General features: G+C 37.1%; 1 protein-coding gene across 1 annotated transcript; it reads left to right on the top strand.

Moving 5' to 3' along the window:
• Positions 1-13,475: 13,475 nt before the first annotated feature.
• On the top strand, positions 13,476-49,508 carry RASSF9 (Ras association domain family member 9). Its single transcript, XM_055395876.2, has 2 exons — positions 13,476-13,985; positions 42,943-49,508. Exons 1-2 carry the CDS (start codon positions 13,939-13,941, stop codon positions 44,201-44,203), a joined length of 1,308 nt encoding a protein of 435 aa, XP_055251851.1. The 5' UTR covers positions 13,476-13,938; the 3' UTR covers positions 44,204-49,508.
• The last annotated feature ends 22,581 nt before the right edge of the window (positions 49,509-72,089 follow it).

The raw sequence follows: 72,089 nt of genomic DNA, 5'->3' as shown, positions 1-72,089 counted from the left end.
TGTAACATTTTTAATGCTCTGATTGAAGAATAGTCTAATTATTTCTTATCTTCAAATTATAAAAGTTAACTCCTTTTAAATATTTACTGATAATAGCTATAACCTAGTCAAACCTGAAGGTTGACAACCAACTTTAATTTTTCACTAGTAATCATTCTATCAATTTCATGTGTGAGTGGCTGAGGAAGTGAGAAGAGAAGAGGTGACCCCAGTTCTGTCCAAGAACAATCCATCCAACAGGATAATTTGAGCCTGAGTCATACACTGTACAGGAGGCAGTGATTGAGACCATCCCCAAGAAAAAGAAATGCTAGAAGGCAAAATGGTTGCCTGAGGTGGCCTTACAAACAGCTGTGAAAAGAAGAGAAGGAGAAAAGGAAAGATATACACATTTGAATACAGAATTCCAAAGAAAAGCAAGGAGAGATAAGAAAGCCTTCCTCAGTGATCAATGCAAAGAAACAGAGGAAAACAATAGAATGGGAAAGACTAGAGATTACTTCAAGAAAATTAGAGATACCAAGGGAACATTTCATGCAAAGATGGGCTCGATAAAGGACAGAAATGGTAGAGACCTAACAGAAGCAGAAGATATTAAGAAGAGGTGGAAAGAATACACAGAAGAACTGTACAAAATAGATCTTCACGACCAAGATATTCACGATGGTGTGATCACTCACCTAGAGCCAGACATCCTGGAATGTGAAGTCAAGTGGGCCTTAGAAAGCACCACTACAAACAAAGCTAGTGAAGATGATGGAATTCCAGTTGAGCTATTTCAAAGCCTGAAAGATGATGCTGTGAAAGTGCTGCATTCAATGTGTCAGCAAATTTGGAAAACTCAGCAGTGGCCACAGGACTGGAAAAGGTCAGTCTTCATTCCAATCCCAAAGAAAGGGAATGCCAAAGAATGCTCAAACTGCTGCACAATTGCCCTCATCTCACACGCTAGTAAAGTCATGCTCAAAATTCTCCAAGCCAGGCTTCAGCAATACATGAATCGTGAACTTCCAGATGTTTAAGTTGAATTTAGAAAAGGCAGAAGTACCAGAAATCAAATTGCCAACATCTGTTGGATCACTAAAAAATCAATAGAGTTCCAAAGACACATCTATTTCTGCTTTATCGACTACACTAAAGCCTTTGGATCACAACAAACTGAAAAATACAAGAGATGGGAATACCAGACCACCTGACCCTACTCCTGAGAAATCTGTATGTAGGTCAAGAAGCAACAGTTAGAACTGGACATGGAACAACAGACTGTTTCCAAATAGGGAAAGGAGTACGTCAAGGCTGTATATTGTCACCATGCTTATTTGACTTCTATGCAGAATACATCATGAGAAACGCTGGGCTGGATGAAGCACAAGCTGGAATCAAGAATGCCAGGAGAAATATCAATAACCTCAGATATGCAGATGACACCACTCTTATGGCAGAAAGCGAAGTACTAAAGAGGCTCTCGATGAAAGTGAAAGAGGAGAGTGAAAAAGTTGGCTTAAATCTCAACATTCAGAAAACTAAGATCATGGCATCTGGTCCCATCACTTCATGGCAAATAAGGGGAAACAATGCAAACAGTGACAGACTTTTATTTTCTTGGGCTCCAAACTGACTGCAGATGGTGACTGCAGCCATGAAGTTAGAAGATGCTTGCTCCTTGGAAGAAAAGGTATGACCAACCGAGACAGCATAGTAAAGGGCAGTGACATTACTTTGCCAACAAAGGTCTGTCTAGTCAAAGCTATGGTTTTTCCCGTGGTCATGTATGGATGTGAGAGTTGGACTATAAAGAAATCTGAGTGCCAAAGAGCTGATGCTTTTGCACTGTGGTGTTGGAGAAAACTCTTGAGAATCACTTGGACTGCAAGAAGATCCAATTCAGTTCAGTTCAGTTCAGTTCAGTCGCTCAGTCTGTCTGACTCTATGCGACCCCATGAATCATAGCACACCAGGCCTCCCTGTCCATCACCAACTACCAGAGTTCACTCAAACTCATGTCCATCGAGTTGGTGATGCCATCCAGCCATCTCATTCTCTGTTGTCCCCGTCTCATCCCGCCCCCAATCCCTCCCAGCATCAGAGTCTTTTCCAGTGAGTCAAATCTTCGCATGAGGTGGCCAAAGTATTGGAGTTTCAGCTTTAGCATCAGTCCTTCCAATGAACACCCAGGACTGGTCTCCTTTAAGATGGACTGGTTGGATCTCCTTGCAGTCCAAGGGACTCTCAAGAGTCTTCTCCAACACCACAGTTCAAAAGCATCAATTCTTCGGCAATCAGCTTTCTTAACAGTCCAACTCTCACATCCATACATGACCACTGGGAAAACCATAGCCTTGACTAAATGGACCTTGGTTGGCAAAGTAATGTCTCTGCTTTTTAATATGCTATCTAGGTTGGTCATAACTTTCCTTCCAAGGAGTAAAAAAAGTAAAAGTCGCTCAGTCGTGTCAGACTCTTTGCGACCCGTGGACTAGTCCATGGGATTCTCCAGGCCAGAATACTGGAGTGGGTAGCCTTTCTCTTCTCCAGGTATCTTCCCAACCCAGGGATTGAACCAAGGTCTCCCGCATTGCAGGCGGATTCTTTACCAGCTGAGCCACAAGGGAAGCCCAAGGAGTAAGCGTCTTTTAATTCCATGGCTGCAACATCATCCAAAGTGATTTTGGAGCCCCCAAAAATAAAGTCTTACACTGTTTCCACTGCTTCCCCATCTATTTCCAATGAAGTGATGGGACCAGATGCCATGATCTTCGGTTTCTGAATGTTGAGCTTCAAGCCAACCTTTTCTCTCTCCTCTTTCACTTTCATCAAGAGGCTTTTTAGTTCCTCTTCACTTTCTGCCATAAGGGTGCTGTCATCTGCATATCTGAGGTTATTGATATTTCTCTCAGCAATCTGATTTCAGCTTGTGCTTCTTCCAGCCCAGCATTCCTCATGGTGTAATCTGCATACAAGTCAAATAAGCAGGGTGACAATATACAGCCTTGACGTACTCCTTTTCCTATTTGGAACCAGTCTGTTGTTCCATGACCAGTTCTAACTGTTGCTTCCTAACTTGCATATAGGTTTCTCAAGAAGCAGGTCAGGTGGTCTGGTATTCCTATCTCTTTCAGAATTTTCCACAGTTTTTTGTGATCCACACAGTCAAAGGCTTTGGCATAGTCAAGGAAGCAGAAATAGATGTTTTTCTGGAACTCTCTTGCTTTTTCCATGATCCAGCGGATGTTGGCATTTTGATCTCTGGTTCCTCTGCCTTTTCTAAAACGAGCTTGAACATCTGGAAGTTCATGGTTCACATATTGTTGAAGTCTGGCTTGGAGAATTTTGAGCATATCCTTACTAGCTTGTGAGATGAGTGCAATTGTGTGGTAGTTTGAGCATTCTTTGGTATTGCTTTCTTTGGGACTGGAATGAAGACTGACTGTTTCCAGTCCTGTGGCCACTGCTGAGTTTTCCAGATTTGCTGGCATATTGAGTGCAGCACTTTCACAGCATCATCTTTCAGGATTTGAAATAGCTCAACTGGAATTCCATCACCTCCACTAGCTTTGTTCATAACGATGCTCTCTAAGGCCCACTTGGCTTCACATTCCAAGATGTCTGGTTCCAGGTGAGTGGTCACGCCATCGTGATTACCTTCGTCGTGAAGATCTTTTTTGTATAGTTCTTCTGTGTGTTCTTGCCACCTCTTCTCAATATCTTCTGTTTTGTTAGGTCCATACCATTTCTGTCCTTTATCGAGCCCATCTTTACATGAAATGTTCCCTTGGAATCTCTAATTTTCTTGATGAGATCTCTTGTTTTTCCTATTCTGTTGTTTTCCTCTATTTCTTTGCACTGATCGCTGAGGAAGGCTTTCTTATCTCTCCTTGCTATTCTTTGGAACTCTGCATTCAGATGCTTATATCTTTCCTTTTCTCCTTTGCTTTTCGCTTCACTTCTTTTCATAGCTAGTTGTAAGGCCTCCTCAGACAGCCATTTTGCTTTTGCATTTCTTTTCCCTGGGGATGGTCTTGGTCCCTGTCTCCTGTACAATGTCCTGAACCTCTGTCCAGAGTTCATCAGGCACTCTATCTATCACTTGTAGTCCCTTAAATCTATTTCTCACTTCCACTGTATAATCATAAGGGATTTGATTGAGGTCATATCTGAATGGTCTAGTGGTTTTCCCTACTTTCTTCAATTTAAGTCTGAATTTGGCAATAAGGAGTTCATGATCTGAGCCACAGTCAGCTCCTGGTCTTGTTTTTGCTAACTATATAGAGTGATTCATGGGGTCCCAGAGAGTCGGACACGACTGAGCGACTGAACTGAACTGAACTGATAGAGCTTCTCCATCTTTGGCTGCAAAGAATATAATCAATCTGATTTCGGTATTGACCATCTGGTGATGTCCATGTGTAGTCTTCTCTTGTGTTGTTGGAAGAGGGTGTTTGCTATGACCAGTGCATTCTCTTGACAAAACTCTATTAACCTCTGCCCTGCTTCATTCCGTGCTCCAAGGCCAAATCTGCCTGTTACTCTGGGTGTTTCTTGACTTCCTACTTTTGCATTCCAGTCCCCTATAATGAAAAGGACGTCTTTTGTGGGTGTTAGTTCTAAAAGGTCTTGTAAGTCTTCATAGAACTCGTTCAACTTAGGCTTCTTTAGCATTACGGTTGGGGCATAGACTTGGATTACTATAATACTGAATGGTTTGCCTTGGAAACGAACAGAAATCATTCTGTCGTTTTTAAGATTGCATCCAAGTACTGTAGTTCGGACTCTTTTGTTGACCATGATGGCTACTCCATTTCTTCTAAGGGATTCCTGCCCACAGTAGTAGATATAATGGTCATCTGAGTTAAATTCACCCATTGCAGTCCATTTTAGTTCACTGACTCCTAGAATGTCTACGTTCACTCTTGCCATCTCCTGTTTGACCACTTCAAATTTGCCTGGATTCATGGACCTAACATTCCAGGTTCCTATGCGATATTGCTCTTTACAGCACCGGACCTTGTTTCTATCACCAGTCACATCCACAACTGGGTATTTGTTTTGCTTTGGCTCCATCCCTTCATTCTTTCTGGAGTTATTTCTCCACTGATCTCCAGTAGCATACCGGGCACCTACTGACCTGGGGAGTTCCTCATTCAGTATCTATCATTTTGCCTTTTTATGGGCTTCTCAAGGCAAGTATACTGAAGTGGTTTGCCATTCCCTTCTCCAGTAGACCACATTCTGTCAGACCTCTCCACCATGACCCACCCGTCTTGGGTGGCCCCACACGGCATGGCTTAGTTTCATTGAGTTAGACAAGGCTGTGGTCTGTGTGAGCAGATCAACTATTTTTCTGTGATTATGATTTCAGTGTGTCTGCCCTCTGATGACCTCTCACAATATCTACCATCTTATTTGGGTTTCTCTTACCTTGGTTGTGGGGCATCTCTTCACGGCTCCTCCAGCAAAGCGCAGCCGCTGCACCTTACTTTGGATGAGGGGTATCTCCTCTCGGCCGCCGCCCCTGACCTCGGGCTTGGGGTAGCTCCTCTCCTCCGCTGCCCCTGGCCTCGGACGTGGGGTAGCCCCTCTTGGCCACGCTTCTGCGCGTAGTCGGTCACGCAGCCGGTGTCGCTTCTGCAGTTCACGGGTTTGCAAAAAATCGGACATGACTGAGCAACTGAACTGAACTGAACAGACACACCCAGAGTGGCAGGGACTGCAGAGTTATGGAGCTGACTTTTATTGGTCAGGTATAATGTACTTTGAATGTTATATCTGTTACTATATTAATTTTCATAATAGTCACATTAGGTATGGATTCTATTTGAAATTAGTTAGGAAATTATATTACCTGACAATAGTTCTCTCTCTTAGAACATTTGACCCTTTTCTAAGAGAAGGGAATGTTGGCTGGGAGCTACCATTAACAGTATGAACCAAATCTTGAGCACCCACTGTATAGTTTTCTATTTACTTCAGTCATAAGATGGGCCATACCAACAGTCTGTTTACTCAGGCTCTTTGTACCATGTTCTAGAATATTTTTTCCTCATCCATTTAGTTCGTACACAGAAAGCATGTCTTTTGTCTCTGAAATTTTCCAGGTGTCTCTACATTGAAAAACTATTTACCAAATGTCAAATTGTGTATGATGTTCTTGACTCCATGTCATTCTCTTATTTCCCCACGTTAACAGAGTTAGAAGCCTGCAAACTGTATTTATGTGTTGCTTTGCCAAGCTCAGTCATGTCAGACACGACTGAGTGATTGAACTGAACTTGCCAAGCTAGTGGTTTCAGTGCCAACTTTCTCTTAAGTTCTAACAGTGAGAAATGCGGGCAGAGTTTGGAAAGTTGGAGAAGCTGAGAGATTTGCAAATATTGACCCAGTGCTATTGGAGTGTACACTTCAGGATTTTCATCGGGAATAGTTAAAATAGAAGTGGAAGAAGTTGCAGAAGTTTCTCCAGAAGCTGAGAATCTGGTGCTAGCTCATGGGTTTCAGTAAAATCATGGTAGCAACTTCCTGGTATTCTGCTTATATTTCTCCATTCTTTCCAACACCTTTGTAACCAATTTGCTGCATCGAACCTCACTTATCTTGAACTACCTAAAGTAGTGTTTAATTTCCTTACAGGAAACATATGATATCACCTTCTCTTATTCATTCCATATTATATTTGCTGAGGGAGAGTTTTGAAGGTTACAATTGTTAGTTTCTGGCATATTAAAACTTGAATAATAAATTTCTAATAATAAATACATCACATGTCTCTAATAAGACATATAATTTTTGGAGCAAAAACTCTGTTAGTGTTTCATGGGTTCATAAAAATTCTTGTCACTAAATTAAAATAGTTTTCCTTCTTTATTAACTATGAAATAGAGGTCATTTAGGCCTATGAGATTTGAACTGGTCATTTAAATGCTTGAAAATAGATTAAGGACATACAGTTATATAATTTTACAAGAATACTGAATTGGGAGAACTGTGTTTCAAGCCTACTAGTGCATTAAATTTGGAAATCTACTCTCCTCTTCACTCAAGCAGTAAAATGAGCCCTTGCATAGATGAATTCTAAGTTCTGTGTTTTTAGCTATGCTATTTAGGCTGTATATTTTTATTTTGTTCTATTTTAATGTTAATAAAAAAAAAGCTGTATTTGAGTTGTTAATATAGCCAACAAGGTCTGTTCTTGGTTCTACTTCATGCTAACACATATTTTTGAGCAAGTGCATTTATATCTCAGTCTCGTCTTCTTCATTTACATAATGAGAGATTTGAAATAGAGGGTAGAGCTATGCTTCTTACCTATACTAAAGTCATCTTTGACTCCACACTTTGTTCTTTGTTTTGAGTAATAGCTAAACCATCACATGGTTCTACACCTCAGTTTTTCTTATTTATAAAACTAAAATAAAATTTTCTCTTCTGCTGAACATCTTGGGATCAAATGAGATATCAAGTGTGAGATATAAATGCTTTGTGTAAAGCACTAAAACATAATGTTATAATTCTATTATTTCATATAGCAGGTGAATGTATATTTGAGGATGCTTATGTATTCATATACACCCATTTTATTTTATTAAAGTATCTGTGTTTCACAACATGATCATTGAAGTTGATCAATTTCTAGGAACAGCCTTCCATATGTGGATTTGTCACTTTATCTCATTTAGGGTTAATAATAGCCATGGCTATTAAGGGAAGAAATTTGGCCTTTTATTTAGGACACAGGTATCTGACCAACACCCAACAAGCCAGCTTTTTAAATACTGTTTAATCAATTAAAAGCTTGAAGCCACCTATTGAAGCTGTATGACTAACTAGACATGTGCTTATGTAAAACTTTCAAAAGCTTCAAAGTGCCATTCTAAAATTTGTCTTTTTGGAGAATCAAAAGATTATTGCCACTGTAGAATCCTGGAACTGAAATGAACCTGTGCTTCTGGGCTTTTCCTCAACCATTCAAGATTGTTATTTCTTCCTTGCTCAAACTTTTAGAGAAGTTATTTCATAACCCATAACACATTCATTATTTAAAAGATTCTGTGAGAAAAAGTACATCCATTCCACTTTTTAGACATGCTTTCTACTTCCATGAGCACCCTTAAGAGAGGAAAGAACTTTAGAAGATAGACACTTATTGGAATAATAATAACAGTAATAATAGCTCTGGAATTCAGTTTAACTGCATCTTCCACTAACATTTTTTTTTAGATTTTATACCTTTTGCTTTAAACAGCTTTGTTCCACATGGTGCCCTTTTGCCTCATCTTGATTGTCCAAAGATTCTCATTCAAGTTTGGATTCCACTCTTCTGGCTAGTTTTAATTATCTCTGAGTTCCTCATCATCCAAATAAAACAGGTTCTCTGTCTTACTGTGTTGTGCTGCGCTGTGCTAAGTCACTTCAGTTGTGTCCAACTTTGCGACCCCCTGGACTGTAGTCTGCCAGTGTCCTCTGTCCATGGGACTCTCCGGGCAAGAATACCACAGTGGGTTTCTGTGCCCTCCTCCAAGGTATCTTCCCAACCCAGGGATCAAACCTGAGTCTCTTACATCTCCTGATTTGGCAAGTGTGTTCTTTATCACCAGCACCGCCTGAGAGGCCCTCTCTGTCTTACTATTGTTCCCTTAATTGAAAGTGGGGTTTTCAGTCAATCAGTAAACTAATTATAATAAGCTGTTATAATTAGTAAAATATAATAACATATAGTATGCTATATTTTCACAGATTACCATATGGAGTGGAGTGATTAGCCGCTCATTCATGTGACCACATGGACGGTAGCCCACTAGGCTCTTCTGTCCAAGGGATTCTCCAGGCAAGAATATTGGAGTGGGTTTCAATGCCCTCCTCCAGGGGATCTTCCTGACTCAGGGACTGAACCCACATCTCTTATGTCTCCTGCATTAGCAGGCAGGTTCTTTACCACTTGTGCCACCTGGGAAGGCTGTACTCATATCTACTACCCTTTTAATGAAGTAACACTGCTAAAGCTAAGTCAGCCAAATTCAAATAATAAAAAGGTCAGCAGAAGTGGGGCAGGGTTGAGGGAGGGGGAATTGGAGGAAAGTGGTACAAACTTCTAGTTACAAGATAAATAAGTGTCAGGGATACAGTGAACAGCATGATAACTGTAGTTAACACTGGTGTATAATGTACATTGGGCTTCCCTGGTGGCTCAGTTGGTAAAGAATCTGCCTGCAGATTGTCGTAGGTTTGATCCCTAGATCGAGAAGATCCCCGGGAGAAGGGAATGGCAATCCACTTCAGTATTCTTGCCTGGAGAAATCCATGGACAGAGGAGCCTAGCAGTCTACAGTTCATGGGGTCCCAAAGAATTGGACACAACTGAGCGATTAACACTTTCATTTACAAAAGGTATACTAACTGGAAGAGAGTAAATCCTGAGAGTCCTCACAATAATTTTTTTTTTCTTTTTTTTGTTTTGTCTTTTTATTGTATCTATGAAATGGATGCTGGCTAAACCTATTGTAGTAATCACTTCAAAATACATGTCAGTCAAACAATTATGCCATTCCCCTTAAACTTATACAGTGATATATGTCCATTGTATCTCAATAAAACTGGGAAAATTCAATTTAAAAAAGACTCCCTAGGGAATTCCTTGGTGGTCCAATGGTTAGGACTGCATGCTTCCACTTCAGGAAACACAGGTTAGATCCCTGGTCAGGGAACTAAGATCCTGCATGGTACAGCCAAAAAAAAAAAACTTCTTAATATGAAGAGAGACTCTGAATAAACTGGACCCAAAATTCATACATATATCTTGTTATACTTCCTTCTAAAACAGGCCTTTCTATCAGAATACATGTTTTAACACTGTTTAGCTTCTGATAACAGCTTAACCACAGATTCGATAGCATTCATATGATTCAGGAGAACATTAATTCTTCTATTATAAAGTATGATGTAGCATCTTCCTTGTTGATTTTCATCTTAATTTAAATATATAAGGAAATATACTATTTTTATTTATTTTGGCTGAGCTGCATACTTAACTATGATTGAAGGAAGATTCCATTTTCTACCATCAAAACACATTTTACACATTTTATCTTTTAATAAAGATAAGGATTGTATAGGTGGTTAACCATATTTTTGCTATGAAGATTTCCCATTGATTCAGAAAAGGACAGATGCATGCTCAGAGTTTTTCTAAAGTATACTATTCAAACACCTGAACTGTATAAATCTCATACAAATATTAATATATAATGTGCAAGTGTCAATGATTAACATATTAATGAGGAATTCAAGAGAATTGTAAAGCTGGTCCAAAAGCGGATAGGAAAGACTGCCATATATATTAATAGTTAGTGAATTAAAGAAAGAAGGCTGAAATAAAACTAAGTTAGATGTAAAACTGGTTGATGTCTCACAGGGCAATAAAACTATTATCTTTTGAGTTATCTTTCTACTTGCATCTTTCTTTTCTTCTGTTTCTTTTTTCTTATACAACTTAAGCCTATCAGAGTTTGGGCCTCATCAGTAGTAAATAGTAAGTTCAAAAAATCTCATTCTTCCAGGGAGCTGGATAGTCTTTGAGAGGAACTGTTAGAAAGAGTTCCATTATATCACTGAAAGGCCATGCAGTCATTAGTTTGCCTTATTTTCAATATGAGATAATTTTTATACTACTTTCTACCTAATAAAGAAAAAAACCCAGTTCCTTGTCTAATACTGTGTCAACACTTCATGTGTAATTTTTTACTTTGTTCTCAACAGGCATTAATAAGCATAAGCCTTTTTATGAAATTGAATATTTCCTTAAGAAAAATTCTTATGAGAAAAAAACTTGGATAAAAGAGTTCAAATATTTTAAAGGTTATTGATGTACATAGCCAAATTCATTTCTATCAGGGATATGACAATCTGTACTATTCATGTAGAGTAGAATACTCTGACCATCATACTGACAGAGCTGAGCATTATCTTCCTAAAAATCAGGCAATTTGGTAGATGAAAAATAAAATCTCATTTCAATTTATCTACATAAGATCTGTTTAATAGCTGTTTTTTTAAAACACAGTTTTGTTATTTTCTTTCAAATTATTATTTGCTTGCATTTCTATTTAGATAAAAGTGACCATGTTTTTGATTCCTTTCAGTTTTTAATATCTGAGGGATATTAATCCTTTGTGTCTATTTCTCATACATCAAAGAGTTTGTCATAAATAGTATTAATAGAATATTTTATGAGGAATAATTACATCCTAAATGAGGTTTATTTGTACTAACTTGAAACTCAACATAAGATTATGCTAATAAAGATATAATGTTGTTTCCTCTTGTTCCATTAAACTGCTCTATTAAAAATTGTTTTATATGAAAACTACATATACAAATAATGTTAATAAGGGTCGAGGACTGAAACTGCAAGAAACGCAGGGATATTTGTAAATGCAAAGTTCTTTCCAACTTGGCTGCAGCCATTATGTTACTAAGTGAGCAGTATAGCTTTAGGGGATTCTATTTTGAACAACTTAGAATAACTGGGCAAGTTTCCACTATAGTATCATCTGGGGGGGGATGTGCTTGTAAAATAAAGTCAAGGACTGAAACTGAATTATATCCAAGATTGTTTTATTTGCGTTGCGTGTAAATTGTGTATGTGTATATATATATACACACATATTTACACACATACATGTGTATGGTGGTAGTGGTGGTGGTGGTTTAGTTGCTCAGTCGTGTCTGACTCTTCGCGATCTCATGGACTGTAGCCTGCCAAGCTCCTCTGTCCGTGGGATTTCCCAGGCATGAATACTGGAGTGAGCTGCCATTTCCCAGGGATTAAACCTGAGTCTCCTGCTTGGCTGGCAGATTCTTTATCACTGAGCCACCTGGGAAGCCCCATAAAGGTATAAATTAATATGTATATATATAAACATATAAAACAAAATGTGTCATTAATACTACTTTTAGTATTTTAAAGATTTTCTCTGGCATCATTGCCACAGATGCATTTAAAAGATGACTGTATTTTTTAAAAAAATTCCAGGAGTAGATAAAAGGTAAGGGAAGCCTATCAGTGCTTCAGTCCATAGGGTCACAAAGAGTTGGCACACGACTGAGTGACTGAACTGAACTGAATTAAATTAAAGCACTGGCTACTGTAATAAATGAGCTGCTGCTGCTGCTAAGTCGCTTCAGTCGTGTCCGACTCTGTGCGACCCCATAGATGGCAGCCCACTAGGCTCCACCATCCCTGCGATTCTCCAGGCAAGAACACTGGAGTGGTTTGCCATTTCCTTCTCCAATGCATGAAAATGAAATGAGCTAACTTAGAACAATTAGGGATATATACGTGGCTTTTAATATTTATGTACAATTACAAATAATAAATTTTAAATAACAGTGCTATATAAAATACATATATATATATATACAGCGCAGAGGACTAGGTAAGAATTATGATAGTAAATTTTCGAAAAATGAGTTTTTTGAGCTCTGTAGAATTCTGTATAAATCAGTGTATATAAAAATTATAGAAAACTTTGAGATCAGCCTTTTTTCGGTGTGCTTTTGTTGAGGGCCAGCTCCCAAAGAAAGTATGAGCCTTTCATGTCCTTTGCTGAGGGCTAGAGATCCACTAGCCTGAAGTGTTACTCAGATTGAAGCCACAGTCCTTTGATTTTTTTTTCCCCCCTCTCTTCCTCCAAGCAAAGATCAGAAGAGCAGCGGGGCTAGGGGCGGGCAGGAGGTGGCGCGAGGAGGTGGCAGACCAGAGGGGAGTCGGAGGAGAAGGGTGGAAATGCAATCTGAGAAAAAAAGTGTCGGGAAAATTCGGCAGGGCCTCGCCCCGGGACAGCGCGTTATTTCTCACGGGGTCTCCGCGCAGGCGAGCTCCACCCGCCGCGCACCCGCGGGTTGCCCGGGTCCCGGGTTCGAGCCTACGTGGAACCGGGAGATGCCCCCAGCCCCTCGACCAGCACTGCACACTTCCGTTCCCAGAAGGCCTCCCAACGCGTCCTATCTCAATTTACTCGTCCGGGGTGAGAGCAAGCAGTTGGCTCTTCCTTCAAACTCTGAAAGGGCGAGTCAATGACAAAGATGGGGCGGGGGCGGGACCCCAAACCCTGGCCGGTTCCTGTGCCAGTGCTGCGATCTCTCAGCCCTGGAGCCCCCTGGTCCTTCAGGTCCTCCAACTTTTGAACGAGGAACTGGAAGATTGGAGGAGCTGGGGGAACCTCTTAACTTCCTGAACTCGGGGGGCTCAGATTCCGAAGTGGGCTTCGACTCCACCAGGACCCAGCCTCCAGCTTCGCTGCTCGAAGTCTGAAACCCCAGGCAGGGATCTTCGTGGCGAATCGGTAGGCAAAGAATTGTTGACCCTCACTCCTGCTGGCCTCGGTCAGATTACTTTTCACAGACTAGAGCTGGCGGGAGGTGGGGGGTATTTACTTTTAAATCTTTTGTCTGTGTTCACTACACCTTGTGTGGTTGGGTGTGGAGAGCGGGGGAGGGGGCTTTCCAAATCGAGTGAAATTCCCATTCGTGGGTATTAGCATGCCTGTGGGGTTGGCAGTTCTTAAAAGTTTAGCAAGTCTGCAAATAACTGCAGAACACAATACAGTCCCCCTCCCTTCCTCTCTCTTGCTCTCGCTCTCTCTTTTTTTTTTCTCCTTTTCCTGCCTCCAAACGCCTTTTTGGAGGCTGAAGCTGGGCAGGTCTCCAAAGGTGCAGCAGTCACAACAATCCCGCAGTTCAAAGTTAAGAAGCAGTTGCACAACTTTCAGCCGCTCTCTTTAGGCGGCTACTAATGAGCTAAGAAACCAGGAGCATCTGAGGAGGTGAGGAGGAAGCTCCCAGTTCTCCTCCCTGCACTCTACAAACCCACTCCGCCCACCTACCCCCACTCTCACCCCCGAGAACTTAAGATATCATCCTTGCTGTTCGCTGGCCTGGCGGACCATGGCTCCCTTTGGAAGAAACTTGCTAAAGACTCGGCATAAAAACAGGTAAAAGTTCAGCATGTGTGTGTTCGGAAGCTTCTGTGTGAAAGTATGTGTTCTTTGGTAGTTCGATTCTGGTTGAAAATGCTCTTGGGGGAATAAAGTCCTGGAGAGTTAGGTCTTGTGCTTGTACTCCACTGGTAAGGATACTGTTTCAGTCACAGTGACTGCAGTGACCGCAGTTGAAGGATCTCTGAAAATAAAAACTGATGTTTTTAACTCCTTTTTTTCTTCCTTTGGCCACTGCTGGTTCCACCACTAGCATCCCCTTCTTTGTGCTTGTTGCCTTGCTTATTTGATGGTTATGGAATGGCAAGTTTTCTTTTGGGTCAGACAGGATTTTAGTGTATTAGATGAATATAGAACTAGAATTTATTAGCTACTAATTAGAAAAAACCAGAACTGCTGATACAATCTGGAAACAATGCTTTGGCTCCCCTTTGAGTGGGGCATTCTTGAAACCTGGAAAGTTCCCACAGTGAAAATACTCTGTAGAGAAACTTTTTGTGAACTCAGTCTTTCGAAAATCTTTGAGAACGTTAGGTGATTTTAGGCACTAAAAAAGGATTCAAACAGATGTCCTCCTTAATCCTTATTATTACTATTTGATTTGATTTGCTGTTTTTCAAGCCAGCAGTGCCCACGGTGTAAATAAATGTATTTCACATACATGCAAATTTTTCTTGATATATATTTATGTGTGTGTCAGTCCTATTAAATATGTTATTAACTCAAATGCTACATTTTTATGCCTAAAAAAATGTGAGGGTAACTGTAGAGATGGTCTTTACTTTTTTAATATATTTTGGCACAAGGGCTTTTCCACAACTTTTCTCTCAAACACGCTTGTTTGTACTTGTCATAATATACTTAGTGTAAATTTGAAACCATATAATTACATGGCAGGAAATGATATGATTATTTTAGAGGGTCTGCATGACATTATAGCGGTACAACTTTAAAGTCAATCTCTAGACTTTAATTTCGGCCTGAATGTCTACATGAAAAACACTGTCATTATCTCTTTCCAAGTGTCTTTATGATTTAGTTGACTAAATTAACTTAAGAAATGAAAGCAACAATAATCAGTACTATCAAACTTTCTAAATATGTTTTATTTTCTAATAATTTGAATATATATCACAAATATTTCTGATAATGAGACTATGTGTATGTTAAATGTATCTTAAAAAAAGTGAAAGTATTAGTCACTCAGTGTCCGCCTCTTTGTAATCCCATGGACTGTAGCCCGCCAGGCGCCTCTGTCCATGGAATTCTCCAGACAAGAATACTGAAGTGAGTAGCCATTACCTCCTCCAGGTGATCTTCCCAACCCAGGCATCGAACCCAGGTCTCCTACACAGCATGCAGGCAGATTTTTTACCATCTGAGCTACCAGGGTAGTCTTTAAAAATATGGTAGTAATAGTTTTCAAAAATAGGCTTGTATTTTAGTACTGCTAATGCAGTAAAAATTATTTCAAACAACTCCCTTTGCCAAAAGAAAATCCTTACTGCTTTTTGAAGGGTATTTCAGTAGCATTATTTCTGAAGTGTGTTTGTTTAATGCTGTCAAGATATATAAAAGATTACGTTGGGAAAGTTCATGGTATTATGAAACAAGTTATGGTTTTGGCATAGTGATCTTTCTGAATAGCACCCGTGTAGATCAGAGTTGTTTTGTATTTGTGTGTGTGTGCGTTTTAACTAATTCAAGAATTCTGTCATTGGTACGCCAAATAACTACAACAAAACTGGGTACAGCCCTGTGAGTTTCCCTCCCGTGTCTACTTCCTTTGCCTCACATTGACTCTTCAACATCTACCCTTACAACTGGCTTTTGTTCAGGGAGGTGAATATGCGAACATGTTAATATGACCTTTCTCTATGCAAAATTATGAAAAAGTGGAAGGAGACAATGAAAGATGGGGAAGCTTAATAGTATTTTAAGTTCCTCTGAGAAAATGGAATGATATTCCCCGAAGGTGATGCTTTATTATAAACATGTGTTTTGGTGAAAGTGGTAATAGGCTTTAATGACTGTAATAACTATGTTATTAAAGATTTGTATTTTTCCAATCCTTAAGAAACACTTAAACCACAGAGGTGACTTGGGACGTAAAACTGTGGGTATTTCAAACTAGGCAGGTAAATAAGCCAGGTAAACAAGCAGGTAAATTAATTATTAATTTATTAATTATTTATTAATTTACTTACAGAATTAATGTATATTTGTTTTCTTCAAGGTTTAGTTTTGCTATAGATGAGATTTTTTTGTTTTGTTTTTCCATATTCTCAAAGGTGAAACTACAGGTGAAATTTAGTTACAGGATTAAGTTTATCAATTTCAGTTCCTGAGTTTCATAATGATTTAAATAATTATACTCCAAAACATAGAAACCAAATAACTTTCCTTAAATGACAGGTGATTAATCCTTTGATCGATTCATCCTTTGACTTATGATAAAACAGTTATCTGATAACAGCCAATTCATTCTTCAAGTACCTAGTATAAGACTCCTTGTAAAAAGTAAAGGAAGAATTTAAGCAATGTATTTGTACACACTGTGATATAAAATGTATGCAGTTAAAAGATTATTGTATCTTTGTCAGCAGGGAAAAAATGAGGATTTTTGGAGGGAATATCGGGATTTCGAGATCATAAAATTTGGAAAAAGTTTGTTTATTGAAGTTTTCTGCATCCTGTTCTCTCTCTTCAGTTTTGTTTACTATTATTAATAGAATGATATTTAATCACCCAAGATTGAACCTCTTAAGGTAGTTCTGTCAGTAGTCTCATAATACATGGATATTTGAGAGTCTTAAAGACAAATGAAAAACAAATGAAGCTTCAAAGTATGAAGCATAAAAACTTTTAGAAAACATGCCCTGTAAATGCGGAAGAGGGTAGAGCCATATCTGTCTAGTCCCCAGTCAGTTCAGTTGCTCAGTCGTGTCCGACTCTTTGCAGCCCCATGGACTGCAGCACGCCAGGCTTGCCTGTCCATCACCAACCATCACCGCTGTTCTAATTCTCAGGACAGTGCCCAACATGTGATGGACCTATATAGTACAGTTGTTTATGTAGTTTTATAAACTAAAATTGTTGCTTGTACTCAAATAAAAAAACACGGCAACATTCTATTCTGTCGTCATCATCTGATATCAGCTGGTATTATATAAATGTGAATACTCTATAAAGGATTGGTTGACATTTGATGCAATCCAAAAACCAGGGAGATGGACAAAAAAATTATATGGATTTGAACACTAACCTAATCCTACCCTACCAGAACATATTTTCTAAATGTTAAGAATCAGTCAATTCAAAAAACTGGAAAATAGTCTTCAGGAATACTGAGGATAATGCTTGGTCACAAAACAATTTTATTTGGACACATAAACATTTTATGCTTTTCATTTTTAACTTTTATGTAAATATTTAAAAGAAATGGAGCCAATCTAAAATATTTATGCTTACAATCAGAATAATTTTTTACAGCTTTCTTATCGTTATAATATTTAACAGGAAGAATACAATTTTCAGAAGACCCTTTGGTCTCAGGAAGTGGATTGTTTACTTTGTTTCCATAATAATTAGAATGTTCTGTGATTGAATCCCAAAGATTGAGGATTACCTTCTCATGCAACTTTTTGTTCACATGAAGAATAAAACTGGAGAGTCTAGATATCTTCTTTTCAATAACAATTAAAGTTTATGAAAATGTTTTTAAAAGTCTCGAGGTGGCTCTTGTTTCTCATAGAAAATCCAGAGAAGCAAATAATGAAGTGTGAATTAATTGGTATTCATAAGGACATTCAATAATTGAATTTAGATTATTAACATGTTTAAATATTCACATAAGTTCCATCTGTGAGTGTGCTTATCTTTGTATTGTACTAAGTCACTTCAGTCGTGTACAACTTTTTGTGACTCTATGGACTCCTGTCAAAGAAGGCAATGGCACCCCACTCCAGTACTCTTGCCTGGAAAATCCCATGGACGGAGGAGCCTGGTGGGCTGCAGTCCATGGGGTCGCAAAGAGTCGGACACGACTGAACGCCTTCACTTTCACTTTTCACCTTCATGCATTGGAGAGGGAAATGGCAACCCACTCCAGTGTTCTTGCCTGGAGACTCCCAGGGACCAGGGAGCCTGGTGGGCTTCCGTCTATGGGGTCACACAGAGTCGGACACGACTGAAGTGACTTAGCAACAGCAGCAGCAGCAGCATGGACTCCTGTCAGGCTCCTCTGTCCATGGAATTCTTTAAGCAAGAATACTGGAGTGGGTTGCCATGACCTCCTCCAGGGGATCTTTCCAACCCAGGGATCAAACCTGCATCTCTTATGTCTCCTGCATTGGTAGGCGGGTTCTTTACCACTAGCACCACCTGGGAAACCCCTACAATTCCTTGGTGTTTAATAAAATTTGGGGGCAGAGAATTGGTTGGACTTTTTACCAAACCTTGCTAGAAGCAAAAAATTGCCATTGTAAAGCAGTACTTCATATGTTCATTGGAAATATAAAATTAGAATACTTTTTTTCAGGTGATTCACTGAAAATTAACAATGATTATGAAAGAGTCTGATTGTGTGAATAAGACCTTATAATTATCGTTAGGTGTCATTCAGCTGGGCTTCTCAGGTGGGGCCAGTGGTAAAGAACCCTCATGCCAATGCAGGAGACGTGTTTGATCGCTGGGTAGGGAAGATTCCCCTGGAGGAGGTCTGGCCAACTCACTCCAGTATTCTTGCCTGGAGAATCCCACGGACAGAGGAGGCTTGTGGGCTACAGTCCATGGGGTCGCAAAAAGTCTGACATGACTGAAGTGACTTAGCATGCATGGATGCACTATTCAGCCAACTTGTCTTTCCTTTGGCATTTTCCTATACCTATATCAGAGGTGATAACAAACTTTGTCCTAATATCAACTTGAAATCAAAAGTCTCCAAACATTTTATAAAAAAATTATTAGTAGTAAATAGCACAGCGATATTGTTTTATAATTGACATATAATTTGCATTAAAGTTTACTTTTAAGTGAATGAAAACATATCTAACCAAGGTTTCTAAAACCAGGTGCCTCATATTGCTCTTTGAAGCTCCTCATGCCACAAATACTTCATCAGAAGGAAGAACTAAGTTTTGTGCTCATGATAGAAATTGCTGGCAAGCCGGATGTTTTCTCTTTGTAATTAGAAGTATGGTAATTTATGAATTCTGTAAAACAGGAAACTATCATGTACTATTTTGTCTAACCTCCAGTAAATATTTGAAATTTCCCTGAGACTGACTTGAGAAATTCCAGATACTTGAGTACGTACATCTTTTCAGTTCCCAGGTGTTCATGAAAGAGATTTCCCCTGATGATACCTGGTAACTTAAGTAGTTATTACTTGGCAGCAGACAGTGCATTAGGAACAACGATTGGAATGCTCTAACCCTGGCAAAAATACCCTGAGAGCAGTGGCTGCGGTGAAATTGAGCCCTAGGTTAAATCTTGAATTGTTACTCAAAAAACTATAAGCCAACTTAAAACCCAATACATAAGATGCTTTATTATACACCTATCAATTCATGAAACATGTAAAGATGAAAATCATGGATTTTTAAAAAAATATTTAAAAGTTTGTAGGTGGTTAACAGTTTTATTTATATGGCCTTTTTATTAACTAGACTGTATAACTTAGAAAATTTTGATGTTATTTGATTAATATATATTTGGGTAGATCTGATAATGGCTCTAAGTAATTCACAAAACTTTGGCTCTCTTCTTTTGATTTTATTTCTAAAAATGGAAGAAAGTTGAAGTAGTAGTATGAGTTTACCTCTTCCAGGTAAATGTGGATGCCAGTCCTTGATAAGAAATCTCTTAGTAACATATTGGCTTTCTTAAACAAGACAACATGCCATCTGCATTGTGTACACATGACCGGAAAACATTCAGCATACTTCTGTGTAATAATGTTCTTTAGTGTATACTTGCTTAGGAGTTTTAAAAGATACCCATTTGGCAAAACATGCATAACACATACAACACTGATTTTTTCATATCTCTTTTTTTAAAAAATGGATTGTGATTCAATTATTGTGGAGACTATTGAAACGCTACACCTTCCAGAGAAAGTTTGCATATCTGTGGATTGTAATTTGAAGTAATTACTAATGCAAATGGTCACCCAACAGCAAAGTATTTAATAATTACTTGTGTGAATGAAATAGAGTCTTGGGGAGATGTTTAGCATTGGCGGTGATCAGTAAATTATTTCAAGAACAAAAATGAGTGATGGGTATTAAATATGCTGACTGACAAGACAAATTACTCTCAATGGTTTATATCTGCAGGCTAGAATGTCCTCTGTTTTTATAAGTAAAGTGACTTAAGATATCTATAAAAAATTCTCAGAGTATACACTCAGTGAGATCAGGGACCTCTCCTATCTTGTTTCTTTCCAGATAAAATTGAGTAGGTGCTCAATAAAACTTGTTGATTGAATAAATGAATTCATATACTCTCCAAATACAGCTGGTCCCCATAAAGCATTTGCATCAGAATCGTACATTTGTAGTGAAGAGATTCATGGGTAGTCAAAGAATGAATCCATAAATTCATGGCTGACCTCTCATCATCCCTACTTCTAGGCTCAAGGACTTGCTTTCAAATGGTTAAGGGTGCTGTAAAAGACTTTAACTGGATTCCTGGTAAAAAAAACAAACCAAGGCACAGGGTGATTCATCCCTCTCTAGGGATGCTGTCACTTCCGTTCATGCTCCTTGAATGTAGCCATGTATGTATGTGAGTTAGGTCTGGCGGGTGATGGCAACTGGCTACTCTAGACCCCAGTGCTGAATGTAGAACGTTTCCTCCTTCTGTGGAGACAAGAGGGAAATACAGTTGGGGAACTGTGTTTTCTCACGTGAAAGGAGGATTTATGCTCTTTGTTTAAGACAATTACAGTTATGAGACAATGGGAAAATGCTAGAAATCGGCAGAAAATCATCTTAATTGAGAACTCCAGTTCTTTAGTAACCTAGAGTTTAGGTCTTATCTTGGATTTGTCATCACTGGTTGGTTCTTTATTGAATTTGTTACAATATTGTTTCTGTTTTATGTTTCGGTTTTTTGGCCCCAAGGCACGTGGGATCTTCTCTCCTGAGTAGGGATAGAACCCAAACCCTCTGCATTGGAAGGCAAAGTCTTAATTACTGGACTGCCTGGGCTGCCTGTATTATCTAGTACAACAATAACAGTAACAAGAGCAATCAAATGCAATTTTTCTTTTTTAACAGAAAACAAAAAAATTCTGTAAAGCAGTTATCCTTCAAAGGCAAATTGTTAAGTTTGACAGTTGAAGGGGTTGCTCCTTAAGTAGAGGAAATAATTATGGGGCCTCGGAATGTGACTGTGCAAATGAGGAAGCCCTTATGCCTCAACTTCATTAGATTCAGAGTAAATCCGTTTATAACACATCTTAAAACACTTAATGTGTGCACTAAGTAATTTACATAATACTTAAAATCGCCCTGTGAAGAAGGTATGACTTTTTCCCCTGTTTTGTACATTAAGTCAGTTAAGACCCAGAGTAGTACAAAAATTAATAAGTGGCAGAGACAGAATTCGAATCCACCCTCTTATCCATTACTCTGCATGGTTTACTTAGTATTTACTTTCTCATCTCTAAAACAGAGTTAATCCTAGACCATCAAGAATTTGGATTAAATCTGAATATAAATAAAAACTTAGCACAGTGTAGGAGATCCAACCAGTCCATTCTAGAGGAGATCAATCCTGGGTGTTCATTGGAAGGACTGATGCTAAAGCTGAAACTCCAATACTTTGGCCACCTCATGTGAAGAGTTGACTCACTGGAAAAAATCTCTGATGCTGGGAGGGATTGGGGGCGGGAGGAGACGGGGACGACAGAGGATGAGATGGCTGGATGGCATCACCGACTCGATGGACATGAGTTTGAGTGAACTCCGGGAGTTGGTGATGGACAGGGAGGCCTGAGGTGCTATGATTCATGGGGTCGCGAAGAGTCGGACACGACTGAGCGACTGAACTGAACTGAACTGAGGACAGTAAAAATTCAGTAAATATCCACTCCCTGTTCAAGTCTCTTGGATTAAATATGTTATGAAGTATATCTTAAGTTTTCAGTACCTAAACATGATATTTTGGGCTTCAGAATTTCAACCTTGACTCACTAGAACTCTGGTCTCTTTTCCTGATCACCACTGATCTCTTTTCCTCCCTAGATACAAAGAGGTAACATCATAAAATACTGAATGTAATTAGAAATAAGTATACAAATGTTGGGCAGTACTATCTTTGGATCTAGGTGAAATATTTGAATTCTGACAGTTTTTACCTTTAATTGTTACACCTCATCTTAGCAAAATTATGAGACGATTAATGATTTTGCAATGTATAGCATAGGGCTTCCCAGGTGGTGCTAGTGGTAAAGGACTTCCTGCCAATGCAGGAGACATAGAGACATGAGTTCCCTCCCTGGTTAGGGAAGACCCCATGAAGGAAGTCATGACAACTCACTCACTCCAGTATTCTTGCCTAGAGAATCCCATGGACAGGGAAGCCTACTGGGCTAGAGTTCATAGGGTTGCAAAGAGTCAGACATGAGTGAAGTGACTTAGCATGCAGCAATGCTCAGCATAGTTTAAGAGACAGTTCTTTATGTGCATCTGTGAACTTTAACTAAAACGAAATGGGACATAATTTGAATATTTCAGTATTATCTTTGTTTAATAATATGAAAGACTGAATTGGATACTTAAGGTGTCTTTCAAGGTGTGTTTCAAGATTCTGAGATTTTAAAATTCCCTCTGCAGAATATAATTCAATTCTCTTGTCCTGCTTTTTATGCCTTTTCAAGAAAACTTTTAAAAATGGAATTGAAAGAAAGATTTTTTTCTTGTAATTTTATTTTTCTTAAACATCTCATGCATTGCCACATAACCTCCACCATGAAAGGTAAGATTATGGTAAAAGTCAAATGGTTTATTTTCAATTATAAAGAGACATGATTAGTTTATAAATTATAATATTTAAGAATTATTGAGTATTTGCTAAGAACAGTTTTAAGTTTAGCAGCACAAAAGAAAAATGTTAGGGTTAGCTATCATTTTATTTCTTCAGGACTGGTAAACTCTGTATTTTGTATTGTACCAAACACGCAAAGACACAACCTCATTCCTAAGAGATTAAACTCCTAATTGAGGAAACAGCACTGTAGTAGCTCATGCATGAAATTGTTTTTTGAAAATCAGTCTTCCATGGGAAACTATCATTGACAGGGTAAAGTCATAATCTTTATACTACAGTTTCAAAAATGAAAGTATAATCTTTTAGAGTTGAGGAACGCTGTTCCTCTGTAGAGTAGCTGCTCACTAAATGTTTTTGATTGACTCTAAGTAGGGTGTTCATTGGAAGGACTGACGCTAAAGCTGAAACTCCAATATTTTGGCTACCTCATGCGGAGAGTTGACTCATTGGAAAAGACCCTGATGCTAGGAGGGATTGGGGGCAGGAGGAGAAGGGGACAACAGAGGATGAGATGGCTGGATGGCATCACCGAACCGATGCATATGAGTTTGGGTGAACTCCGGGAGCTGGTGATGGACAGGGAGGCCTGGCACACTGCGATTCCTGGGGTCGCAAAGAGTCGGACACGACTGAGTGACTGAACTGAACTGAAGTAGAAATACATAATAGAGAAGTAAATGGAGAAAAATAAAAATAAAAGGAGCATCGTCATAATTAGATAGTGTTTATTAAACTCCCACAGTTAGGTGACAGGCTTGGACAAGAGAAGGGAACACAACAGGTATATAAAGAGATGTAGGAGGGGACTGAATCATACAAAGCTAGGAATGACTCAGATTGATCAAAAGAGAATTCAGGAAGCAGGCAGAAATAGGGTCGGTTTGGCAAGAATCCAGAATCTTGCTTGGGTTGGTGAAAACAATATTTTACAATTGAGAAAAATATTAAGGATGTGTTTATATAACAGTAATAGACTTAGAGTCAACTGTAATTAACTGATGTTTATTCTAATAATCATGTTAAACTGGTCAGTCTATCAGTTTATAGAATTGAGTTGTCCTACTATTTTGTGGATCTTTTAAATTTTAGCTCTGCTAATGCAGATAGTGGTCCAATTTCAACAAATTTTCATTCTCACTAATTATGGTGTATCAGTTCAGTTCAGTTCAGTCACTCAGTCGTGTCCGACTCTTTGCAACCCTATTAATCACAGCACACCAGGCCTCCCTGTCCATCACCAACTCCCAGAGTTCACGCAAACTCATGTCCATCGAGTTGGTGATGCCATCCAGCCATCTCATTCTCTGTCGTCCCCTTCTCCTGCCCCCAATCCCTCGCAGCATCAGACTCTTTTCCAGTGAGTCAACTCGTCGCATGAGGTGGCCAAAGTTTTGGAGTTTCGGCTTTAGCATCAGTCCTTCCAATGAACACCTGGGATTGATCTCCTTTAGAATAGATTTGGTAGGAATTTTGTGTCTGGGTTTTACTGATGTACTACACAGTATATACTTGGTCTCAACCAATGACTGAGATATAGCCACTTAAGATGTCTTTGGTTACTCTTATGCTCCTCATATACTCTGATTTTTTTCAGTCCTTCTAGAATTCTCTGCAGTTATGGTTAACTGGAGGTATGTAAGAACTATTAGCAGTGAATCAGCTTGGGGGAGACCACAGACCTTCTTGGGTTTCCCAGCTGGCGCTAGTGCTAAAGGACCCATCTGCCAACACAGGTAATATGATAGACATGGGTTTGATCCCTGGGAAGATCCACTGGAGGAGAGCATGGCAACCCACTCCAGTATTCTTGCCTGGAGAATCCCATGGACAGACGAGCCTGGCGGGCTACAGCCTATAGGGCAGCAAAGAGTCAGACATGACTGAAGTGACTTAGCATGCACACTCTCACAGACCTTGAGAGAAGAACTTTTAGCTCTGCACATAATTACCTTTGTCTGGAAGCTGTGAGAGATGCTATTGAAAAACCATGGATGTCTCCATGGAGTAGACATATAATAACTACAATCTCATAAGAAGAAAAGAACAGTTAACAAAAGCACTTATGAAACTATAGTGGACCTTTGAGTTCTACCATTTTTAATGCACAGGAAGTCAAGCACTTTAGAGCAGGCAACCACAAAGTATTAATTTCTTGACTGCTTGTTCTTCTACTTTGGTAGTGAAAGTCAAAGAACTTTTTCTTAGAATTATTAATAATAGGCATGGAACTTAGACTAAGTTTGTTTTTTTAACGATCATTTTTAGTGGTTCTACTTTTAGTTAGGAGAACTTTTAGTTAGGAGAACTGCTTAATCGCAGTTTAGAGAATTAAGTAAAATGGCAGCTTTTGCTATGCAATGCCTTATGTAGTCTCATCATATAATATTATTGCTTTCATATCTACCTTGGCATCTGAAAATAAAACATTCTCAACTCTCCCACTCTATCAGATTTGGCATCTACTTGTATATATTTCCGTTGTTTGGACTCAAGATAATGGTTATTTGATGATTTTTAAAAATTCAAAAATATCAAATGAACCCCTTACTTTGGGGGCCTTATTAAGATTAAATGTGAATCAGATATGGACCTTACTTTAAGGAAATTATTGCTTGGTAGACACACAGACATACTCTAAATGATCGAAATACAGGCAGGTATTTTACAACAGCATAATAAAATCTATGTTTTCAACAAAAATATTTATTTACCTTAAGATGTGTGCCACATAGTTTTCTATGTGTTGCAGAGAAAAAAGTGAGAAAGTCAAATCTCTCTATTCTTATTGAGGTTATAGTGCCGTGGTGGACAGGCAGACAGTAAGCAAATAATAAATGAACAAGAAATTTCAGGTAGAGATTACAGTTATAGGCATCACTATAGAGATAGAACTTATAAGAATTCAAAACTGAGTGGAAGGGCATGATAGAAAGTATCAGGACGGGAAAAAAAACAATCAATGATAACTAGAATTTGGGCTCTGAGTAAATAGGAATATAGTTGTATTATCATAAAGAAAAGAAAAAATGGCAAGAGTAATTTTAGGGAGGGAAGAACATGAGGGTGAAGAGTAAAAATATTCAAGGTGTCGTTTGAATGTTACCAAATATTCCACCTCCAAACACCTGGTGTTTGGACACACTGCACATTGAAAGCAGCCTTTCATCCAACCTACTCCCATCCTTCCTGACATCCATATGGGCCTGATTAATATGGAACATACTGCACCTGGAATGGGACTTTAAAGGCAAAACACGCTAGTTTCCCAGCCAAGACCTTCACGCTGACTAATCCTCTGTTAAACCCACTCATTCTTCATACAGCATTTCACTGCCATCATCTTAGTGAGCCTTCACTCATTGCCTTTGGTTGAAATTACTTCCAAACATGGTCATGACTTCCATGAGATTATGCATTCTACTGTATAAAGACCAGATTATTTTTAATTTCTTTTATTTTTAATTAAAGGATAATTGCTGTACAACAACATGAATCAGCTATAAATATACATATATTCCCTCCCTCTTGAACCTCCCTCACACTATTTTTACTTTCTTATCCCCTGAAGAATAATACATAGACCCATTGTATAGATATTGGAGTTCAAATAATATTTTAGTAATTAAATAAACAAAATCTAGATTTTTGATGCAAGTAAATCATCTAGGTCAGGAGTTGGTAAACTTTTTGTGTAAAAGGTCATATAATAAATGTTTAGGTTATTCCCACCATAATGTCTTGACCACTCAACTCTGTCCGTGTGGTATGAAATAGACAATTCAGAATTAAGTGGGTATGACTGTACATAAACAAATTTTTATTTACATGGAGGGGATAGTTATAACCAGCAGGTCCTAGTTGACTGAAAAATTCCTTTTATTTACTTCTCCCTCAAAACCTTTCTACCACTCATGCTTGAAAAAAATAAATAAAAGAACACTTCGACAGGTAGACATGGTGACTGTGTTAAAGGGCGATGAGATAGAGAAAACAATCTAGGAAGACTCCCAGTTTGCAAACTTGAGCAAAATGGCAGGGTGATAGTGATTCCCATTTGATAGGATGGGAAATCATGAGATGGAAGTGTTTGAGATGTGGGAGGAGGAAATGGTGAATTCATTTTGATGGGCCAAGTTTGAAATGACTATAATATAAAGATCAAGTAAACATGTAAATACAAAGTTGGGAATATTGGTCTAAAGCTCAAAGGAAAAAATAATAGATTTTGGAACTATCATCACACATTGGTTGATAAGGTTGTGGCAGATATTAGAGTCACCCATAAGATGTGTATCAGTTCAGTTCAGTCGCTCAGTCATATCCAACTATTTGTGACCCCATGAACCACAGCATGCCAGGCCTCCCTGTCCATCACCAACTCCAAGAGTCCACCCAAACCCAAGTCCGTTGAGTTTTTGATGCCATCCAAACATCTCATCCTCTGTTGTCCCCTTCTCTGCCTGCCTTCAATCTTTCCCAGCATCATGATCTTTTCCAATGAGTCAGCTCTTCGCATCAGGTGGCCAAAGTATTGGAGTTTCAGCTTCAACATCAGTCCTTCCAATGAACTCCCAGGACTGATCTCCTTTAGGATGGACTGGGTGGATCTCCTTGCAGTCTAAGGGACTCTCAAGAGTCTTCTCCAACACCACAGTTCAAAAGCACCAATTCTTTGCCACTCAGCTTTCTTTATATTCCAACTCTCACATCCATACATGACCACTGGAAAAACCGTATTTGATGAGACGGACCTTTGTTGACAAAGTGATGTCTCTGCTTTTTAATATGCTGTCTAGGTTGGTCATAACTTTCCTTCCCAGGAGTAAGCGTCTTTTAATTTCATGGCTGCAACCACCATCTACAGTGATTTTGGAGGCCCCAAAAATAAATTCAGCCACTGTTTCCACTGTTTCCCCATCTATTTGCCATTAAGTGATGGGACCAGATGACATGATCTTTGTTTTCTGAATGTTGAGCTTTAAGCCAACTTTTTCACTCTCCTCTTTCACTTTCATCAAGAGACTCTTTAGTTCCTCTTCATTTTCTGCCATAAGGGTGGTGTCATCTGCATATCTGAGGTTATTGATATTTCTCCCAGCAATCTTGATTCCAGCTTTTTCTTCCTCCAGCCCAGTGTTTCTTATGATGTACTCTGCATATAAGTTAAATAAGCAGGGTGACAATATACAGCCTTGATGTACTCCTTTTCCTATTTGGAACCAGTCTGTTGTTCCATGTCCAGTTCTAACTGTTGCTTCCTGACCTGCATATAGGTTTCTCAAGAGGCCGGTCAGGTGGTCTGGTATTCCCATCTCTTGAAGAATTTTCCACAGTTTATTGTGATGCACACAGTCAAAGGCTTTAGCGTAGTCAAAAAGCATAAATAGATGTTTTTTTGGAACTCTTGCTTTCTTGATGATCCAGAGGATGTTTCAGTTTGTTCTGTGGTTCCTCTGCCTTTTCTAAAACCAGCTTGAATATCTGGAAGTTCACAGTTCACGTATTGCTGAAGCCTGGCTTGGAGAATTTTGAGCATTATTTTACTAACATGTGAGATGAGTGTAATTGTGCAGTAGTTTGAGCATTCTTTGGCATTGCCTTTCTTTGGGATTGGAATGAAAACTGGCCTTTTCCAGTCCTGTGTATATAGTAAGAGAAGAAATGAGTCATTAAAAACCTGGGAGATGCCTATTGTATCAGTAGCTGATAATAAAAGCATCATAAAAATTAGTGGCTGAAAACATTTTTTTTTTTTTTTGGCCACATGGGGTCTTAGTTGCAGCATGTGGGGTCTAGTTGCAACATGTGGGGTCTAGTTTCCCAACCAAGGATTGAACCTGGGTGTCTTGCATTGGGAGAATGGAGTTTTAGCCATTGGACTACCAAGAAAGTTCTAGCAATACATTATTTGCTTTGATTTTCTGGGTAAACTGGGATCGTTATTCTGGTTTTTACTTGAGCTCTCTCAAGAGCAAGGCTTAGGGTCCAGTGGGTCAACTGGTCAACTGAGATGGCTGGATCTCCCTGTCTCTCCATGTGGTCTTTCATCTCAAGTTTTTTTTTTTCATTAAACAGCAGTCTCAGAACAGCATTCCAGGAGGAAGAAGGCAAAGTTGGAAGATTTCTTGAAGCCTGGGTTCAAGAACTTGCACATGTAGTTTTCATTGCATTCTATTGGCCATACTTAGTCCCAAGGTCTATCAAGGAAAAAGAAATAGATTCCATCTTTCAATGGAAAAAGCTGCAAAGATGTCATGCCACCCCTGCATGACATCTACATTTATTGAGTATGCAGAAGCAAGGGCCACGTCAGAACTGAAAAGAAGTTAGAAAGGGAAAAGAAGAAAGAGTAAAATGATGAAGTCAAGGAACAGACCACTGCAAAAATGAGAGGAAAAGCTCACAACATAAATCTTATAAAGAGGTCAAGTCAGATCAGTTCCAAAAATAGCAATTGGATTTAGATTACATCTTTGATAAAGCTAGGAAGAAATGTGCCTGTTGTAGGTGTGTGGTGATGGAAGCCACTTTAAAGTGGTTGTTATTGGAAAGAGGTGAATTGGAGAAAGTGACTGTGGGTTATTATTTGAGTTTGTGAAGGAAAGATAGTTGAGGTGTGTATGTGGTCAAATTGTGTGACCTGATTGTAGCAAGGACCAGAAGTAAAGATAGACGATATAAAGTGTTTAAGAAGGGATAAGCTGGGCCTTCCCTGGTGGTCCAGTGGTTAAGAATCCACCCTGCAATGCAGGGAACAGGGGTTTGATCCCTGGTTGGTGAACTAAGACCCCACATACCCCAGAGCAGCTGAGCCCCTGCACTGCAGCTACTTAGCCTGAGCTCCACAATTAGAGAGTTCTGTGTGTCACAACAAAAGATTCCACATGATGCAATGAAGATGCCACGTGCTGCAGCTGAGACCCCATTCAGCCAAATAAATGAAATTATTTTAAAACATTATAAAAGAAGGGATAAATTATGAAGCGACGTCCTAGAGGAGGTGGAGGCAGTGACATTCAGAGGCTATTAAAGAGTTAAAAACTTTGAGAAGGTAAATGGATGTAAGATACTTTTCATATAGATGACCAATGTTTTTCTTTTATCGATAACATTTTCAAGTAGCTCTTTAAAAAAATGGCATGAGGCCCTGGTATATTCTTATTTCTATAAGTAATTTACTTGTTGTTGCTCTTTAGATAATTGATTTGTGACTAATGTGAAGAGATGATTATTTTAGATAAAACTTCCAGTTGGAAGTCCCAGTTTATTACTGTTTATTACAAACCATGTTCAGAATGTAGAAATCAGGAATAAAGGAGCTCCTCTTATGTTTTCAGCTATCCTACTAGATAATTCAAATTCTTACATATTTCTAGTGCCATTCAAATCTGCCAGCATATTTCAGAACACATTTAGAGAGGGACGAGTAGGTGGCTGCAGGCAAATACAAGCTGACAATCACCTTCATTAGAAAACAGCTTCCACTAAGAAGGCAAAATCAATTATAGGGTTAGCTGCCAAAAGGAAAACGAATGTTAGTAGTTGACATAACTACAGCCATTGTTAAACTAAATATTCAGGCTGGGTAACTTTCCTTTAATGAATATGCTCTGTTGTTATGAAATATTTCTTTACAAAGTACAAATCAATAAGGAAACTTTAGGTATTTGCGAAGCACTGGTAACACTTGGAAGTAAGCCTTAGAATTTCCAATAAGATTAGATATTTTCTCAGCATTTCATCTGGTAAATACTACATGTTAATATTTACATTTTGAGTATAGTCAACTTCCGGAATCTGAACTATAAGCGTAGTTTACTTAACCCCCAGTAATCTCCAATACACATTCTTTACACATCCCCTTCCCTTTTCTCTGTTTATGGGATTTATGTATAGTATTAAAGGACCCTGCAGCAATGGAATGTTTAGGATTTTTCTTATGCTGTATGACTGGCTTATATTATTACACCCTAGAAAATTAAAACTGGTATTAGTAATGCATAGAACTAGTGATTTTTTCTATGTATGTGTATGCATAAAATTTTAATTTTCAAGATAGATTTAATATTTTGCTGCCCCTGTTTTTCATAGAATGATTAATTTTCTGAAGGACTTGTTTTAAAACTGTTATAATAAAATGTGAATAAAATAAATAGTTTGTGTTTAATGAAAACTATTTGATAGCACTAGTTTCATGCTTCATCTATCAAAACAGTAATCCAAATCTGCATATCAGCCTAAGCAATGACTTGTATTATTTGTGACTGACACGATCTATGATTATCTCTTCCTGATACTGCAGTAATGTGATCTCAAAAATGTTACTTTGGAGGGCATGTGGTATTCTCTGGGTAAAATAACCAGAGTTATTTTAGCTTGTGGATGCAGAGAGATTCCTCACCATTTGTCTGCTTCATTAATTTAAATTGTGTTCAAATTTTGTTTTGTGTGTGTCTAAGTGTGTAAACTATAAAGAAAGCTTAACGCAGAAAAATTGATGCTTTTGAATTGTGGTGTTGGAGAAGACTCTTGAGAGTCTCTTTGAATGCAAGAGATCAAACCAGTCCATCCTAAAGGAGATCAGTCCTTGGTGTTCATTGGAAGGCCTGATGTTGAAGCTGAAACCAATACTTTGGCCACCTGATGTGAAGAGCTGATTTATTGGAAAAGACCCTGATGCTGGGAAAGATGGAGGGCAGGAGGAGAAGGGGACAACAGAGAATGAGATGGTTAGATGGCATTCATCACCAACTCAATGGACATGGGTTTGGGTGTACTCTGGGAGTTGGTGATAGACAGGGAAGCCTAGTGTGCTGTGGTTCATGGGGTTGCAAAGAATCAGACACGACTGAGAGACCGAACTGAACTGAAGTATGTAAACATTACAGAAAGAGTCAAAATTGCCACTTAATAGTTTTTTTTTTTAATTTTATATATAGTGTAGGGGAATATAAAGTTTTCCTTAACCCTGTTAAGTTCCATGCCTGGTTCTGAAAATTAAACTGACTGAAACAGACTGACAAGAGAAAAGCATTCAAATTGATTTATTTTAAGTTATACATGACACAGGAGCCTTCTTAAGGAAATGAAGATTTAAAGAAACGGTTAAATCTCAATTGTTTTATACTAGGTTTAATGAAGAATGCATAGTCATGGAGGAGTGTGGTAGACAGGTCAAAGGATACAAAGTTGTAAGTATAGTAAACTGCTGCTGCTGCTGCTAAGTCGCTTCAGTCGTGTCTGACTCTGTGCGACCCCATAGATGGCAGCCCACCAGGTTCCGCCATCCCTGGGATTCTCCAGGCAAGAACACTTGAGTGGGTTGCCATTTCCTTCTCCAATGAATGAAAGGAAAAGTAAAAGTGAAGTCACTCAGTCATGTCTGACTCAGCGACCCCATGGACTGCAGCCTACCGCGCTCCTCTGTCCATGGGATTTTCCAGGCAAGAGTACTGGAGTGGGGTGCCATTGCCTTCTCCAATAGTATACTGGGAGAAATTTAATGGAGTCTGTTTGTATTCTTCTCTTCACTTTGTATTCAGAGATAAGAGCGCTTCTTTCCTTCAGATATAGGAAGGGCATCTCTCACCTGAGGGTCCTAGGATCACTTTCAGGGAAGAGGCTTGGATGGAATATCGAAGTGAACTCCCTATTTCTCCCATTTTCTAGAACTCCTTTGGCTTAAAATACTCAAGGTGCCATATTTTGGAGTATCATGTACTGAATCCCATCAGTAGTATATTTGCTTTACCTCACATGCCTTCATGGTGCTTTAAGGTGATCAATGTTTAAGTACAGAATATAGCCCAAACAAAATAGATTTTAAAAGTCTATAAGATAGCTTTAAAAATATGTATTTATTTTTGATCATGCCAGGTCTTCATTGCTGTGCACAGGCTTTCTCTAGTTGTGACGAGCGGGGACTACTCTCTGGTTGGGGTGTGTGGGCTTCTCATCGTAGTGGCTTCTCTTGTTGTGGAGTGTGGGCTCTAGCGTACCGGCTCAGCAGCTGTGGCTCACAGTTTTAGTTGCCCTGTGGCATGTGGACTCTTCCCAGACCAGGGATTGAACCTGTGTACCCTGCATTGGCAGGTGGATTCTTAACCACTGGACCACCAGGGAGGTTCTCAGTATAGATTTAAAATGATTAGGGACCGTGTCATGCTTTAGAACTCACTAAAAATGTAGTATATGTATAGAAAAAATATAAATATTAATTATTTCTAGGTGCTGGGATGAATACAGTACTATTAAAAAGTCTGAATTGAATGGGCAATTCAGCATTTTACCCAGATGTCTACTGCTGCTGCTAAGTCACTTCAGTCATATCCGACTCTGTGTGACCCCATAAACAGAAGCCCACCAGGCTCCCCTGTCCCTGGGATTCTGGAACTATAAAATAATTTTATAAACAGGCAAAAGAATTAGGAGTCTGTGTACTGACAAGCCTCCAGACTTCCAAGAAAGTCAGTCAATAAATATCACATTAATAGACGATCCTGTATGTATTGACAATGTATAGAAGCAGGTAGTAAGTAAATATATAAAATACTTTTATCATAATATCACAAAAGTGATTTTTTCCCCTCTTCTGTCGATGACTGTATCTGACTCAGATTTAATATCTTGTTTCCAGAGAGAAAACTTAATGAAATATGTTGATTATTGTATTAGGCAATGGGGAGTTCATCAATACAGATTCGATTCTAACTCATTTAATCCAAATTATTCTTATTTTCCTTATTTCTACATGATCCGTATTTTCACCCACTTACTAGCTGAGGGTGGTGTTGAACAAGTTCTTAATTTCTTGTGCTTCAATTATTTAATCTTTGTAATGAATTTGATTATAGGACCTAGCTGATAGGGTTGTGATGAAAATTATATGAGTTGATATATATAAAGGACTTAAAACAATGCCTGGCATATATTAAGCATGCAATAAATGTGAGCTATTGTTATCTAATGTCTCCTTTTACACACACCCCACTGTTCTTTTCCCCAGTCACCTTATTTATTTTCTAAGTATCTGTTCCTTAACTACCAAGCCTAAACATCATCATATTACATAATAAACTGAAAGAGTCCTCCTCACAGATAAGATCCAAGGATCTTAGATCCAGGATCCAAGATCCTGTCCCAACTGAATTCTCATGAGGTTCTTTTACCTAATTTGACTTTAAAGGGTTATGGGAATTGAGCATGTCTTGAAGACATTGGGGTCAACTTCTATGTCTTATTATGGTTTATTACATATCACCTAACTTTGATTATTATTGCTTTTTTAAAAATTGTATAGCATTTTTATACAGAATGTGTTAATATCCCATGACTTCCAATAATATTTAAGATGGTCTTGAATTTTTAAAATCTCTTTCTCTTTAAACATATCTTTTCTCCTTCCCTAGCTGCATAACACATTTCTGAACTTAAAGGTCATTTTATCTTCTATAGAATTTTACCCTCATCATTTATTCACATTTACTAAAATCGTAGTTCTATTAACACATTGACCAGGGCCAGTTAACACATTTTGCAGAAACTAATGCCTCTGGTCAGTAATGTGTTAAGAAATGAATGCTGAATCAAGTTATAAAAATATGTATGCTATAATTCAAAATAGACAATTTATTTGGGGAATACCTTATTAGTTATTAGGATACATTTAATTGATTTACATAGAACTTTTTTCCAATCATATATTTAAACTTTTATCTTTACCAGAGTCTGTCTTGAAATGTCTGTTTCGGTCATTCTTTTTCTCTTACTACAAAGCCACCCAATTATAGTACACAAAATACAAAATTTTCTCTTACATATTAATAGTGATGTTAAGTAATTAATTAGCTAAACTCATTGTATTGGATTGGATAAAATGTTTGTTTGAGTTTTTCTGTAAGATGTTATGGCCAAACCAGTATTTGTGTTGTGATCATTTTGATTATTAGGAAAAGATGCTATTAAATTTGGAAGCTTGACCTTTTAATTTGAAAAGAGATGTGTCATGTAATTTAAACCATGACTACCCAAACTAATTACTTATGACATCCCTCAGTATCTTAAACTTCATAATTGGTATAGAGCTCGCTTTGTAAATTAAAATACCAGTTTATAATCTTTGGTATGGAATGTGATTTAGTAAACTTGACCTTTATCTTCACCTATCTTTATTCCTTAATTAATTATATGCTTTTATTCAAGACAATGTAAACTTCTACAAGGTAGTTTTAGATTTGAGCCTGAGATACATATCCTGAAATTGAATTTCTTTTATTACTGTATTATAGCTGCCATTCCTAATCATTAGTTCTGAATCTTGCATTGAATTAGTCTGTCTCCAAGTGTTATTTACTGACATGTTTTAAATGTAAATGCCACATGTAGTGGGTTATACACTGAAGAGTTCTATAGACTGGATCTAATTCCCTGTGATAGTTTATTTGGTCAAGATATTTTGAGAACAGACTTCATAAGAAGGATTTTTATAATTCCACAGGCATCTATGTTTTCCATGGAAAAATCTGACTATTATGAGGCATTGAAATCTGTTTTCTGTGCTGGATCAGAATCTCAGTATAACGTGTATTTTTTTCTCTGTATTCTTATTTTTATTACAGGATACATAAATGAATAACATATGTTGTATTAATTCTGGTTGTGGTCCTTGCTATGACTTTGAACTGCATGATGATATCAGGGAAAAATAAATGTCAGTCTTTTGAGGAGTTTAAATATATTTTGAGGTTTAATAAAAATTTCAAAGGGAATTAATTTTACTATGTGTTAGGAAATATTAAGGAGATAATTCCTACTTCTCTGTAGAATGAGAAGTTTGACTGGAAAGCATTCATTTAATTTGAACTGCATGTTAAAAAAAATACTAAGACAATATCTTAGTTTGGCCAAAAGTCTGATAAAATTTAGAATAATAGCAACCCTTGTTTTGTATTCATCAATCAGAAAAGCACAAATAACCAGATTTTAAAAAATACAGTATTGTATTCCAATTAATTTGAATAATGTGACTTCAAGACAGTATTATATTCCAGGGTGCCTTTGAAAAACCGAAGCAATAAAATGTTATATTCAGCGTAGTTTTATTGCTAAGGTATTTTTAAAGACACTTTGTAACTTGTCTAGGCATGTCGTACATGCCTGTACTGTCCACAGCCTTAACTATGTGATAGACTTATTTATTTTTCTCATTTCCCCTGGTTATCTCTGGGAATTTCCCTTTGGTCCTATAAAGACTGCAGATATTATCTTGACTACTTCTTCTCCTAAACTGAAGGTGTCTCAAAACCTTCATTCCTAATTCTGGTCTTTGGTTGTCCACTCTGTCACAGGGCAGAATAAACCTGCAAAGAAAGAGTAAGGGAGAAATACGATGAAACCCTTTCTGCTGACTTCCAACCCTCTCCATGCCTCTGGCACTGCCCTAGTCTCCTTGGCCACTTCTGTCCTGTCATTTCATCTTCACATTTTTTCTTCCCACTGTCCATTCCCCATTTAATGGTCAGATATTCAAATACTATTTCTTAATGAAATCTATGAATGCAAGTTTGTTTTTTTCTTTTTCCCCGAACTAAAATTAATCCTATTCTGAGTACTTGTGTTTCTATGGCATCTTAATGCAGCTATCAGTATATGTTAGGGCCAGTTCTGGGACTAACAGAGGGAAGTCCAGTTGGGCAGGATTAATAAAAATAATCATAAAGCCTGGCCATGAGGGTGAAAGGAGAAAAACTCCCATTGGCAATCATTAAGTAGAATGCCAACTTGCATCACTTATTTTGGAAATGTCTCACTTATTTGTTATTTTTGTTTTAATATATTTTACTGTTAGATTCTCCACAAGATGTAAGAAAAAACGGAATAGACAAAGCTGTGATGAAAGTATATTTTGTTGTATATATGGATCAGGATTCCTCAACGGGCTTCCTCTGTGACTCAGCAGTGAATCCATAGGAGATGCAGATTCAATCCCTGGCTGGGGAAGATCCCCTGGAGGAGTAAATGGCAACCCAATCCATATTCTTGCCTGGACAATCCCATGGACAGAAGAGCCTGGTGGGCTACTGTCCATGGGGTCACAAAGAGTCAGACATGACTAAGCAATGAGCTCACGCATGCATACGTACACAGTTCTTCAACAGCACCACTGTTGACATTTTAGGCTAGATCATTCCCATGCTCCTAGCATCCCCAGACCGTAATGTGAAAACCTGAAATGTCCCCACACATTTCAGGCAAAATCACTCCTGGTAGAGAACGACTGGTTTAGAAGGAGAGTGTTCAGTTTACATAATAAGCAATGGTAATAAAAAGAAACAGAACAGTCTTTGGGAAATGAGGCAACACTAAGAGATATGTCCAACATGCCCATAAAGCTTCACAGGTCTGTATCCTTCAATCTGTTGGAGACTTCATCACTGCAGACAGAGTTGCCACCAATTGCTCGAAACTGATAAAAGTATAACTTTTGATTTCCAAGCATGGAATATGATTCTGCAGAGTTGAGCAATAAGAGCATTTCACTTAGAATCGCTCCTATATATGGCAGCTAGATTCTGTTAGTATCATACTTCCAGGCTGGCCTAGGAAATAAAAAATTATAATGTAGATTCTTTGGAAAAATGCATTCAGAGATCTAAATATCTTTTATAAATACTGTGGATTGCTAGTTTACATATACTGGTTTTTAGCATATCTAGTAATTATTCTTAATAATTTCTCATTTTAATAATTCTTATTTTTTTTAAAAATAGGGCTCAATATGAAATATTTGTTCTGATAAATTTTATACATCAAATTTCAATTAAACTTCAATGTCTACCATACTAGGAAGAAATGCCATTTTTTGAATTTTTTTTTTTTGTACAACTTAATAAAGATAGCCAAATATTATCTATTTATTTTTCTCTGCCTTCACACTTAATCCTTTTTCTATAAATCCTTATGTTGCGGCTCTTCAATTTGACATTAAAATGTCTTATTTAACACTTAAGATTTCCAGATTTAAATAGTTGATTTATTCCCTACTGCTTTATGCACCATAGTTACTCAGCAGAAATTTGTTGAAGAAATATTTAGTTGTATGAATTTGCATATGTAATTCCAAGCCAATTCATCTTAATTCTGTGTGTTTTGTGGTATTAAAACTAATTATCAGTGGAGACATTTTTAACCTCATGTTTGAATACAGGGTGAATGAAAAAATTCTCATATATAATTTTCACTCTGCTGCTGCTACTGCTGCTGCTGTCACTTCAGTCGTGTCCGACTCTGTGTGACTCCATTGACGGAAGCCCACCAGGCTCCCCCGTCCCTGGGATTCTCCAGGCAAGAACACTGGAGTGGGTTGCCATTTCCTTCTCCAATGTGTGAAAGTGAAAAGTGAAAGCGAAGTCGCTCAGTCGCATCCGACCCCCAGCGACCCACGGACTGAAGCCTACCAGGCTCCTCCATCCATGGGATTCTCAAAGGCAAGAGTACTGGAGTGGCTTGCCATTGCCTTCTCCGAATTTTCACTCTATTTCAGAATAAATCTGGAAAAGCACCTGTGAGGCTAATACATGTCGCTCAAGAGTTTCATTTGGCATATAAATTTTCTTAATTGTCTGAAGAAGATACTCTAAAAGGCAAAAACTGAATAGTGAAATAGTTACAGAAGAGTAGTCAGATGAAATATAAATATATATATAGATTTATTTTCAGTATAATCAACTTTATTACCACAGTGTTAAAATCAGAGAGTTATAAATCAGGGAAAGATCAAAAGGATTCTCAGCTCATCCGTGATCCAAATATTATATTAATGATCCTTTTAGACATCTTTTATTAGACAAACAGTTGTGTTATATTGGAAGTGTACATGCAAAAATATTGACTAGCTGAAAACAGGTGAAAAAATATTATGGGATAGATTGGAAAATATTTTGAAAATAATACTGTTAACTATTGTAGCAAGCTCAATAATGTTACTGAATAATATCACACCCTTCTCAGCATTAAGTAATAATAACAGTAATTTCACCATTAGTGTTAATAACCTATATTTACCCAGTACATTTTCCACAATTTTCAAAGCACTCTTCGTTCTGTTATCTGATATTTGAAGCAATCTTGTGAGAAATGTGAGTCAGATATATATATATATCAAGATATATATATATCAAGATTACAGTGACGAGTACAGAATATTATTTATAAATAAATCTCATAAATTAAAATAATTTATCGGAATTCAAAATGAATGTTAGTGAAAATCAGTTGTTAGTGAAAATTAAGATGAAGTCATATTTTAAAATATCAAGTATTGTTCCTACTATTCCTTTTTTGCAAATCTTTCCAAATAAATCTTGTCAATGTTTCAGAAGGCAAAAAAGAATTTAAAGCATCAGATAAAAATGGATACTGTGGTACTATGAGTGTTTTTTATTTTCTTTTATATACGTAAATAATTTTTAAGCATATTTTGTGATTATAAACTATTTGAAAACATAAACAGTTATTCAGTCTCTCAGTCGTGTCCGACTCTTTGTGACCTCATCGACTGCAGCACACCAGGATTCCCTGTCCTTCACCATCTCCCTGAGCTTGCTCAAACTCATGTCCATTGAGTCAGTGATGCCATCCAACCATCTCATCCTCTGTCATCCCCTTCTCCTCCAGCCCTTTAGTCTGTCCCAGCAACAGGGTCTTTTCTAATGAATCGGCTCTTTGCATCAGGTGGCCACAGTATTGGACCTTTAGCTTCAGTATCAGCCCTTCCAATGAATATTCAGGACTGATTTCCTTTAGGATTGACTGATTTGATCTCCTTGCAGTTCAAGGGACTCTCAAGAGGCTTCTCCAACACCACAGGTCAAAAGAATCAATTCTTTGGCATTCAGTCTTCTTTATGGTCTAACTCTCACATCCAAATACAGTGGTTGTGGTTTAGCCGCTAAGCCATGTGTGACTCTTGTGACCCCATGGACTGTAGCCTACCAGGCTCCTCTCTCCATGGGATTCTCCAGCCAAGAATATGACTACTTGAAAAACCATAGCTTTGACTGTACCTTTGTTGGCAAAGTAATGTCTCTGCTTTTTAATATGCTGTCTAGGTTGGTCATGGAGCAAGCATCTTTTAATTTCGTGGCTGCAGTCGCTATCTGTAGTGATTTTGGAGCCCAAGAAAATAAAATCTGTCACTGTTTCCATTGTTTCCCCATCTGTTTGCCAAGAAGCGATGGAATTGGATGCCATGATCTCGTTTTTTGGATGTTTAGTTTTAAGCCAGCTTTTCACTCTCCTCTTTCACCTTCATCAAGAGGTTCTTCACTTTCTGCCAAAGGATAGTGTCATCTGCATATCTGAGGTTATTGATATTTCTCCCAGCAATCTTGATCCCAAATAAAACAATGCTTAATGAGAATCTTTGGATATATTCAAATAATATCAAATTTAATAAAGTGTAAAATACATATATAATTTTTTAAAGTGTATGTATGGGAAATGTCATAATATATACTAAATAATTATGTAGTATATATTGTGTATATAATAATAAGGACTTCCTAGGTGGCTTAGACAGTAAAGAATCCACCTGCAATGCAGGAAACCTGGGTTCCAATCCTGGGTCAGGATCCCCTGGAGGAGGAAATGGCAATCCACTCCAGTATTCTTGCCTGGGAAGTGGACAGAGGAGCCTGGCGGGCTACAGTCCATGGGTGGTTAAAGAGGCCGACATGACTTAGTAACTAAACAGCAAATGTTTTATAAGTCATACAAATCTTTCTATGATCCACATTTCCATGATGGTGTCAACCACTGAAGAGCTGTTCAGCAAATATTTGTCAAATGAATGAGTGAATAGAAATTCAACTGGAGCCATACTATAAAATAAACATAGTTTGCAAAATCCTAAGCCTGCTACAAAGTAGAATTAAACATAATGAAGCTTACACTAGGTATGGAAGATTTACTGCCTACATTCAATGAAGAGTGGTCATTACTTTTAAACATGCCCAGTCAAGTGGCAGAAGTTTTGAAAATTACCTGCTTTGAATGATGATAATAAAAATTCCTCAAAATATTTAGAGAATAATTGACTCAAGGAAATAAAAGGACGTTTAAAGCAAACTTTTTTTAAAGTATTTGGAACCAGTTAGCCTGTCAGACTAATAATAAAGGCACTCAATTTCTCATATTTAATATGGAAATAATAATATCTTTCTTGACTGTGCATAATGACTGTTAGGGTTATATCATCCACATGAGCTGAAAACCATCAGGTCTCTAGTGGAAGCCATAACATATAAGCACTTGCTCCTTCCAAAACAAGAGAATCCCAATTAGAGCAGGGATCATGGAAGAATTGGGGAATTCTCTTGTACGTCATTATTATTCTAGCGTACATAAAGACTCCCTGATCCCTGTTTTCCAGTCTTCTTCACAGCTGCAGTGTAGAGCTGAAGTGTTTATAAGTCATGTGTCATCCTTAGCCACAGACCCAGAACTGATGTTTCCCATCTAGAAAATGGAACTGGACGTAAAGATTACACTAAGGAGTCAGCAGTAGGGCTTTTATATTTATGAGAGTTTTGTCAGCTAAGGGAGGCATCCAGGCCAGTCAAAATCCTTTATTGCTGTATGAAAGCAGGAACAAGATTAATAAGAAAAAGGCATAGAAGGTAATACATTTCCACGTACTTTTCTCCATGGCTGGCTATTGGGAAATGTCCTTCCTTGACCAGTTGGGTGCTCTAATGAGGCAGTATGGTTCCACTGCTATCAAAGGCTAATTTATGTAATAAAGTTCCCCTTTAAGAAGTAATTTATGATTTTTCTTCCAATTTAATCCACATGTCTAAGCCATTAAACTCGTAAACTTGTTTTTACAGTGCATCAATTAAAAATACACTCCAGTCAGCTTTTTCGCTTAGGTTGAATCTTCACTCTGTCACTACTGACTGTGTGACTTTGTTCCTATTCACAAGTCACCTTCTTAGAGAAGTCTCTCCTGAGCTCTCTAAATAAAGTAGACCTCTCCTTCTTCCAAGTCACCCTCTATCACTTCATCCTCTTTAATTCTCTTCCTAGCATTTACTACTATCTTATATTAATTACACATTTATGTCCATGTCCTTGTCTCCTTTGCTTATTGCTATATCTTTAGCATCTTCACACAAATCTGGCACATGGTTGGCATACAGTAAATATTTGCAGGATGAAATAATCACTAATTTCAATAATGGACTATTTTCAATTCTTTTACTCAACTAACATTCTATTTACATTTCCATGGTTATTCCCTAGTCCTATGTCTCCATCTAAATAGTCTTGTGTGTGCATGCTAAGTCACTTCAATTGTGTCCTGCTCTTCGTGACCCTATGAACTGTAACTCCTCTGCCCATGGGATTCCCCAGGCGAGAATACTGGAGTAGGTTGCCACATGCTCCTCCAAGCGATCTTCCTGACCCAGGGATTGAACCGGCAACTCAGGTCTCCTGCATTGGCAAGCAGGTTCTTTACCACTAGCACCACCCTGGGAAGCCCCAGAATAGTCTTTATTCTACCTCTTATTCATCACCACTTTGATTATTGTCTTAACTCTGGTAGTTCTAACTGCAGTTATTCTGTGTCTGGCTTTCTAAAGATAAAATAACCTCCATTATCTTTGATGACAATTTGCTTGTTCCAGAGTCCAGTAGGAGTTAAAAAGAATACTAAGATATTTTTCACGGTCTTAAATTTTCTTTATTACCATAAAACGTCTGATTCTTATGTAGTCTCACCTCAAAATGCATCTCTCACTAACGGTAAAATTTAGAGAGGGTATTAAAGTTAAACCATCTTTCTGAGTTTACACAAGTGATGACAGTAGTATAATATACTTTGTTTTTCTTTTAGATCTCCAACTAAAGAAATGGATTCAGAAGAGAAGGAAATTGTGGTTTGGGTTTGCCAAGAAGAGAAGATTGTCTGTGGGCTAACCAAGCGCACCACCTCTGCCGACGTCATCCAGGCTTTGCTTGAGGAACACGAGACTGCATTTGGGGAGAAACGATTTCTTCTGGGAAAGCCCAGTGATTACTGCATCATAGAAAAGTGGAGAGGTTCTGAACGGGTTCTTCCTCCCCTAACTAGAATCCTGAAGCTTTGGAAAGCATGGGGAGATGAGCAGCCTAATATGCAGTTTGTTTTGGTTAAAGCAGATGCTTTTCTTCCAGTTCCCTTGTGGCGGACAGCTGAAGCCAAATTAGTGCAAAACACAGAAAAACTGTGGGAGCTCAGCCCGGCAAATTACATGAAGACATTACCACCAGATAAACAAAAAAGAATAGTTAGGAAAACTTTCCGGAAACTGGCTAAAATTAAGCAGGACACAGTTTCCCAAGAGCGAGATAGTATGGAGACATTAGTTCATCTGATTATTTCCCAAGATCACACTATTAATCAACAAGTCAAGAGAATGAAAGAGCTAGATCTAGAAATTGAAAGGTGTGAAGCTAAATTTCATCTTGATCGGGTAGAAAATAATGGAGAAAACTATGTCCAGGATGCATATTTGATGCCCAGTTTCTGTGAAGTTGAGCAAAAGCTAGGCTTAGAATATGATGAAAGGCAGATTCTGGATGACCTGAGAGAAAGTGATGGAATTGTACAGCTGGAGGAACGACTGACCTACTACAGAAAGCTCATTGATAAGCTCTCCGCCGAAATAGAAAAAGAAGTTAAAAGTGTTTGCATGGAGATAAATGAAGATGCAGAAGGGGCAGCTGCCAGTGAACTTGAAAGCTCTAATTTAGAGAGTGTTAAGTGTGATTTGGAGAAAAGCATGAAAGCTGGTTTGAAAATCCACTCTCACTTGAGTGGCATCCAGAAAGAGATTAAATACAGTGACTCATTGCTTCAGATGAAAGCTAAGGAATATGAGCTCCTCGCCAAGGAGTTCAATTCCCTTCATATCAGCAATGCAGATGAATGCCAGCTAAAGGAAAATAGAGGAAAGGAATCTGAGGTGCCCACCAGCAATGGGGTGGTTTCTGCTTTTACTCAAAGAATATTTAACATGTATACAAATGACACAGACTCAGACACTGGTATCAGCTCTAACCACAGTCAGGACTCGGAAACAACTGCAGGAGACGTGGTGCTGTTGTCAACGTAATTTAAATGGCTTCACTCTCACCTACTTTAATATTGTTTGTGTTTGTTTAATTTAATAGGAAAATTTAAATAGTCCCCTCTGGAGAAAAATGTAAATAATGTTAAGGAATTTAGTAGCTAATAAGAACCAGAGAATTCTGTTTGTTGGTTTGTTTTTAAGAGTTCCAGTGTTATCTATTTATTACAAGTTCAAACAATGAGCTGTTTATTAGGAATGCAGGAAAATAGCTTGTAGGTATATAACAGAAATAATTTGATGTGAATTATAATCTGTTTCTATGAGAAATGATTTATTCAAACTTCAAACTATTTCTTAATATTAGACATCAATATTGAAACTATACATGTTAACAAGTAAAAGTAAGATGTACTGTTATAGAGTTTTCAACACTGTATCATTGGTATTTTATAATCTGTAAAGTATATGATAACTCTTATATTGGAACTGTATTAGTTCAAATCCTTGTTCATTTCTCTGCTATTTAGAATGTATATCATCTCTGTAACTTCCTGAACCCCTCTACCTGTTTAGGTTTAGATTGCAGGAGATGGAAGGGTCATTACTGGGACACGTAGAAATACCATCAGTGGATCAGACAGGGGTATAAATAAGAAAAGCCAAGTTTTGCTGACAACAGCAACTTTTCTAAAAAAGCTGAAAATTAATAAGATATATGTATCTACTTTCTCTGTCTGATATGCAAACCTTTAGATCAGACCAGTCATCTGTGCAGGTTCATTCTTTGAGTGAGGTACGGTGTGGGCTTACAGAGAAAAATCACAGGGTCATAGTCCTATTTGATTATACCTTATCTAAAAAAGTTGAAGGGATGCAGCTTGGGGTCCTTTGTGTGGGTAAAACAGAGCTCCATGTAACCTTAAGTATCCCCTGGAGGAGGGCATGGCAACCCACTCCTATTTTTGCCTGGAGAATGCCATGAACAGAGGAACTTGGAGGGCTACAGTTCATAGGGTCACAAAGGGTCAGACAGGACTGAAGCAACTTGGCACACACGAAAGAACACCCATGAATATTAGTATTTTTCCTCTGAAATTAGAGATAGGAACTCATGTGAACAAAAACCTTTTATTCTATCTGCTACACTATAATTCAGATTGTCTATATGGTCCTTCATCTAAGGTGCAAACTGAAAAAAAAAAAAAAAGTAGCTCCAGTCTATCCCACTCTCAAGCATGAAAGTAAATATCCAACAAATTGAACAGAGGATTTAGATTCTGTCTTGACTGACAATCGTTACAGGCTTGATTTGGCTTGGTTTTTAGTTAGGAAGTTTCTTTCTTTCTATTTCCCTCTCTTATCTCCTTCTTTCCCTGCCTTGTTTCTTGCTATTGAACACATGACATAATCATATTAAAAACTGTTTTGTTGTACTATTACATGAATACAGCTGCAGTTGTTCATTTTTCCTTTAGCTAACACCTTTCTCACATGTGAGTAGACAGAAAGTTTACTTTACTTAGTTTTAATATGTGGATATTGGTTAAGATTTTCAGTATTTCTCATTTCTTTCCTTTTTATCTTTATGTTTACTGTACTATATGTTTTAACTCAGTTTCCTAATCTTTTTTGAAATTTCTCCATCCTCCAGACAGTTTGCCAACCTTTAGGAAGATATTTAAAATTTTCTTAATATTTCAGTTTTGGGGAGTATCTAATGTTACCATTTTTCATGCTAAGATACTACTGAGGGCCTTATTTGAAGTTGCATGGTAAACACCTTATCTGAAGTTGCATGGTAAGAAAAGTAGGAATTTGCACTGTAGGGAAAGTATGATAATAAGTAATAGCACAAACATGACTTTAATATAAAAGAAATAAGAAGGAAATTAAATAGTCATTTAAGAAAGGGAAGTTTATTTGCCTAATATCTCATTAATCATTCAGCACTATGCAATACTATTGACATATTTATTATTCTCTTCTGGGGATTAAACTCAGAAGATCATCATCATAGATAAAAGAGTTGTAGTGTTGTTTTTCAAAAGGGATCTCTTTGGATCTCTTTGGATTACTCTTTAGTGAGAAAATAATGAAAATAACATTGTTATCTGCTATATAATTTGATTAATTATCTGAATCCAGATCTGATCAGAACTAGAAATAGATAATGGCACTTTAGAAACTTTGCATTAATGTCTGATTTTATACAATTAAGCATAGTGATGCATTCTAAGGGCCAATTCTTCCATTTTTTCAGTAAATAATGTTAAAAACTCTTGTCAGAAAGCAAGACCATTGAGATTTAAAATCACATTAGAATTTCAACTTGTTCTGTTTTTACACAAATGTATTTGTGCCTTTGATTCATTACAGTATTAAATCATCAATTACCATGGTGAATCTCTAATTTAGAATAATATATTAATACAAATAAAACTACTAAAATGCCGTGCCCTCATCTCTGGATATGGAGCTATGCAAAATTAAATGAGAATGTATATTCTAAATTTAGAACTTGATAGAAACTTTAGTATTTTAATTATTTGTAGAAGCTTTTAAAATAAAATGTTTATAAATTCTTGACTAACCTAACAGATTAACTATGAAATTATTATATGAAGCTAGAAGTAGCAAACAAAAGCTGACTATTTTCCCCTGTAACAAGACAGATTTTCACAGACTCTATCTTGTTCATTCTCCCACTCGAAATCAATGTCTCTTTTTTTCTTCCATCTGCTATATACTGAAATACCATCCATTTCAAGCTTTTCAATGTGTTATCCCTTTCTATGAAGCATGTTTTTCTATTCAATACTTTATCTCTGAACCCACAATTATTTTAGGTGTATTTTTCATAAAGGAGCGTTTATATTCTGGCTTAGCATATATTTATGTACTTATCTAACTTCCCTCCCTCAACATATTTTTATTGTCTTGTTACTTGTCTGTCTTGTTAACCTTACTGCCTCTAATCAATCTCTTTGCCCCTACTCAATTCTGGAATTGAATTGCTAAATTTTAGATTATAACTTAAAAAAAAATTATTTCTATACATGGTAAATGATACTGGTGCATTTTATACATAAATATGCATTTTAGCAAACTTAAAACATTAACAATTCTATTTATAAATCCTTTGGAAGAGAGACTACATCTTAGTGCCATTATGAAAAAATGTTACTGTAGTATCGATTTTCTATTTTACTTTTAATTCACAGAGTAACCGATTATAAACAATGAGAATATTTTCTTTATAAAAGTTCAATGGTTAAGTTATGGTGCTTTTCACTGCATCCCTGCATTTAATAAAAAAATATTTTATAGAGCTAGGTTTTAAGTGGTAGACACACAAAATAACTTTGAAATATCTTGACTATTTTCTCTTTTTCATTAAAAATATAAATGGCCTTTCATTGGTGTGTAGAAGCTATTTTAATCCACTAAAAGTTTATTTTTATATTTATTTAAACATCTACTGTACATGACAAAATATATTTCTGTGGCTGCATTTTATAATTTTTCAAGGTAGGAGTATTATTTTAATTGAAATTTATTTTTCTTGAGACAAAAGGAATACCTTTTAATGTGATATAGATTTCTTTTAAATATTAGGCTATTTCTTTTCATACTACCTGATTGGTTTAATAACTTGATGTGACAAGTACAAAATACAAACAATTTCTTCAAGTGTAACTGGTCCAAAATAATAAAAGGAATAGTTGTATATTCTCATGTGATATTGTTTGTCTTTTGGGGTGTGTTACCTGTCTATATTAAAAAAAAATTATCAGTTGAAATTATATAATTGTCATGCTAATTCACACAAGTTAATATCAGGCATCATTTCATGACAATGTTAATACAGAGCAAAATGATCTAACAAAACTTTTGCTGGGTTTCATACATATTTGTTTCAATTTATCATGAAAGAATGTCCTCACTTCTATACTAGATGGCTGGATTTATACGAGATGGATACTAGATGGCTATCTTACTTTCTATAATGAAATCCAGTTAAAAATAAAAATACTCAAGTATATATCTACCCTGCTATTATCCAGTTTGTTACTACCCTTACTTCTCAAACAACAGTAATTTTAATTACCTTTAATTTTGGAAATAACTCAATAATTTGGAAAATAAGGAAACTCATTTGTTCATTCTATAAATGACCATGAAATTGCTCTTAAAACCTGTATATAATATTTAGTAGTAACACATAGAAATAAGTTAACATTTTCTTAGTGTATCTCAATAGTGAGAGAAAATACACAGTAGTCATTTTCTTAACCTAAAATTAACTTGTGTTTTCAATAACCCTTGGAATTGAGAATCACAATTTGTAAGGTCCATAATGAATAGTTTCATATCAGGAAGTGATAAAGGCTTTCATATTTTTAAAAAAGGAATTTATTGAATTTTTCCTACATACAAGTATCAGACACATTTTTATAGAAGACTACTAAGTCTCTCCCTACATCACATATGTGTATATATAATGTATATGTAATACCATTGAGTTTGTTTTCAAATTATAGACACATGATATTCAAATTATTATTATTACTATATTTCAAATACTCAAAAAATGTGTACCAGGAAAAGTAAGTCTCCTTTCTATCCCATGACTTAATTATCCAGATATCCTCCTCAGAAATATCACTGTTATTTATTGTTTTAGAGATAACCTATGCATGTATATATGTATATATATATATACACATACACATATATCCTTACATTATGAAGAGGTTCAATGGTAGCAGGGAATTCCACTATATCAATCATAATTTTATTTCACTAGTCCTCTTCTGATGGACATTTAGGAATATTCCCATCATTTATTATTATTAACAATCATTTACTGTTATCAATGCATTTCTGTTAGGCTAGATATAGAAATACTGTTAAATAATGAAAAATGGATTTTTAAAAATTTACTGAACATTGCTAATTATTCTTTAAGGAAATTAACTCTTTAAGAACTAAATTATAAACATACTCATTCCTTCCACAGTGTGTGCTCCTTGTTTATTTGAATGTAAAAATTTTTTTTAAAATGTTTATTTTGAATTTATGGATTTTTCTCATTAATAACACATGAGAGTTTTTTTGGGGGGATTATTCTTTAAAACCACCTTTCCATTTCATGATGAGTGATTTTAAAACTGTTTCTATCATGTCTTCTGTATGCTATATTTGTTTCATGTCTTATTTTTAAACATGAACTTTCTGAAATTGAGTTTACTTCAATGTTCAAAAGTAGAAAGACAATTCTTTGATAGTTACTAGAAAGAGAATTCTTTTGATACTTAGCAGTTATCCCCCATCACTTATTGAATAAATCTGTCCCACCTTTTTTTGGTGAACCAATCTCTGGTATGTTTTTTGGGTCTATTTCTGGACTTTCTATAGCATTCCATTGATTTAGATGTGTATTTTATTAGACTTTGTGCTTCAACTTGTACTGGTGATTGCTATAACTAACATTAGAAAGCAACTTGGAAATACTGGTATCTATCAACAACTCCAATTATTCACAGCTTTCAGGCAGTACTCATATTTTTCATAATAAATGGCAAGAAAATATTCCGAAATTTGTGAAAACACATATGAATTCAAGTATTTATCAAGTGTTTATGAATAATAGCAAATTAAAAGCCCAATAATAGAGGAATTAGGTAAATTCTGAGGTGTTATTTGTGTGAGAAATTTATAAACATTAACACTGATGTTTTTATAAGACCATACAACAGAGATATCAAGTTTGAAAGCAAGGAATTACAAATGTATATTGACCAATTCTGTTTAAAAAAAAAATGCATTGTTGTTGTTGCAGTTGCTAAGACATGTCCAATTTTTTGTGAGTTCATGGACCACAGCTCCCCTGTCCCACACTGTCTCCCAGAGTTTGCTCAAATTCATGTCCATTGAGTTGGTGATACTATCTAACCATCTCATCCTCTGCCACCCTCTTTTGCCTTCAGTTTTTCCCAGCATCAGGGTCTTTTCCAATTAGTTGGCAATTCCCATCACATGGCCAAAGTATTGGAGTTTCCACTTCAATGTCAGTTCTTCCAATGAATATACAGGGTTGATTTCCTTTAGAATGCCTGGTTTGATCTCCGTGCAATCCATGGGACTCTCAAGAGACTTCTCCAGCACCACATTTTGAAAATATCAATTCTTTGTCACTCAAAATATCAATTCTTTGTCACCAGCCTTTTTTATGGTCCAACTCTCACATCCATTTACAACTACTTGAAAAACCATAGCTTTGACTTTCGGACCTCTGTTGGCAAAGTGATGTCTCTGTTTTTTAATATGTTGTCAAAATGTATATTGACCAATTCTGTTTTTAAAAAAATGCATCAGTTCAGTTCAGTCGCTCAGTCGTGTCTGACTCTCTGCAACCCCATGAATCACAGCACGCCAGGCCTCCCTGTCTATCACCAACTCCCGGAGTTCACTCAAACTCATGTCCACAGAGTTGGTGATGTCATCCAGCCATCTCATTCTCTATAGCAAATTCATACAAAATGAAGATGCATATTTTTTGCTAAGAGTTTTTGTATTAAGGTGAAAGTTTGGTTCACAATATACTTCATATATACACATCATAACCTAAAGACATTAAAAGTGTTTTCTGTACATAATAGAATATCCCTCTGACTTTCTTATATTTTTTTCTGAGACTTTCTAGAGACTTTCATGTCCATCAAACAGGTAGAGTGATGAATAATGATAAGATTAACCAACTGTGAACGGAAAGCCTGAATGCTATAAAGCAAACCTTCTGAATCCCAGAATACCAAATTCCTACCTATAAAATAATTTTTTAAAGGAAAATGAAAAGTTAAAAAAATAAATTAGCTAATCCACATTTGGCTTCTCTGGTGGTTGAGTGCAAAGTATCCGCCTGTCAAAGCAAGAGACACAGGTTTGATCCCTGGGTCAGGAAGATCCCCTGGAGAAGGCAATTGCAACCTACTTCAGTGATAGAGTGCCTGATGAACTCTGGACAGAGGTTCATGACATTGTACAGGAGACAGGGACCAAGACCATCCCCATGGAAAAGAAATGCAAAAAAGCAAAATGGCTGTCTGAGGAGGCCTTAAAAATAGCTGTGAAAAGAAGAGAAGCGAAAACTAAAGGAGAAAGGGAAAGATATAAGCATCTGAATGCAGAGTTCCAAAGAATAGCAAGGAGAGATAAGAAAGCATTCCTCAGTGATCAGTGCAAAGAAATAGAGGAAAACAACAGAATAGGAAAAACAAGAGATCTCTTCAAGAAAATTAGAGATACCAAGGCAACGTTTCATGCAAAGATGGGCTCGATAACGACAGAAATGGTATGGACCTAACAGAAGCAGAAGATATTAAGAAGAGGTGGCAAGAATACACAGAAGAACTATAAAAAAAAAAGATCTTCACGACCAAGATAGTCATGATAACGTGATCACTGACCTAGAGCCAGACATCTTGGAATGTGAAGTCAAGTGGGCCTTAGAAAGCATCACTACAAACAAAGCTAGTGGAAGTGATGGAATTCCAGTTGAGCTATTTCAAATCTTGAAAGGTGATGCTGTGAAAGTGCTGCACTCAATATGCCAGCAGATTTGGAAAACTCAGCAGTGGCCACAGGACTGGAAGAGGTCAGTCTTCATTCCAGTCCCAAAGAAAGGCAATGCCAAAGAATGCTCAAACTAACACACAATTGCACTCATCTCACATGCTAGTAAAGTTGCTCAAAATTCTCCAAGCCAGGCTTCAGCAATATGTGAACCGTGAACTCCCAGATGTTCAAGCAGGTTTTAGAAAAGGCAGAGGAACCAGAGATCAAATTGTCAACATCCGCTGGATCATGGAGAAAGCAAGAGAGTTCCAGAAAAACATCTATTTCTGCTTCATTGACTATGCCAAAGCCTTTGACTGTGTCGATCACAATAAACTGTGGAGCATTCTGAAAGAGATGGGAATCCCAGACCACCTGACCTGCCTCTTGAGAAACCTCTATGCAGGTCAGGAAGCAACAGTCAGAACTGTACATGGAACAACAGACTGGTTCCAAATAGGAAAAGGAGTACGTCAAGGTTGTATATTGTCACCTTGCTTATTTAACTTCTATGCAGAGTACATCATGAGGAACGCTGGGCTGGAAGAAGCACAAGCTGGAATCAAGATTGCCGGGAGAAATATCAATAACCTCAGATATGCAGATGACACCACCCTTATGGCAGAAAGTGAAGAGGAACTCAAAAGCCTCTTGATGAAAGTGAAAGAGGAGGGTGAAAAGGTTGGCTTGAAGCTCAACATTCAGAAAACAAAGATCATGGTCCCATCACTTCATGGGAAATAGATGGAAAAACAGTGGAAACAGTGTCAGATTTTATTTTTTTGGGCTCCAAAATCACTGTCGATGCTGATTGCAGCCATGAAATTAAAAGACGCTTACTCCTTGGAAGGAAAGTTATGACCAACCTAGATAGTATATTAAAAAGCAGAGACATTACTTTGCCAACCAAGGTCCATCTAGTCAAGGCTATGGTTTTTCCCGTGGTCATGTATGGATGTGAGAGTTGGACTGTGAAGAAAGCTGATCGCCGAAGAATTGATGCTTTTGAACTGTGGTGCTGGAGAAGACTCTTGAGAGTCCCTTGAACTGCAAGGAGATCCAACCAGTCCATTCTAAAGGAGATCGATCCTGGGTGTTCATTGGAAGGACTGATGCTAAAGCTGAAACTGCAATACTTTGGCCACCTCATGAGACGAGTTGACTCATTGGAAAAGACTCATGATGAGAAAGGTTGGGGGCGGGAGGAGAAGGGGACGACCGAGAATGAGATGGCTGGATGGCATCACCGACTCTGTGGACATGAGTTTGAGTGAACTCCAGGAGTTGGTGATAGACAGGGAGGCCTGGCGTGCTGTGATTCATGGGGTCGCGGAGAGCCGGACACGACTGAGCGACTGAACTGAACTGAACTGAACTCAGTATTCTTAATCCTACGGACAGAGAAGCCTGGTGAGCCAGAGTTCATTTTGCAAAGAGTGGAACTTGACTTAGTGACTAAACAACAAGAGCAATGGTTCTTTCTAGCTTGGTTAAATTATGTAAGATAATGCATTCAATGGATTTGGTAAATGACAACAAACAGTAAATATATTTCTTGTTTTGGGTTCTGTTTTCTTTCTTTTATCTCTGGCAGCAGCTATGCAAGGTTAAATCAGATTAACCCACTGATGCAAGAAGGAGTTAAAACTAAAAATTCTGCCTTTCCCAATATTTTCACTCTTATCTCTTTCCAAATTAGTTAGGACAGGACTGTAGGGCTGTTAGCGTGGCCCCTGGTAGACAAAGGATTCATATTTATTTTAGTTAAATAATACATCGCCAGGGAAAAAGAATATCATTTATGTTTCCAGAACAGAAAAACTATGCTGGAAATAGAGTTGGAGAGAAAAATAGCCTGTATTATTTATATTGCTCTAGAGTCTAACAGATATTAGCACCTAGTATTTACCAAAATAATTTTTAGTAAAATCAGATGTGTAACTAAGAGTTTTAGCACAGTTCCTAGACCATAAAAGCTGTTCTATATATGTTAACTATTATTTTGTAAGTAAAGCAAAAAGTGAAATTTCTATCCAATAATTTTCTTATTATAATTTAAGTATCTTGGAAAGATTATATCATAACTATCACTCAGTACAAATACACTGGCACTTATACAGAGGCACATTCAGGGTAAGGTTTTTCCCTTCTGAGTCCTATTTTTAAAGTTTATTTTTCATTCTAATAGCATTTTTCATACCTCACACAAGAGAATGGAGAGAGTTTTATGCCATTTCAGAACTGAAACGAAGACTTTGAAATGCTTCTTAGCATTACCTTTTACACATGTGAGTTTCATGAATCACTCCTTTAGCAAATGCAAGAGTTTGACGTGATTGCCAATAATTTTTCTTATTTTCTTGCCAATATTTTTTCTGATTTTTCAAGTATTGACAAAAAGCTAAATTACCTTAAGGAGAAAGAGCCCAAAGATGGACAGGAAAGCTAACTACCCCCTTTTCAGCATCTACCCACACTACCCACTCCCGAGGTCATCTTCCAAAGGATTATATCATGCCAAATGTCAATACTGAGAGGAACAGCAGTTTCCCTGGGATGAAGCATGGTAATGCTAACTGGGATTTATAATTCAAAAGTAGGTCAGACTAGGGAGGAGCATGCCCTGGGCTGGAAAGTTAACTTTTTAGGCATTCTGAGCTGTGAAACTTTCTGCAGTAATTCCCAAACCTATCTCCACAACAGACTCACAAGGAGTGCTTGTTAAAAATTCCTAAACTTCACCCTGGAGAATTGGACTAAAGGAGGTCTAGATCGTAGCCCCAACTTTTGTGCTGTTAAACAGCTACCCTAATGTTTCTAAAGCAACAACATTCAGTTGTGGTTTATTAATTCTAGCAGAGCTGGTGACTAACTGAAGGCTTTACTATGCTAAAATAAAGGATATGGAGCAAGAATTCTCAAGATGACTAGGAGAGATCATTGGCTTGGGAAAGATGTAAACAGTCCTAGGGTCTGAAGCCAAAGGCAATCTGAAAACAGACACTAGATTTGTTAAAAGGCAGCTCCAGAGATGCCAGGTGGCCAAGGACAGAACCCTTATTGTATCACTTTCAAACAGCATGTAACATGAGGTGAAAATGATGGAAGAAATTAGACTATTGTGAGGGCTACTGTTGACATATAAGTACTGCAGATTTTTTTTGTATGTGCCTCATACTCTTTTCCTCAAAGAGGCGAGTAAGTAGCCTTGCACATTGAGAATAATAAACTATCCAACTTGTTGTGCTTTATTAGCTCAAATTAAATACTATTTCTTCTATCATAAAATAGCTAAGAGTTTTCACTCAAGAAGCCAGGTCAATTCTGTTCATTCTGGATTTCAGGCTGTTTTCCTACATGATTTTAGTCGAATTGTTCAAGCATTTTGTGCTTGAATTTTCTCAACTGAAAAATTGAGATAACAGTATCTGAATTTTTGTAACGCTTTAAGGATAAATGATGCAGCATGAAAAATACCTAGCATGGCACCTGTAGGCATTTTTTAATTGCAGCAAGTATTACTACAACAACATGTTCTCGATCTTATTACTTTTTAATATGTTAAGGATAATGAAAAATCGTGTATCATTTATGTCAAAAATTTTAAATGCCCATCAAGTTGAAGAGCAGGTTATATTACACTTTTTGCTGTCACTTTTGGGGGATTATTTACAGAGTGTCCCATTACCATTTCAGCTTTGTGTTTACACAGTTTGTACTACACCATAAAGTTTCACTTAATATACTTGACTACAATCCAGCATGAAAATTAAAATTTTGTATGAAAAAAAGAGAATGGAAATAGAACTATGAATTGAAATATAAATGCAAGTTTTATTAGCAATATATGTATCCTTTCTTGGAGAATGACTACATTTATACTTAATTTGAAGCAACAACCAAAATTTTAATGAAATTAGTGAGATAATGTTGCACTATACTTGGTCATTGAGACAATTATGAAGGGATTGTGTATTCACAGAACAGACAACTAAAGGCAGCAAAAATTGCCTAGAATCTCAAAATAGACCACAAAGTTTTCGAAGTTAAGAAATGGTGTGAGTAAATTATGTACAGTGCAGAATATCTCTCAGACACCAAATGACAATTTTTCAAAAACAACTGACTGTTAGGAAAAATTGATTTCCAATAATATTCAATTATGCTAAGGAATCAAGCTATTACAGAGTGTTTACATTCTCTGTTTCTCAAGATAATGAGATAAAGTTCATAAATATATGTTATGAAACCAGCATTTTATGTACATATGAAGTAGTCATAATTGTTAATATTTTGTGATTTAGAACAATTTAGGAGTTCTGAAGAGGAAGACTGACCTACACTTTTGTTATAACAGAAAAGTTGGTGATACAATGGTTGGCCAAAAATGTTATAACATGTAGTGTTTCTTTTATTCCTCAAAACACAGTACTGAGCAAATACACATTATTCTACATATAGTACATTTTATCTTACCTATATTATTTCATAACAGATAACATCAAGAAAGACATAATCAAAATCCCAATTTCCAAAGACACAAAAGGCTGCTGACCATCTTTCTCTAATGTTACTTCAGTTTAGTTGAGCTAGGGAGGAGGCAGTATGTGACTTTGGCACATGAAGAAATTGATGATAGTTATGAAATGAAACAGCTGGAAAGAGACCAACTCTGACCTCTATCTCAATGTCACATTACCAAAAATAAAAGATTATTGTAGCAATTAGTGACAATTCTTTTAGAGATTCAAGTAATAAAAATACTACAGGAAAAAAATTACGTGACTATTACAATATAACCAAAGTATCAATAATGATTAAAGATGAAAAATCACAAAATGTTATAAAAAGATAAAATATATACTTATTTTGAGCTGAAATCTTGTCTTTTCATATATACACACATAAATAAGTAATAAACTTTTTTTATATAATGGAATTGAAGGATGTGATGTGAGTTGAATACTTTAAAGCCTCGATGCAGTGATGTGTCATCCCAAATAGACTTTTGTAAGCACTGTGTACAGGCCTCAGTCACCATGGAAGCTCAGCTGAAACTGGCTTTGTAAGTCTCCATCTCCACCTTACTGTACTTAATACCACCATTAACTGAGATCATGGGTGGTCACTTCTTTATGTTTTACTCCACTATCTTAAAATTATAATTACAGCCCATGCTTAGCATTCATCATTCCTTGTAGATACAAATTAAATGAGACTTAAAGAGTGTATGCTTACTCTATGCTAAGTGAGTAATGAATTTTTAATGCATATGCCAGGGGAATTTTTCTAGATGGGTAGAACAAGAACATGCAAGTCAGGTAAAAAGGAAGAGAAAAAAGATTGATTATAGTTTTCTTAGGCAATCAGTGCTCAATTGTCAAGTATATGAATCACCCTGGCTGCTGGTTCCTTCTCATTTCAGGTGTATTAGGAAGGAGTTAACAGTTAACTAACCTCTCTAAAACATTTACCCAGACATAGGTTATCCAATTGGAAACCTCAGTAACTCCTTAGACTTTTCACTATAACAAATCCTCACATTAAATGATCCATTATTTTGGTCATCCACGTAGTTCTCAAAAATCCTATATTTCTTTATTTTGGTCTTATTGCAGTTAGGGCCTGAGACAAATTTAAGAGTTCCTGTACTTCATGTTTCTCATATTACGAACAAAATTCCAGACACCTGATGTTTTAAAGACAGTTAGTGGCAGAATTATAACTGAGATTCAGACCTCTAAATTCCCAATAGAGTTCTCTTTTCTCTCTTTCTTCATGTTGCTTTTAGGAAAGTGGATTATTTGCAGTCTCTATATTAACTTACACTTACTGTCCCAATTCTAATATTCTAAGAATATTTATCTTAGTATCCTTTCCTTCTTTGAGGGGAAAAAACAAAAAACAGTATTGATAGAGAAGTCTCATGAAGCCCTGGAAACTTTAGAGTCTGGGATCAAAGCCCTCTGTAACTCATACCACATACTCACAGAAGCAGCAAATGGACAACTGCAGTATCTTGTTTACCTTCTCATCCTTAATTACTAGAAAATGTTAGACCTGACAAGTATTTCATGAATATTGGTTGAATTCAAATGAACTAGTCATTTTACACAACTGGTTATGCAATTCAAAGACATGTACCTTCTCCCTATCTCAATAGACAGTTAACATTTTTCAATGTATCTACTACAAGACTATTGAGAGTCCCTTGGAAAGCAAGGAGATCAAACCAGTCGATCCTAAAGGAAATCAACCTTGAATATCCATTCGATAAACTGACACTGAAGCTGAAGCTCCAATACTTTGCCCACCTGATGCGAAGAGCTGACTCATTGGAAAAGACCCTGATACTGGGAAGCTGAAGGGCAGGAGGAGAAGAGGGTGACAGAGGATGAGATGGTTGGATGGTATTACCAACTCAATGGACATGAATTTGAGCAAACTCTAGGAGATTGTGAACGACAGGGAAGCCTAGCATGCTACTGTAGTACACTGGCTCACAAAGAGTTGGACATGACTTAGTGACTAAAAATAACTACAGGAAAATCAGCAGCAGTTTCCAAAGGGGCAGAATAAATATTGTTTCTGAATGTCATAAATATTAGACAATCTTTAAAGAAGTACTATTTTATATTTAGCAGATTTTAAAACATTTCATTATTATTTGTTGCTTTGTCACCATGAATATATTTTACAGAAAGCCTGACAGAGTATCTCTTGTTGAAGTCTACTTTCCTGAGACAAGAGTTTGCACAGATCCAAACTTGTGATGGAAATAAAAGAAGAGATTTCTCTACTGGAGCCACACCAAATAAATCCTCTCACTCACTCATTTACTCAACAAATATTTCTTGGTAAAGGTTTTCACTTTTGTCAGTCCTTTCATCCTGCAGGGATAAATGACACAGGAACATTCCAGAAGTTATCTGTTAAGCCACCATCTGGAGCTCCAGTCATTGTGGGGAGTCAGCCTGTTTATTCCTCTCACCCTACCCTTTTTGCCACTCCCAGGGGACACCCTGGGAGAGTTTACTCAAGGTGAAAAATCTCCAAACCAATCTGTTTATATAGGCTCTCCCAGTAACCCATTATCATAGATAATTGAGAGCTTACTGTACTCTAATTATAATAACAAACATCTTGAGCTTTAGCCTAAAACTTAAGGTATACAACCTTTAGGGATGACTGAAGAAGCTGAACTTCAGTTCAGTTCAGTTCAGTTGCTCAATCGTGTCCAACTCTTTGCGACCCCATGAATGACAGCATGCCAGGCCTCCCTGTCCATCACCAACTCCCGGAGTTCACTCAAACTCATGTCCATTGAGTCGGTGATGCCATCCAGCCATCTCATTCTCTGTCGTCCCCATCTCCTCCCACCCCCAATCTCTCCTAGCATCAGACTCTTTTCCAGCGAGTCAACTCATCGCATGAGGTGGCCAAAGTATTGCAGTTTCAGCTTTAGCATCAGTCCTTCCAATGAACACCCAGGATTGATCTCCTTTAGAATGGACTGGTTGGATCTCCTTGCAGTCCAAGGGACTCTCAAGAGTCTTCTCCAGCACCACAGTTCAAAAGCATCAATTCTTCAGCGATCAGCTTTCTTCACAGGAGCATATTCAGCAAGAGAGGGAGGGAAGGAAGAGTGTATCATATCAGGTAAAATGAATGCTATGTAAACATGAAATCATCATTAACAAGAAAAAATTATAAAAATAAACTAATATTGTAAATCTGGAAGAATTACATCTACACAATATTTATAGTATACATAATGATGACCCCACTTTATAAATAGCAGTGATTGAAACTTTCCAAAAATCTCAAAAGATTTCCATATATGATATTGTCCTACCATCATAACTCACATGGGAGAGAGTTAAGTGAATTTACTGCATTTTAGAGATGCTAAGACAACAGAGTCCCTTGTACTGCAAGGAGATCCAACCAGTCCATTCTAAAGGAGATCAATCCTGAGTGTTCATTGGAAGGACTGATGCTAAAGCTGAAACTGCAATACTTTGGCCACCTCATGCGATGAGTTGACTCACTGGAAAAGACTCTGATGCTGGGAAAGGTTGGGGGCGGGAGGAGAAGGGGACGACAGAGAATGAGATGGCTGGATGGCTTCACCGACTCTGTGGACATGAGTTTGAGTGAACTCCGGGAGTTGGTGATGGACAGGGAGGCCTGGCGTCCTGTGATTCATGGAGTCGTGGAGAGTTGGACACGACTGAGCAACTGAACTGAACTGAAGACAAAAGCACATGAAAGTAATTTTCTCCATGCATTGTTGTCCAAGGTGGTAGGCAGAGAATAAAACTTGCCTTCTAGTTCTCTCATATCAGTTTCTTATCTTAAACTGTACACACCTTTTACTTTTTAAAAACCACTTGACCTTCCTTCCTCCCTTCTTCCCTCCCCGACTCCCTTCCTTCCTATCTTTTGTGTTCTCTTTTTAAATACCGAAAGTTGGATGGCTTTTTTTTTTTTTTCATCTACAGATTAGGAGCACACATGAAATTCTTCACAATTTAAATTTTCTAGATATTAGAATATACTTCAATGGAAGAATTTATAACTTATTTAGCAAAAATCCATTCAACTAATATTTGATGATCCTAACAATGAAAGCAATACATGCTTGGTACTGTGGTGAAGACAAAAGAAGTATGATTCAAGACGGGTGCAGTCTCGAAGCAAGACAGACATACAGCCATGAAGAGAGAGGAAGTGATGATTACTATTAAAAAGTAACATGGCAGAATTTTAAAGAAAATCTGTAGGGAAGGGAAAATCAGTTAGGAAAGAAACTTAACATTTTTGAGGGTCTATATTTAACTAGGGACTTTGCAATCATTATCTCATTTCAATTGCACAACCCTGAGATAGATATTATCATCTCAACCATCCAGATTAACAAAACAAAATGAAACAAAAAACCCCTGAGACTGAAAGAGGATAAGCGTATTTCCCATGATAATACAGTCAGATTTGAAACTAAGTGCATGATGCCAAAGATCTTATTTTGGACCCTGAAGGACTTGGAAAGTTGTTGTTAATTAGTCGCTAAGTTTTGTTTGACTCTTTATGACCCCATGGATTGTGGCCTGCAAGGCTCCTCTGTTAATGGGATTTCCCTAGCAAGAATACTTAATAGGCTGCCATGTCCTTCTCCAGGGGATCTTCCCTACCCAGAAATCAAACCAGGGTCTCCTGCATTGGCAGGCAGACTTTTTACACTTAGGGAAGTCTCGATAGTTGGTAGAGAGAAAAAAATGTAAAGAAAGGAATACAAAGATTAAGGAATGAGTAAGAGATCTGAATAGTCTAGACTGGATAAAGGAAACAGACTTGGGAAAAGTGATAAACAAATGTTGTGTTTGTTTGTATTTAATTTAAATAGCTAATAAATTGGCAATAACATGATCAAAACTTTTTTGAGATTACCATTCTGGAAGGATAAACTAAATAGATGGTATAGCAAAATGTAGTTAGAAGGGAATGATTTACTAAAGGGTGGCTGCTATTGGGATTATAGAGGGGAAAAACAGGAGCGATACTTGGGAATATTAACTGTAGGAGAGTGTTTGAAATACTGGGTTATGGTTGAGGAAGGAGACAAAACATACAAAAAATGGTGAATTGATTAGGACTTAGTAGAACCAAGAGTAGATAAAAAATGAATGATTCTGATTTGCTGATTTCAGGTTTCATTAGAATTAAAAAATTGGTTGCTATCACTAAGAGAAAATTCATGGGAGCAGGGGCCTTCAGTCAGTTCAGTTGCTCAGTCATGTCCAACTCTTTGTGACCCTGTGGACTGCAGCATTCCAGGCCTCCCTGTCCATCACCAACTCCCAGAGCTTGTTCAAACTCATGTCCATCGAGTCGGTGATGCCATCCAACCATCTCATCATCGGTCATCCCCTTCTCCTCCTGCCTTCAATCTTTCCCAGCATCAGGATCTTTTCCAATGAGTCAGTTCTTCACATCAGGTGGCCAAACTATTGGAGTTTCAGCTTCAGCATCAATCCTGTCAATGAATATTCAGGACTGATTTCCTTTAGGATAGACTGGTTGGATCTCTTTGCAGTCCAAGCCTTGAGCCTTGGCTATTCCTTATAATGACTTTAAGAAGAACTCTGATGATTATACTGATAAAACCAAAGTAGAAGAAAGAAGGAAGAGGTTCATTGAAATACTGACTGTGATGCCTAATAACAGGGAATTTGCTTCGGTTAGTAAAGAAGTATAATAGAGGAGATGAGAAGAGAAAAATATTTCAGAGTTTAAGATTAAGCCATGGAAGGAACTTCCCTGGGTGTCCAGTGGTTAATACTCTGCACTTTCAAGGCAGAAGATGAAGGTTCAAGCCCTAATCAGGGAATTAAGATCCCACATGTTTCACAGAATGGCCAAATTTTTTAAATGGAAATTAACATCCAAATACCTTGAGGACTAAAGAGTCAAAAGAGTAAAGATCACTGAATTTAAAGAGTTTGAAGCCTTGTGAGGCTATTGTCTAAAAAAATTGCACACCGTTTCTAATCTAGTCTACCTAGACCACAAAGTGGAAGCTACTAAAAGAAATAACATGCTAAATATTCAAGAAAAATCATTTCTGACATTTTTACATGAGCATTCACCAGGGATTTTTCACTAAAACACTTGTCAGTTATTTAAAATAAATAAAAGAAATGGGGGAGTCCCATGGTCCAAAATTTTGGGAAATATTGTATCCTACTGTCATTGGACATTTGCAATGCATATTAGCATGTCAAAATATCTGAGAATATCTGTGTTAAAAACAAACAAAAATACACAATAAGAAACAACACAGCAACAAATAACCTGCTTCATTTAAGATAACTATGCCCAAGATTATTTGGTTTCTGAACTCTATTTTTTCTGTTACACCTATAAAGCATCCACTAAAGTAGTATTTTAAGAGACATTTGGGGAAACCCTGGCTTGCCTAGTACAAATTAAATTGCATTCTTAGCAATTAGTTTTTCACATTCATTGGGAAGTAAATTATTCTGGAATCTTTTACTTTTCCTAATTTTACTTTATTGAAATAAGTAGCCTGCTAATTTCTCTTTTGTCTTTAACTCAGTAAACAAAGCTTCATTTCTATTGAAGCTTCTATTGAATATTTGATTTTGCATTAATTGAAGCACACATTTGTGTACTGGTATTATAGGAATCTACAAATACTCATATTTCTAAAACAATATGAAAGAATTATTAATTATTACTAATATGTTAGTGTTGGCCTCAAAATGTTTGTAGATACAGAGGAATAGAGGATACCAAAAAAATAAAAACTCACAAGAAGAATATATTAACAGCTCCATCAACCATTTATTTTTTTCCGTGCAATTATATATACATACATGCCATGCGCAGACAAAAAATATATGATGAAAGTGCATATATTGATTCATGTAAATATAACATAAGCTTAAGAAAAATTAAAAGAACATACATTAGAATAGTAGTGTGTGTGTGTGTGTGTGTACGCACGCTCAGTCACCTAGTAGTGTCTGACTCTTTGCAAACGCTTGGACTGTCCTCTAGAGAAATTGATTTCAATATTTTTCCATTTGGCCCAATTATATATTCTAAGATTTTTACCATGAGCGTATACTATATCTACAATAATAAAAGAAAAAAAAAACTCCTTGACCAAATGCTCCACTGATCACAAGAGAAACTCGGTTTGAATTTTAAAAGGCTGATTCACATTCTCATAGAAAATTACAGACAACTGAAACACAAATGTAAGCCTGCAGCAGTGCAGGTCCGCACCTGGGTCAGAGGTAATCTAGTGGTATGATATGTAACACGGTGGTGCATCAAATCTAGACATATGCTGAAAAATATGATTATAAATGAGTGTGGGAAAGATAAAATCTCACATGCAAAGGTGCTCAATGGACTTTAAAAACAATGTGGGAAAAAATAACTCCTTTAAAGTGAAAATAATCCAAACATAGGTTAACCTTTCTTAAAAGAATAATTGAACACCAGGTATCCTGCTAGATAAAGCAATATAAAGTTACTGTTATTAAACTATTTTTCACTTAAGAAATCTTCAAATTCATTTGACTCAGACTAACACTTGAACATGCCTATAATCAGGAGGTTAATCATTTACAACAGAATGTATGTACTGAATTGAGGACTAGTTTCTGTGAGAAAATGAATTGAAAATAGAAAGTACTTTTGCTGTGTAGGATTGAAAAGTCATTCTGTTGTTTTTCTTATTTCCTTGTATCTGATGGAAAGGACTTCCATGGACAAATAATAGTTTGATTTGTACTATATTTAAGACACATAATTAAGCTACAGGTTGCAGCTATATACAGAAACACATATTACAAGTGATGGGCAGGAATCTAATGAGTTGGTAGCCTTTGCTGGTGGTTCAGATGGTAAAGAATCTACCTGCAATGAGGGAGACCTCGGTTCCATCCCTGGGTTGGGACAATCCCCTGGAGGAAGGCATGGCAACCCACTCCAGTATTCTTGGTTGGAGAATCCCCATGGACAGAGGTGCCTGGAGAGCTACCATCTATAGGGTCACAAAGAGTTGGACATGACTGAGCAACTAAGTAAACAATGAGATAAATTACAGTAAATGTTTAATTATATAGAGATACAATGTAACTCACCAATAGGATAAAAGGGCACAGCAATTGCTTTCTTTCTATAATGAAGTTTTCTTAAAATAATGAGATTCTCTCTGGTTTCAATCCTCACCTGTTGACAACTGAGCGTATTTTATTCGATCCCATGATCCTCTTCCTAATCAAGATATTGACCACTTCTTTCATGAAGGTTTAGAGACAGAAATTCTAGGTTAATAATTCTGGTTTTATGACTTCTAAATTCTATTACAGTTACACTCAACTTTTTTTTTTTTAATTGCTCGTTTTTACAAATGATCTGCTACTGTGTCGTAACACAAATATACTGAGCTGGTTTGTAATATGTAATATGTAATAGTAACCCCTAAAGCCTTTGTGGTCTTTGTGGCATTTTTGTTTGTTTGTTTTAGTTGTTTTTTGTTTTGGTTTGTTGTGTTTGAATACAAGTTCTTAATTACATAAAGTGAAAGAAGAAATGTTAATATATCACTGTGAGGAAAAAAAATACAGTAAATCAAAAAAAAATGGTAGTGAGTCACAAAGAAAAAAATTGGTCATAAAATTAGGTGACAGATTATGTAGGCAAAGAAAAATCTCAGAGATGTGCCAAAATCAAAAACAAATAATCAAGACTCTACAAGAGATATGGAATGGGAAGTTCCACAGGTAAGCAACTTTCCTTAGAAACAACAGAATAGAATATGTGAGAAACAAACTGAGCACAGTAAATAAATCAGAGCACATTTAATCTTTACATATAATATATGATGAAATAATTTCTTTAACATTGCTTTTAGCTTGTTTGTTTTTTGCCATACCTTAAGGCCACCTCATGTGACGAGTTGACTCACTGAAAAAGACTGATGCTGGGAGGGATTGGGGGCAGGATGAGAAGGGGACGACAGAGAATGAGATGGCTGGATGGCATCATTGACTCAATGGACATGAGTTTGCAGGGAGGCCTGGCATGCTGTGATTCATGGGGTCACAAAGAGTCAGACATGACTGAGCGACTGAGCTGAACTGAACTGAACTGAAGGCATGTGGGATCCTTAGTCTTCAACCAGGAATCAAACCTGCGTTCCCTGCTTTGGAAGCCTGGAGTCATAACCACTAGATCACCGAGAAAATCTTTAACAGCTCCTTTACACTAAAAAAATTGAAAAAGTTCAAGAAGTTTTGATTATGCTTAGACCTCAGTGATGATACCTGAATGATGAAGAAGCTATACTTTGCTAATGATAATTACTGCGCTGCCAAAAGAACAAAAATGTCTAGAGAACACACCAGAAACCTTTATATTAATATTTCAAGTTCTATGCACAAAGAAATTCACATAAAATTACATAATATGATCATTTATCTACTGGTACATAACAAATTATCTCAAAGCTTAACAACCTAAAAACAATACAAATTTATTATTCCACAGTGTCTGTAGGTTGGCAGCCTAGAAACAGCTGAGCTGGGTCTTCTTCAAAAGCTGTCACAAGACTGTGATCAAGATGGTCTCATCTGAAGGCTCAAATTAGGAAGGATTATGCCCTCAAGTACTAACTTGGAAGAAATGCATGTCTTAGTTACCTTAAAGTCACACACCTAACTTCAACTGTAGAATCTGTCCAAATTATTTGGAATACTAATTGCAAACTTTGAAATGAAAATGATTGAAGCAATGACAATAGTTAGAAACAAAACATTCTTAAATGTCTCAATATAGATTTTAGATGCTATTACTCTGTTCATTCACTGATTCACTGATTTTTTTTTTACCTATTTTTGAACACTCACTTGTTTCTGTGGATATGTCAGTAAGCAAAACAATGTCCTTGCGCTCATTCAACTTATATTATGTTAATAAAGATAGAAAAATATTCAATATATTAGCTGGTGTACCTTGCTATGAAAAAGAAATGCATATTATAAAAGTCTGTCTAATTTTATGTACAATGGTCAATCCATGTCTCCCTGAACAGGTGACATTTGTGCAGATGCTCGAAGGGAGGAAATAAGCAAAATGTATTACAAAATAACAGGTTGAAGAGCACTTCAGAGGGAAGAGAAGGTGCATAACCTGAATTGTGGGCATGTATAATGTTTTTACAGAACAGAAAAGAAGAGAGGATGGTTAGACACATGGTGAGGAGGAAATCTGAGAGGAAACTGCTGTATTGTGTAGGCCTGGTAGGTCATCATACAGGTTACCATATCTCTGGGTAACCTGGGAAGACATGGGAGGCACAAAATTAAAGCTATGCTTTAACAAGATCTCTACGGATGTTGTATATAGAACAGAAAGCTAGACATGGGGTATACAGGACAGTAAAAATCCACTGAAACAGTTCAAGTGGGAAACAGTGGCTTAAATAAGGGTGACAGAAATGAAGGTGGTGAAAAGGGACCAAATTTGGGATATACTTTTATGTGTGGTGAACTTTTTACTAAAAAATTAGATGTGGTATATAAGTAAAACAAAGGAAGTTTTGTTTTCTCCTTTTCGCAGATGCTTAATTAAACATAAAATTAATCCCTAATATTACTGATGAAATTTTCATATAAACACTTTAAACTAGGTTTCTTAAAGGAAATAATATTTTTTACTGAAAAAAAAAGAATTTTGTCTTTTTAAATTTCACAAGCTCTTTATCTGATGTACAATTTTTAATAGCTTTAACACTAAAACATTTACAAGTATTTCTGAGATATTTCACTTCTCACTAAGTAATCTGCGAGAAGCCTCTCTCAGAGAAAATTTTGTAAGATTTCTTCATCTCAACTTTCACTGTTTATTTACAATAAACTAAAAAATCTTTTAAAAGTCTTGATGAATGATGCTCAATATATACTTAGGGCAAATGTCAGAAAGCTTAAGAATCAATTATGTATCCTGGAGTGTCATATTGACAGACTCACTCTCTTTTTCACTGTTGATTTACTCTCTGTTGGATAAACATAAGTACACAAAAAGGAAAGAAACCTATTTTTTATAGTGACTAGAACTTTAATTCCTTGAAAATTTGTTGTTAAAAGCAGAAACAATAAATAAAATTAACAAAGCAATAGGACTAATAAAGATGACTAAGTAATTTTATCTAATTTAACTCACTGAATTACTTTTGCTTGAACCTTCCAAGCAAATGCTATAAAACTATTTTCATTTTTTTTTGCCTCATGTCTGTGTAAGGTTGAGGAGATTGTCACATGTAAAATCTGTAATTTTGGTTAAGTTTAATCAGTATGGGGCCTATGTCTTTCATTGCAAAATGGTAACATTGGGCAGTAACAGTACTGTGGTCAAATATAATTTACAATTTTATTATGAGAAAACATTTTAAAACTGATTTATAAAAATTCATTATTTCAAAATCCATAATTGTGTATGAGTTTAAATTTGCTTTATTTTCAAAGCTTTGCTAAGTTTATAATCTGTTAACATATTTATTTAATAATTATGTATTATTTGTTGTGTTAATATTTGCAGAATCATATACCAATCATTACCATCTCTTCTCATCCCTTAAATTTTCAGCCTTATTTGGGGAATGAAATATGCAAACATAAATCAACAGAAAATGAGAGTACTCAGATAGCCTGTGGCATTTTTATAGTTGGGTATTTTCATAGTTAGGACTCTGTGGTTGTGAGTGATAGAAACCTAGTTAATTTGCTTATACAAAAAAGGAGGTATGTTTTAAAGAAAAGAGTCTCAGACAATTAAAGGATTGCAATCCTGGCATCTCTAGAAACTTCTGGGTTTATACAAGGAATTCACCTCTGGAAATACTATTTCTCTATGCATCTTTCCTCTCCATTTAGCATCATTTGTTATCCTACAAACAGGTTTTTTCGTGTAATGGGGAACATGGCCATTAGCTGACCCAGATCTCATGTTTCCTGTTCCTTGTGTACAGAACAATAGAGTTTTCTTGTTTGTACCATAAGAAAAACACTGGAAACAGACTCTGTTTGGACAGGATAAATCAGTTCTAGACCAGTAACCATTGCCAATAAAGTGAGGATACTGCGACTAGCAAGCTGGGGCCATCTGTCCTCCTACTTTTGTGAGAGGTAAGGATAAGGAAAGGAGTCTGATTGTCTGCAATGTGGCAGACCGGGATTTGACCCCTGGGTTGGGAAGATCCCCTCAGGGGAATGGTAACCCACTCCGGTATTCATGCCTGGAGAAGCCCTTGGACAGAGGAGCCTGGTGGGATACAGTCTGCTAGGTCGCAAAGAGTCAGATAGGACTGAGTATCTTTCACTTTCACATTTTCACTTAAAGAGTAAAGAGGTAGTGAAAGGGGTTAGGTCTCATTATGTAGGGCCTTTATGTATAATTCTAAGGTTTTGACACTCAGACTTTAATGGGAAGATTATTGAGAAAGGAGATCAAGAGACAATCCAGGCAAAACTGGTAAAATCTTGAAGTGAGCTAGAGATATGAATGGATGGGAGATAAAGAGGGGACAAAGAGGGATTTTTGAAGTATAATAATCGGACTTTTTGAAAAGAAGTGGGGGCAAGAGAAGGTAAAATCTAAGATGAAAGACCATAGCATCATTCACATGGGAAAAACTGTACTTATTAACACTGAAGAGACAGCATCAAAGGAGCACAAACAAAACTCAGGAAAACACGCAGTTTTGATAACTTCAGAATAAAATTGCTTATGCATCTGGATTACAAGTCTTGCCTTATGATTTCAACTTGGACAGCATGGTCTGTTCTAATGCTAAAATCTTTCATTTGACAGTAGCTCAGCCATTTTATTTTTTAAACTGAATTTACCCTTGATTGGTTTGATATAGTGAAATAGCAAAGGGAAGTATTTAATCTATGAATTTAACTAGAAGCCTGACTAGTTGATACCAATATGGATTAAATATTGTAATTACTTGTGTGACTAAGATTAAGTAATCATTTTTAAGTTGAATTATTTTGTCTGTAAAACGATAATTAGAATTACTTTCAAAATTCACATATTTTCTGAGTATTTTCTTGGAGACAGATTTAGAACTAATACTTTGAACCAAAACTACATTGAAAGTGGACCTGTAGTGGTCTGAGCTGTGCTTAATCACTCAGTCATGTCTGACTCTTTGCGACCCCATGGACTGTAGCTTGCCAAGTTACTCTATCCGTGGAGATTCTCCAGGCAAGAATACTGGAGTGGATAGCCATGCCCTTCTCCAGGTGATCTTCTCAACCCAGGAATCAAACCCAGGTCTCCTGCATTGCAGAGGGATTCTTTGCCATCTGAGCCACCAGGGAAACCCAAGAATACTGGAGTGGGTAGCCTATGCCTTCTCCAGGGGATTTTCCCAAACCAGGAATCAAACTGGGTTCTCCTGCATTGCAGGCTGATTCTTTACCAGCTGAGCTACCAGGGAAGCCTGTGTAGTAGTCTACTCTCTAGGAATAACCTTAGAAAGAGAAAAAAGAACAAAAATACAAAAATCTGACCTTCCGTTCTTATCTCCATGCATGATCCTAAAGGTTGAATTTTGATGGAAATTATCATTGAGTCCACTTCCTTGGGATGCTCAAGTTATTCAGTTCAGTTCAGTTCAGTTCAGTCGCTCAGTCGTGTCCAACTCTTTGTGACCCCATGAAGCACAGCATGCCAGGCCTCCCTGTCCATCACCAACTCCCGGAGTTCACCCAAACTCATGTCCATCGAGTCGGTGATGCCATCCAGCCATCTCATTCTCTGTCGTCCCCTTCTCCTCCTGCCCCCAATCCCTCCCAGCATCAGAGTCTTTTCCAGTGAGTCAACTCGTCGCATTAGGTGGCCAAAGTATTGGAGCTTCAGCTTTAGCATCAGTCCTTCCAATGAACACCCAGGACTGATCTCCTTTAGAATGGACTGGTTGGATCTCCTTGCAGTCCAAGGGACTCTTGAGAGTCACCCAAATTCTATGTCTCTGTTCAGTTTCTATATATGTGCTTGTGCTCACCGTGTCTGACTCTCTTGTAACCTCATGGACTGTAGCCCACCAGTCTCCTCTGTCCATGGGATTTCCCAGGCAAGAATACTAGAACGGGTTGCCATTTCCTTCTCCAGGGGTCTTGCCTATCTAGGGATTGAACCTAGGTGCCCTGCATCTCCTGCATCAGCAGGCAGATTCTTTACCACTAGCACCACCTGGGAAAACCCCACGTCTCTGCTCAGAGTTATGCCTTAATCTTTATTTAAAGTCATTTCCCTCACAGAAAAACACCCTGAACATCTAGAACAGGGATGGAGCTAAACAGTAATATGAAATCACATGTACACAGGTCACACTATGAAACAGGCACTGTTTTAAAGTGCTTTGCACTTACCTAACCATGTAACTATCACAGCAATGCTGAGGATAGGTTTTTCTTTCTTATTTCTCTTATTTGAAAAGCACACTAAAGTAGATAATTTAAGCAGTTTGTCCAAAGTCCTAAAGGCAGTGAGTGGGAGAGTCAAAGTTTGTACCCAAGTAGCTATCTCTAGAATCTCTGTTTCTAACCTCTCAGGCAGGCAAGAGTCTTTAATATCACTGGATTTCTGCAGGAGGGGGAAGGCTGTGGGCCACGGTGTACAGCAGCTTTGATATACTTTAAACTTTATTTTGGTGTGAGTCAGTTAGTGTCACTCTGCTGCATTTATTCCGGGGAAGATGTTAGTCAAGAGAGAAGCTACATTTAAATTTACTCATAAAAAATTGACTATTTGGCACAAGTTTCAGTTAATTTTGCCATATATTTTCAATTTAATCAAATGCTAGGAAGTTGTGCTTGAGTAACATTAACTATTTGATTTATGGAAATGGCTTCCTATACATTATAGGTAAAAAGACAATATGTATTATATGAATATTTGTTTAAAATGAATCAGTCAGTAAGTTCAGTTCAGTCACTCAGTCGTGTCCAACTCTTTGACCCCATGAATCACAGCATGCCAGGCCTCCCTGTCCATCACCAACTCCCGGAGTTCACCCAAACTCATGTGCATCAAGTCGGTGATGCCATCCAGCCATCTCATCCTCTGTCATCCCCTTCTCCTTCTGCCCCCAATCCCTCCCAGCATCAGGGTCTTTTCCAATGAGTCAACTCTTCACATGACGTGGCCAAAGTTTTGGAGTTTCAGCCTCAGCATCAGTCCTTCCAATGAACACCCAGGACCGGTCTCCATATTGACAATGAAATATTGACAAGGTGAAACATTTGTGTTTCCCAGATTACAGCAATGTTGTGGAAGAAATTATGCAACTGATATATTTTAATTTTTATTATTGTCAAAACAGAGAGATTCTCTATTGTGGTGACTGTATTTGTTATTTTTACAAACACTCTGTTTTCAAAACCAGTCTGATCCAAAGATACAGTGGGTCCAATGAACACACTGTGCATAAACAGGTACCTCTTGGCTTCTTTGCTGTTCCTTCCATGTTGTTTTGTGGTGATGACTGGGAACCTTTAAATGTTTTGTCACCATGTTAATAAGCTAAATGCAAAACAGAATAGACATATTTTAATTATATTGCTCAATAAGGCAATCAGTTATTTCAAGTTAGGCTGATAAATTGAATTATTAACTATGTGTGACCTGATAACTTTTACATAAGAAGGTGCCCTGTAAATCAGGAGAGCATATTATATTAATACAATGGAAGGGACTGCAC

The sequence above is a fragment of the Moschus berezovskii genome, chromosome 6 (genome assembly GCF_049115385.1).
Source record: "Moschus berezovskii isolate FMDL1 chromosome 6, NW_MosBer_1.0, whole genome shotgun sequence".
NCBI classification, from domain to species: domain Eukaryota; kingdom Metazoa; phylum Chordata; class Mammalia; order Artiodactyla; family Moschidae; genus Moschus; species Moschus berezovskii.
Note: the sequence above shows the minus strand (reverse complement) of the source record. Positions and strands in the feature narration are given on the sequence as shown.

Excerpts from the sequence above, each read along its gene's own strand:
- RASSF9 (XM_055395876.2), top strand. The coding sequence starts at position 13,939 with ATGGCTCCCTTTGGAAGAAACTTGCTAAAGACTCGGCATAAAAACAG. Across the intron at positions 13,986-42,942 it reads AAGACTCGGCATAAAAACAG|ATCTCCAACTAAAGAAATGG; the intron begins GTAAAAGTTCAG and ends TTTTTCTTTTAG.